Here is a 72,089-nt window from a genome sequence, read left to right as displayed (position 1 = left end):
TTGGGACAGTCCGAGAATTCATCTGAGTGGGTGATCATGGTGACAGGATCAGCCCCTTTATCGAATAAAGTAAATGATCGGGGATGCACTCTCTCTAATGCAAACCAAACTGCCGATAGTTGATTTCAACCGTTGATCCATGTGAGTAGAGAGTGCATCACTGTACCTTGCAGCCGAGGGAGAGGTTCTCTCTTGTCGGGCAGTGTTTGATCATTATGGGCTGAGAGGTTAAGTGTACTACCATTGAGGGTAATACCTGATGGGATAATCTTGCATCTGCCCACAGTCCTTGGATTTTTATAAGGTGGCTTGACCCAAGGACCATTTAGTGTAAATGTTGGGCCCATTAAGAGCCCATGGTGATGGACTCTGGGGTTCAGTGTCTCCTATAGTGAATTCGGCCACGCGTTGTAACAGAGGATGGGCTGAACCCATGTGGCTGATGTGTAGATCAATGTTTGGGTCCCACACCATACAAGGATAACCAACTGGGCAGCAAATTGAGAGGTTAAGTGAGCACATAAACTTAATGGGCCTAAAGCCCAATTCGAACTGGCTTAATAAGATTAATTAATTAAGGGTGGTTCTAGGATTTGGACCAGCTGATAGGATAAGGGATTATCCCTATCCACTCAAAGGGTCTAGATGTAAATAAAGATTTGGATAAGGAAACTCTTAATTAGATTAGAAATGCTGATTTTTATCTGTAGATAAGATAAGGGATTATCCTTATCTCTTAAAGAGAGTCCAGATCCAAATAAAAGATTTGGATTAGGAAACTCCTAATGAGATTAGGAGATCCTCTCTTTAAGGCTATAAATAGGAGAGCAGGGCGAACTTATAGGATATACAAAAACAACAAATGGTCTGCTGATTTAAGAGAGAAGACAATATACAGTTCGACTGCTTCTGTCTTCTACTCTTGTTCCTGCTCTTGCTGCCCTACCTAGTTCGATCTCCACTAGTGGAGTGATCAAGAACAGTTCTTGATATTGCCTTTTACTAGAAAAGGCAACCTGAAGTCGTGCTCACCAGCCCTCCATCATATTCTTGTTGAAGAACCATCCTGTTGATTCTGCTTCACCTCGCATCGTGTAATATTCGGTGGAAGCAGTCTTTGGTCTTCGCCTTGGGCGTGTACACCTTCATTGGGGGTTTACTATTACTCCGTATCATGTATATCCCTCTATTCCCTTTTGGTTTCAAATCTGGTCCGGTTTGGTTTCAATATTGATCTTTGAAAATGCAGTTTCTAAAATAGGGAATGCGATTCCCACATGGGAGAGAGAGAAATTTTTGAAATTTCGCCCAACCTTCCTACAGGGTTCGGCCATCCATATGATGGATCTCTCATCCCTTCAAAAAGTTTCTATCAAAATGGTTCACCTTGGAGAGAAAACTAATGATGGCCGATCTGAGTAGCGTGGAGCAAGGATTGGGAGAAGACCTCTTGGCCTATGTTATGAGGTTCCAGAAGCTAACGCACTCCACCTTCGACGAACATGCTACAGAGAAGAGTTTCGTTGAGCAGTGCATACAGGGCATGCACCCCAATTATAGGATTGGCATCAAGAACGTAGAAGTAGAGACGTTTAGCCAACTTTGGAGGTGTGCGGAGAGGACGACACACACTGTCAAAGACACCTCCCCATACATTTGACTGGAAGCGCCGGAGCAACAGAGGAGCCAGATAGGGGCTGTACCAGCACAACAATGCCCTGGTAAGAAGAAGTGTCCCCCCCTCCCCTGCACAAGGGAGGAGGTGATTATGATAATGAATAAGCTAGTCGAGGACAAGGTTATCAACCTGCCGCCACTACTAGCAAGAGTAGACTCGGAGAAGGACAAGCGCGGCAGGAGATGGTGTAATTTCACTAATCGCTGCACCATGACTTGATGGATTGTGTTACCTTGAGGAGATTATTTCTACAAAAAGTAAAGCTTGATGAGTTCGCCAAGAGAGACCCGACACACGTAGAAACCACCCCCTCCCAGCCATACCCAGGGAGGCAGTATCAATGTGGTAGGAGCAGCCTGCCAGTACCAGTTCGATGCCCTAATTGAAAAGCTAGAGTAGAGCCAAGAGCTACAACAGTTCTTCACCAAACAAGGGGCAAACACGACAACACAGAAGCTGGCCATCAGAGCGCTGGCAGAAGTCTTCAGGCATCCACTACAACCCTCCAACTACAACTGTAGTAGTGTAGTGTTCCCAACGAATGACATGTTAGCCATTGACCCCCACCACAACAGACCACTGTACATCATGAAAAAATAGGCGGGTTTGAAATGAGAAGATAAATGGTCAATCCAGGAAGAACTGCTAACCTCATCTCCATCCATACGTTAGAATTGATGAATGCCCGAAAAGAAGATTTCCAAGGATTTCCGTTAGAGGTGACAAACTTCAATGGGAACACATCCATCACATAGGGGTCCATTGAACTACAAATAGCAATCGACCCGTTCAGTATCACGTAGGAGTTTCAGGTGATCCCATGGAGGACCTTTTACCATGCCATCTTGGGATGCCCGCTAATGCATGCCTTGGCCCTTGTCCCTTCGACACACCACTAGTGCATCAAAGCCAAACATCGGGGATGATCAATCCGGATCCCAACCACCAAGGGCCCCTTCAATAAGTTAGAAACACACCTACAGGATGCCATCTACTTCATGGAGCTGGCAGACAAAGGGGAGACAAAAATAGCCAAGGTCGAAGGGATGAAACTACCTAACCTCACATAGAGCCAAGGTCGAAGGGACGAAACTGCCATCTACTTTGTGTAATCCTTTGCTAATACACATACATATTATCTCTCTTCTGCCAAAAAGTCATCATAATCATCTAACAAAGAGCTCTAAGTAATGTTTCAACCAGCATTATTTCATCGCACCATTCTCGCAAACCGATGTCGTTACAGTAATACCATTGGACAACGAGCTAATCTCTGAGCATGATGCAAAGGTATGACGTCCATTTAAGTCACAAATATACCAAACCGAAAACCCAACAAACACATGCATATAAAGATAACACGAACAATGACAAGAATTGAAGGAAGATGCCTTAGAGTATTGTGATGAAGTCTGGGCACACCCCAAGTGCATGATGGATTCCATTGACACGGTGGAAGAACTGTTAGAAGAAATCAACCTAGCGGCCAATGGAACAGAGAAGAGACCGCTATACATATCAGCCAAAATAGTAGTTGAGGAAAAAGAAAAACTTATCGCACTACTAAGAGGTAAGGAGCTCTCCTTACCAAAAAACTTTTAAACCCAGTAAACTAGTCTAATATGAGTACCTTCACAGAGTTTCAGGACGTGTTCGCCTGGTCATATGACCAAATGCCGGGACTAGACCTAGATCTCGTTAGACACTCACTGTGCATAGATCCCAAGCACCAACCAATAAAGCAGCCACAAAGGATTTTTAAGCCAGAAATAACCTTGAAGATTAAAGAAGTAGAACAACTCCTGCAAGTAGGTTTCATCAAGCCTATAGCACACCCCCAGTGGCTAGCCAATATAGTACCTGAAGGGAAGGGAGATCCATCATATGGATGGCCGAACCTTGTAGGGAGGTTGGGCAAAATTTCAAAAATTTTCTTTTTCCCTTCTAGGAATCCTATTCCCTAATTTAGAAAACTACGTTTTCAAGGTTTGTTCTTAAAACAAACCGGACTAGATCTAAAACCAAAAGGGTGCAAGTAGGGATATACCTGATACGGAATAACAATAACTCCCAACATAGGTGTTCACGCCCAAAGAGGTGACAAAAAAATACCTCCATTGAAGATGACATAGCTTATGGTGAGGCAGGATTAGCAAGGTGGTTCTTCATCAAGAACCCTAATTCTTCAGCAAGAATCGTGCAAGGGGCTGGTGAGCACGCCCTTAGATTGTTTCTTCTAGAAAGAAACAATATCAAGAACTATTCTTGATCAGATCTGAAGGTGGAAATCGAACTGGGTAGGGGCAGCAAGAACTAGAAGAGAATTCTACAGAATGCTGAGGGTATAAAACTAGTGAATTCGCCCCTATTTATAGCTTTCTTTGGATCAACTTCCTAATCCAATTAAGAATGACTTTCTTAATCCAAATCTGATATTTGGATCTGGACTCTTAAGTGGACATGACATATCTTATCCTCTTGCTGATCCTAATCAGCTTATAAACCAAATTCGCCCCATTTAATTAAGTCACTTAAGCCTAGTTCGAAATGGGCTTTAGGCATTTTGTGAAACCAGTTTGGATCTTGGGAATTAAAACCTTTTGCAAACATTTTGTGAAACCATAATATATATGTATATCTCTATATAAATATATTTTGCAGAAACAAATCTCAACAATTTGAAATCAATTGCCAGCAATTTAGGTTTCGATCAGAGAGAGTGCATTCCCCGATCATTCATTTTGTCCGACAAAGGGGCTGATCCTGTCACTATGATCACCAATTAAGGTGAATTCTCGGACTGCCCCAACATACCCAGGTTTTGACCCCCTCTAAGGATCTCACTGATTGGCATATCAAAGATAGCCCAATCCAACACCTAGTGCAGTACCATAATCATGTCTAGGGGTCAGGTGTAACATTCCGGTTTTGCCCATCTATCTCCAAGGTCCAGGGAAATACTGGAATTTGGTCTGGTTCAGGGTTTCAATAAAATCCACACTGGATGTGCCTCAGGTCTCACTTGGTAGCTGAGACAAGCCACCCCAACCCACTTGGTGGCACATCAGTGTCAGCCTTGGTAGGATAAATCTCCCCAGATCTATCCAACGGCTGTGAATATTCTAAACTAACATGAGTCTCATAAGTGTCTAGTTTAAGAGTATTACACAGAAACACACCAATATAACATGAATCAAATATGTACTTTATCATTTACAATAAATGTCATAATGTACATCAAGCTGTTTGGAGCTAAGGGCATACACTATCTAATAGTACCAGTAAAGAAGAATAACGGACAACTCAGGTTAGTATTCCCCACCTAGTCATTTAGCAATAGTACACCTCTCGAAAACTAACCTCACCTTATCGCGGGTGTTGTGTTGACTTTAGAGACTTAAACAAGGCGTGTCCAAAGGATGAGTTCCCTCTACCCAATATGGAGGTGTTGATAGATTCGACTGCAGGACATGAGCTCTTCTCCTTCCTAGATGCCTACAGTGGGTACAACCAGATATTTATGGATCCGGCTGACGCACACCACACAACCTTTAGGACACTGATAGGGAATTTTTATTACAAGATGATGCCTTTCGGCTTAAAGAATGCTGGAGCCACATACTAGAGAGCGATGACCAGTGTCTTCCATGACATGATGCACAAAGAAATTGAATGTTATGTGGACTATATAGTAGTCAAAGCAAAGAAGAAGAAGGACCACTCTAAAGTCCTAAGGAAAGTATTCACTCAATGCAGGGCTTTCAAGATAAGGTTAAACCCATTGAAATGTGCATTTGGAGTGTAGTCATGCAAATTCTTAGGTTATAGAGTGGACCAAATAGGGATATACCCGGATGAGAGAAAGATCAAAGCCATCTAAATCTCCCGCCCCCAACTAATGAATCTCAACTGAAAACTTTCTTAGAAAAGGTTTCATACCTAAGGAGGTTCATTCCTTGGAATGGCAACGGGGCAGGTTTGGGGCGGGGAGTACATTCCCCATCCCCGACCCTGACCCCCAAATCACCCCCCATCCCCGTCCCCGATCCCCGACGGGGAAAGGAATCCCCCCTCCAACCCCAACCCCGACGGGGATGAATTCCCCGTCGGAGACCCGAATCCCCGAAACTAAGAGAGAGAGGACTGTTGGGACTTGGGAGAGTTTATGTCGATGATGACTGATTAGAGAGTGTCTGAAGAGTGACTGTGACGACGACGATGACAATGATGATGATAAAGGTTGGCGGTCTGTGAATCGGCGACGAAGACGAAGTCTCTTCCTCAGTTCTCTGGCCTCTCCTCTATTCGATGTCCGATGGGCGAGTAGGCAGTGGCAACAGTTAGCAACGGCGGTTGGCGGTTGGCAGTCAGCGAATCGACAACGAAGATGAAGCTAGGGTTTATTGGTTTTGTGGTTCAGTCGCCTCTCTTGAGTCTTCTCTGTCGAAGATAGAAGAATGAAGACTGGTAACTGGTTTAGTCAAGGGTTAAGGGTTTTCCAGCTTTTCAAGTTTTCTTGATTTCTTTGAATTATGCTTTAGACTTTTAGTTTTTACTATTTTATAAATAAATTAATAATTATTATACTTATATAATATATAATATTATATTATATATAATATTAATCGGGGACGAGTTGTGGTGGAGATTGCCTTCCCCGTCCCCGTCCCCATCCCCGATCGGGGATTCATGGGTAGCCCCATCCTCGACCCCGACCCTGCTAAGGTACTTCCCATCCCCGATGGGGTCGGGGAGCCCGGGTACCCGTCGAGGACGGGGAAAAATTGCCACCCCTATTCATTCCTGGCCTCGCGCATGCAGCGCTACCACTAATGAAGTTAGTCAAGAAGTCTGTCAAGTTCAAATGGACCCAGGAGCATTAGCAAACCTTTGAGCAATCAAAAGCAACCCTTGCTAGGGCCACAACCATGTCGCCACCCAAGGTCGGGCGAGAATTCAGGATATACATCGCAATAGGCTCAGAGGCCATAGGATGCCTATTGGCGTAGGATGATGATGATAAAGTGAAACTCCCAATATACTTTTCCAGTAGGACCCTCAAACCAACTGACAAAAATTACTCCCACATGGAACAACAGTGTCTAGCACTGGTTTTCTTTACACAAAAGTTCAGGCACTACATCCTAGGCCAAAAAGTCAGGTTCATCGCACGAATGACCCAATCAAGTTCTTCAAGGACAGGCCTCCCCTCTCCAGTAGACTTATCAAGTGGATGATGTAGCTCAATGAGTATACAATAGAATACACCCAGCCAAGGGCTATCAAGTGTCAAGCAACAGCAAATCTATTGGCCACCTTCCCCTAAAGTGGTGATTTCACTATATCAAATGAAGTACCCGAAGACATACCCATGATCGCTGTGGCTGAAAGTAGTGAATGGGTCCTACCTTCGACGGGAGTAGCACTAGCACCTTGGACGGCGCTGGGGTTGCCCTAACCTAGCTAAATACGAAATCCTAGTCCTAGGTCTGATCAAAGTGACAGAAGCCGATGCAAAGAAGATAAAAGTGATCAATGATGCTAAATTGGAGATTGGCCAGCTTGATGGAAGTACAACAGTAAATGAGGTGACAATCCTGCCATATATGACCCTGATCCAGAGGTTAGTCCATAATCTGGACATAGATTTCAAACACCAAAATAGAGCAAAAAAGAGGTTCGCTGATGCACTGGCTACCTTAGGGTCCAAGATACTAGCCAACACAAAGCCAATAGAGATCACTATCTAGTCGGTCGACAAGCAATCAACCGTCACATTGAAGGATTGGGTAGAAAAGGAGGAAGAAATAATGACGGATGATTGGAGGTATGAAATAATCCAGAAACTGAAGAGTCAGAACATAGGGAGGCAGGACAACAAATTGATCGCAAAGTTCCAACTAGTGAACGGGATACTGTATCATAAAGAGTTGGACAGAGTAAGGACAAGATGCCTAGGGAAAGTGGAGGCTGAAGTAGTCTTGAACAAATTACATAAAATCCATTGTGGGGACTTCACAAACACCCTATTCCGGAAACTACAAAGGTTAAGGTATTACTGGCCTGCGATGAAGTGGGACTCCACAATGGTACAATGGGGATGCGATAAATGCATCCCACAAGTAGACGGAAGAGAATGCCTCATGGTTTGTGAGGAGGACTGGAGGAAAATGTACATAAACTACTTGAAAGACCACACATTGCCCATTGATACTGCACTAAGGAGGAGGTTATTATCTAAGGCCAGGCGGTTCTACCTACAAGACGAAATGCTATACAGAAAGTCACACACAAGGAGGCCTTTGGGATGCCTGGTTGGTGATGAAATCGAAGAAATACTAGAGGCAGTCCATAGCTCTGAACCAACGGCCCATCAAGGACAGCTAGCACTGTACAATCACATCCTACACTTAGGTTTCTTCTGGCCAACCATAATGGAGGATATGTGGTGTGTTTGGAAGCGCGTCGTTAAATACTCTGGAACACCAGTTTAAACATTTATAATTTTTACCATTTCTCAAACAACTACTAACACAGTAAAGTGATGAGAATGGGTCGTATCCACAAGGAAGCGAGGGAAAAATTAATATGTACTCAAATCTGGACAAGAGAACACAAGAGGGAATTGCAGAAATATAAAAATTAATTAATTAAATTGGAAAAATATAGAATTTGAACAGTACTGAAAGTTGAAAGTGCAAAAACATAAATAAATAAACGAAAGAAATGAAATAAAAATCTGTAATTCGATCAGAGGTAGCGGTCTTCGAATCTCTCTTTTGACCCTCGAACTTATCGAGCTAGGCCTTCCGTCTTACCTGGCCAAATTCCATATCTGTAGAAAAGAAAGCGAAGATCAAGCGGCATGAAATAAAATGTAGAAAGGAAATAACAAAACTGGAATTGAAAGAACATAAATTAAAACTAAAATAAAGTAAAAGTGGTTGGGATCCGATTCCAGAGGTGGAAGTAGTGGTGTTGGCGAGCTGAAAGTAGGAACCCCTCCTTTTGCCTGGGCGTCCTCCTCTTCCTCTACCCTTGAACTTCTCAAGACCAGCCTTCCGTCTTACCTAGGGACAGAATCCAACCCTTTCTCAGGAGCTCTTAGGTCCTTTTTATAGAGAAGGGTGGATACAACAAGGATTAGAGAGAAAGAAGGGGCGGCAGTTGGATTTTAGCAAAAGTATGAGTGCCCTAGGGTTTAGAATGATGGGTTAGGATGGTTCTAGGGTGATCCTAAGGCTGAAAAGAAAAGGAGAGGTCACCCAATATTGTGTAAGGCTGAGATTTAATGACTAAAGGCTGAATGGTGAAGATTAGAAGTTAGGTGGCTCCCTAGGGTTAGAATGGTAAAAAGATAGTGCTTTAGAATGGATGGTGGAGATTAGAAGGGATGGAAGGTGAGGATTTAGTAGTTAGGGGCGGCTAGGGTTTGTTAAGGATCAAAAGAATGAGTTAGAGGGTGCCCTAGGATTTTCTAAGGAGAGAGGAGCATGCTAATATAGTAGGAGGGGCGCCAAACTAGATTTAGTAGATTAGAAGCGCCCTCCTGTTCTCATTTTTTCACAAAAACACCCTCTCTCTAAGCTGGACTTCACACTAGCTTCCCAAAAACTGCAATTCAGCCATGAAATCTTCCCAGTTTTGCATGGAATTTGCGTAGAGACCCGCAGAGGTCACAACATTGAAATTAACTGGGAAAATGACACAATTCGACTACTCCAAGGCCGAAAATACACGTGAATTGATGCCCTTAAGGCATCAAAATGCAGAGTTATCAATACACAGAGACATGTCCGCCAACAATCTCCACCCAATCATCACACCCTAGCCATTCCATACTTGGGGGGTAGACCTCATAGGCAAGATACATCCCCATTCCAGAGGGTACTGCTTCATAATAGTGGCCACAAATTATTTCACCAAGTGGGCAGAGGCCATACCCTTGTGAAGAATCTGTGTAGAAAACATAGCCAACTTCCTAAGATAGAACATAATTCATAGATTCGGAGTCCCAATGTAGATACTGACAGACAACGGCCTATCCATCAAAAATCAAGAAGTTCGTCACCTCCTAGGGCAATACAGTGCAAGATTAGGAACATCAACAACATATTACCCATAAGGAAATGGACAAGTAGAAGCCACAAACAAGACCCTACTAAGGATGTTGAGTAAGACAATGGCCGATAATCAAAAGGATTAGGCAGAAAAGTTGTTAGAAACCCTTTCGGCCTATTGCGCCATTATTAGGAAGAGCACACAGGCAACACCCTACTCATTGGTATATGGTCAAGAAGCAGTATTACCAGGAGAAATATGGGTCGTCTCCGCCCAAGTAGTCTTTGTGATGGGTAAGAAGGTCAAACCAGAAGACATGGACCACTTACTCATAGACAAGCTTGAGGTCATAAATGAAGTCAAAAACATGGCCTTGCAAAAGCAGACAAAATATAAACAAGCCCTAGGCACAAACTTCAACAAACTTTTGAGACCCAGAAACTTCAGAGAAGGAGACAAGGTACTCAAAACGGCGATAAATGTTAGGCAAGGAAGTCTACAGGAAAATTCGCCCCAACATGGGAAGGGCCATATGTGATGAAAGAAGCCCATGCATCAGACTATTATGTATTGAAGACTGTAGATACTGAAGAAGAGAATGATGAGCTTATAACTCATCGAATGTCTGTGATGAATATATGACTCATTGCACAATTATAATAATCTTGTACTCGAGACAGGTCACAATGAACTTCGGCTAGCGCGAACCTGCAATGAATTTTAGATGCGTGTAGTTTTATGATGAACTTCGGACTCGCAACGAATTGCGATGAATTCGGGACCATTACAGAAGCGCGTGATCACTGAAGACCGAGAATAAATATCGATTACATGTGCATCTTTAAATTACGCACATGATAAGGTGTCACGTGGGTCTAATGAAAGTGTGCCCGGTAAATGATGACATCACCCGTGCCACGTTGGTTAAATAGGTTACGAAAAGGAAGTAGTACATGCAGATTATGAGAATCCCCGAATGAACGGAAAGTTTGCCCTTGAGAGATCTAATAAGACACGTGGCAAAATCCTATCAGTGCTCCTTAATAACCAACAATGAATCCAATATTCCCTTTCCCAGTGGGAATCAGACACTATTTTCTCCTTTATTCCAAGACCTCAGGATCTCTCCCTATAAACAGGGGTCCATCTCACAACAAAATCATCATCTTATCATTCCTATTTTCCCTACCCTTCCAACCTACCTCCTGCCTCCAGTGTTCCTTCGTCTTTCAAGGAGACCCCATACATAACCTCACCACCTCACTTACAATTTGCATTCACATTTACTTGCATCTTTTCCAAACATAGCCTAAATGATTAAAAATTCTACTATAGAAAATTGTCCCCAAAGGCTAACTTAAAAGAGCTAATACCAACAATAAGGAAAGTCTATAGGATTCTTGATATCTAGAGAACAATTTACCATGGTCATATCCACACAAAACAGAGAAAATTGGCAAAAGCATCCTTGCAACAATAGAAAAATTGATTGAATATTGATCAAGGCCACCCAATATTGGATATTTTTGAGACCTCCCACTTAGGCATAGAGATAGAGAGAGACCTTGTTACCTTGGAGAACAAAGAAGATCATTGCTCATGTGAGTTCTACTTGATGACCGATCAAAAAGGTTACTTATAAAAAGAATTTCTAGATTTTATACTTTAACCAAAAGATCTAATTGGATTTTACATCTCAATTTTAAATATGGTCATTTGCATTTTAGTTTATTATTATATTAATTACTTCTTACCTTTTAAACACAACACAATCCACTTGTTGCAATAAAAATATCCAAATTAAACTGGAGTGAAGTATTGAAGCCAAGATTATGCTTGCCCAAAATGGCGCATGGGAGTTTGAACAATTGGTTTAAGTTATGGGTTAATTACTTATATATTAGGAAACTACTCAAACATATCTTGTACTTTCAAAACCTACTTATATAGGATGTTCCACATACACAAATAGGCCATCTATTAAAGAAATTGTCAAAGATGTTTGATGCACCATTAAATTCATTTCTAATTCCATTTTTACCCTTATTCTTTATTCCTCTTCTCTCCTAACCAAACGAGCTACCTGGAGGCTGGAGCCCACCTCCTTGTCCATTGACATTTATTTTCTCAGGTGATTATTATCACACACTACACAAAGGGGGCCATTGACAAGAGAGATGACAATGACGACGAGGAATACAATAGAAATTGTGGTTTTAATTGTCCATTTGTAAGGGGTCAAAACTAGTGTTCCCTAAAGTGGTATTTTTAATCGATTTTTTGATGAACAATAAAAAAACAAAACAAGCCTTTTTTACCTTACTTCATTAATTCAAGGAATCTAGCCTTTGAAGGGAAAATCTATGATGTGGGAAAAATATAGTACCGGAAGATTTTTGACCAATCAAAACTCACCCATGAATTTTGATGAATACTATATGATTGGATACCACATTTATGATACCAGTTAATTGGTCAAAAACTTTTCAGATAACATATCTTTCCCATATCACAGTCAAACCCTTGATAATACAAATATTCCCTGAAGCCCTAGTAGAGATGCAAGTATTGACGATTGAAGATCATCCCGTTTCTAAAGGGTTAATACTCAATACATTTCTTAGTAGAAGAAATTATGGTCTATACGTCTATTCTATTACCGATTAATCAATTATCATTAGATATAAAAGCACCTTCAAGCCTTTAAGGGAGGTCTGAGATTTAAGAGATTATTCCTAATTCTTGGGTTTTGATTCTTTTTAAGTGGGGAGTCCCCTCATAGCTATAATTGGAATTTGGAAAAAGGAAAGGAAGGTGGTGTTGTTGCAGTCTAGGGATCTGGTTGGCTAGGAAGAGCACTAAGTCTAAGAAATTAAGGCCCCAGTTGGTTCATAGGAATAGGGGTTTGGGATCAGAATCATAATGGACTATTCTAATTCCAACTATTTGGTTGGGTGGAATCAGAATCTCATTCCCATTACTGCTGGAAGGGCATTTCCCCATTTGAGGGAATGGTCATTCACTGCTTCTCCCTTGGGAATGAAATCTCATTCCTACTGATTTCAATTCCCATTGCCATTCTTGTCTGAACCAAACAGACTATGGAATTAGACATTTCAATTCCGATTCTAATTCCAGCTGTGAATCGAACAAACCCTAAGAGATTGGCATGTCTGAGGTAAAAATACCAATGTTGTTTGCAACATCAAAGAAGAAGAAGAAGAAGAAGAAGAAGAAGAAAGAAAGAAAGAAAGAAAGAAAGAAAGAAAGAAAGAAAATGACATATTTTAAAAATTTAATGAACAATTAGGGATATTTTTTTGCACTTTACATTTTATTTGTTAAACTCAAACTTTGAAAGTCAATAAGGTATATAAGCAGGTTTTGAAAGTTCAAGGTACATTTAAGTAGTTGCTTAAATATATAGGGTATATTTAAGTAATTAACCCTTAAGATATTTAAGAGTATATGATAAGAGACCAAGGCTCCTTTATTGATAATTGTAAAGAGTGAGTACATATTTAGGATTGCCCACCCATGGATTTCGAACTATCTATTAAGAGTTATGACTATTCTTCAAATTTTTAAAAATTAGAAGGAAAATAGAATAATTCTTTGTTTATTTTTTGTAACTAGGATTATAGAAAGCATTATAAGATTCCATGCTCTTATTAGAACTGAATACTTGATCTAAGCTACAAAAAGGAAAAAAAATAATGATTGAATTCTCTATTAAAATTGGAACAATCCAAATAGTCATTTTTATTAAGAAACTTAGTAATCATTAATTCCAATTATCCTAAGTTATATTTTTCTAGGGGGAATATTGGGTGATGGGGTTAGCTTAAGTTCTAGTTTCTACGGGGGGAACTAAGCTGCCAAGACAACCCCAAGTTTCCAAATCTGTAACAAGCAAGTAGCCAAGTCATATATAAAAAAAAAAAAAAAAAAGAGCCAAACTTCACACTTAACACCAACTGCAATAAACATTTATCAAAACCAAGGTGAGACCAATACAATCATTTAGGTGTTCGAGCAAAAATAGGGAATTCAAGTTTAGCAAATACCAACAGGGGGAGGGAATGGAAATTTTTAAACTATACCATTAGATAGCTGATAATTAAACAAAGGTAAAAAAATTTAGTACTTTAGACAAAAGTAAGAAAATGTTTCTTCATATTATAAATATAAGGAAAATACACGATCTCTCTACTTAGAAGGAAATGGAGCTCATCTCCTCTATCTTGTTTCTCTACTCAAGGGGGGAAGGGGAGACCCACCACATCACACTTTCTTGGGAGAAAACCTAAGAAATCCTACAATCTACAAGGAAAACAATTATTGCTAAAACTGTAATCCAAGGAGATTTTAATTGAAACAAAAAAATAAAAAAAAAAAAGAAAAAGAGCGTTAGAGAAATGAAGCAAGAGACAAGGATGATGGCAACAGTTGGTGGAGGTGGAAGAGAGAGATATGGCTTGAAAAAAAACCCTTGTTTATTAAGGTGGGCCTTGCAAAACGAATTTAAGAGAAACCAAAATTAAGAAGACAAAATAAAAAGGGAGCATGATGGAATCGCCTTATTGTTTATCTACCAAACAAAAATCTCATAAGGCAGAATCAAGTACGTTAGATGTGGTTTACGTGTGAACAAGGTTTATCCGTATCATAAAGAACCTATAAAAGATACTAGCACGATACATATCCAATTATGCCATACACACTGATACACACATCTCCCATCTAAAAGCAACATGAACAGCTTGATTTGAAGAAAGGTTTTAAAAACTGGATTGGACATGAAACCATTTTGGGGACCAGTTCCTAGGTCAAAAGGTTCAACCATTCGGTTCGAGTTGATGGGTTGACAGTTTAATTGGCTGGGTCAGCAGGTTGCTGACCAAATGAACGGTTTTTGGCCCAAGAGCGGTTTTAGGGTGAAATGGAGCTGGTTGCCAAACTGATTCCTGGCTCAAATGGTCTTATCATGATTCGAACTTTAGTCCCAAAACGTGTGTCTTCACTTAAGATCTTGAACAATCATAACACCTTTAAACTTGCCATAGTAAATGAAATAAAATAAAATTTATCATTGTTGTTAATATGCAAACTAAACAAATACCATATACTTATGTTCAACGATTCTAACCTAATATTAAAAAATATATTAAAAATTAGTATTTTATAAACATTAATAAATAAATAATCTATCAAAATTACATTTATATAAAAAATTGATTTTTACTCTCAAAATTTTTTTATAAATAAAAATATTAATAATAGAATATTTATTTTAGTGCTTAAAAATCATAAATTTGTGCAAGATATGTATCTTAAAAATTTAATATATTTTTATAAATTATTTATTGCTATTTTAATTTACACTAAAAGTAACATATTTATTATTTACAAAAATAAAAAATTGTTTACAAAATATTCAAGAATATAATATTAAATTGAATCTATCAAATCCACTAATTTATGATATCAAAAATGGTTTCTTATTTCAGAAAATTTATAGAAATAAAAATGTTAACAATGGAATCGTGAGTGGTGTGGTAAGGCTACGTACGGGGGTCTCCTTGAAGGATGAAGCAAAGGGCAAAGGGTAGGCTAAAGGCTATAATGAATGGAATGCCCATCCCTCGTTGTGACTCAGTCCTCCTTTTATAGTGGAGATCTCGAGGTCTTAAAAGGAAGGATCTAAAAGTGTATGATTCCCACTAGGGAATGGATTCTTTGATTCGGTGTCAACTATCAAAGAACACCGCTCAGATTTTGCCACGTGTCTTATGAGATATCTTAAGGATGAGGTGTCGTTTTGTCTTTGGATTCTCATAATACACGTGTGCTATTTCCTTCCGCGAGTCTCTTAGATTGGAGTGCCATGAATGGCGTCAATACATATCTCACGTGTCTTTTTTGATCTTATTGGGCATTCTATCACACACGTTGTTAGTGAAGCACATGTTTCTTTACTCGTTTTTCACCTATGATGGCCTTGAGCTCGTCGCAGGTTTGTAAAGGCTTTGAGCTCATCACAAACTCACGACAGCTCGTGCATATCATGCATGTGCGATGAATGTAAGATCATCGCAGCTTCACGAAGGCTTTATGCTTATCGCAAGTTTGTTTTAGGCTACGAGTTCATCGCAAGCTTGTGTAGGCTCAGAGCTTATCGTGGGTTTGTGCCGAGTCTTGTACTCATCATAGGTACCTTTGTGGCATTGGTTTAGCACCTTCTATGCTACTAAAATTGTGGTGATTAACATGTACCTACAATTAGCCCCTTGCTTATTGGTAAGTGGAAGCTTACCGATAAGCATTTACGTTGTCGGGGGTCGTTCCTGAGGTATGGGTATGGGGAACTATAGGTGTCATGGCATCTTGTTTCTAGTTGGGATGCATGGTAGACTGTGTGAATGATTTTTTTTTTAATTTAGGTAGATTATTAGCCCATTTGCTTATTAGTAAACCAATAAGCATTTCTGTTTTGCTATATCTTGTTGTTATTTGGGCGACAAGTGGAGACAATTGCTTTGAGTTCATCTACCATTTTATTTGTAATTTGGCATGGGTTATTTGGTCATTTGGGCTGGTTGTGTTGATGTTCTCAGCCACCTTGTCTTTTGACAAGAGGCAGTTTGATATTAGACCATTTGGCAAAGTTCTTAGCCCCCTGCATCTCGATAGAAAGTAGCTTGTTAAAAGACAATTACTGGCTGGTAGTTTGCTTTCCAGCCCCCCTATTATTGTCAAGGTAGTATGTATTGGTAATTTTGATTTTTAGCCCCCAGTTTCTGATAGGAAATGCTTTGCCAAAGATAATTGTTTTTGTGGTTTTGATTTTTAGCTCCTTGTCTTTGGTAGAGTATTTTCTATCATGAAATACGTACGTGAATTTGGTAATTTGGCCAAGGCTTTCAGCCCCCCTTGTGTTGGTGGGCATGCTTAATTCGCTGCTATTTGAATTCTACAAGAATTCATTGGGGGATGTAGGGGGTCTTCGCATTCTTATGCTATTTGATGGCAGTGAGATTGACCATTATGTGTGTGATGTGGGTTTCATCATGTCTCTTGTATAACTGTTGACTCGGATTAATGCGCTATGGAAGGGTGTGTGGCTCGAGATTAGGTGTTAACTTTTGTAAAGTGGAAACCTGCTCACGTGGCTATCCTTTTAAATTCATTGGTTGATTGTCCCGCTTTTCTGGTGGTAATTTTGTAATTTTTATGGGTCTTCTTTTTCGGTTGAGTGACTGTGGGAGACTGATAATCATTCCGTTCAATCTTCCATGGCGCCATTTGGACTTCCTTACTCGTACGAGGCTTCTATAAGAGGGCAATGGTCCAAAAGATTTTTGTGCTTTCTATTCTATTTCTGCTTTGAGTCCATTGTGCCTTCTGTGTTCATTTGATCTCCCTTTCCGATTTATCTTCTCCTTCAAATTCTTCATACTAGCTATACTCAGTAATGGCTCCTCGTGCTTACAAGAAGTCTGAATGTCCGTTTGTTGATTTTGTCAGAGTTGTGGATACTACGGATATGCTTTCTGAGCGTGAGTCCGCTAAGATGGCTAACAGTGGAAAGGATTTTTGGCCCCCTATGCGAATGTGAAGGGGCAAAGGCGGGGAGTTTGATGTCGTAGAGGGGAAGGAACCAATGTGCTTGTATGGTCGATTGGATCGTTACGTATCATTTCGGTGCCACGAGCCGAGAACTGGTGGTTCGAAGTTGTCGGTGAACTACTCAGGCAGGCGCGCTTCATATTGGAGAACCCTATGTTCTGTAGGTTGCTTCGTGATGCTAGGCTTCTTCGCTTCATCGACTATTTTATGCATCTCCTCGGCAAGGAGGGGATCAGCTATATCAAGCCTCTTCTGGAGCATTGGTGTTGTCGTACTCACACCTTTGTGGGTGCTTTTAGTGAGTTTCGTATCATCGTCAAAGATGTTGCTGCTCTGTTGCATCTTCCGGTGGGAGAAGCAGTATCTACGTAGCATTTGCAGTTTGTCGAATCAATTCCTACCAATCTGTTTGACTTGTGCGCGGAGCTGACGGAGGAGATCCGCGTTTTCAAGTCTCAAGAGGATGAATCTTTGGCCCATGGGAAGTGGGCACTAGAGGCATGGATAGCGTATTGGTTTGAGAGAAAGGGTTCAGATGACAACATGGTTCGAAAGGGGAAAACCAGTGTCGTCTTGCAACACTCATCTTGTATGTTGCATCTCGGTTCCTGTTTCCCAGTAACCCAAACTATGATCTTCGGACGGTTTTGGTTCCCCTTTCTATTCTTGTAGGTAGTGGATATCAATTGTCGTTGGCCTCGATGTTCTTGGGCTACCTATTCGACAAGATGGACGACACCATTCATCAAATAATGGATCCCAGCTGCAAGCAGCGTTGTTCATATGTCTTCTCTCCATTCTTGTTTATGTTTCTCTATGAGCCTTTTCAGCTCAGTGTTACTCCCTGTCGGTTATCTCCTTTCAATGTCACTATTGTGACTAGAGAGGGATCAGACCGAAGAACAAAATTCGGGTGTTTGCCGAGGGAAGCGGTGGCTCAATGCCAAGAGGCTTAAACAATTTGGGGTTGCCAAGATCAATGTGAAGCTGTCTTCGCTTAAGGGCTTTGTTTTGACACCATATGTTCAACACATTCGCCACTCCATGTCATTCTGTATTGGTGCCAATGTCACTGAGGACGGTAACCAACAATGTGTTGTTGATGCCACCCATCTTCTCACTCGTATGGAACGTCCCATTCTCTGGCCCAGGGTTTTCGCATATCTTGATCATGTTGGGGAGGTGCAAGTGGCAGCCTACCATCTTGACTGGCTTCTCTGTCAGTTCGGTTGTGACGATATGGGATTGCAATTTTTGCAATCAACTGGCTTCTCAGCCTACTTATTGGTGTTTCTCATTATGAATTTGAATTTGATATGTACCTTAGAAATTTTAATAGATTTCATTTTTTTTAAGTTAGTGATGGAGGTAGATTTGGCCCGACCCCTTGGCTGTGCGACACGTGGAAGAAACCGGGGTGACCTAGCAGGAACGTCAGCTCAGCACGGCGACATAGCACGGCCATATCCCAAGAGGAGGCCCGAGCTTCCCGAGTTCCCCAAGAAGAGGCCCGAGCTCCCGAGCTCCCCAAAAGGAACCCACACTTCCTGGGAGGTGAAACCCAAGCTCTCCCAAAGAATCCCGAGGTTAATAGAGAAGCTCGCAAGGGGCAGAGCCCGGACTAGCCCACCTCGGGTCAGTTCGGACCATATGCCGGCACCTCGGGATAGTAGGACATACTCCCATTCGAACACAAGACTTCACCTCGCGCACCACTCTGGCACCTCAGCTCCAGGTCGCGCAACTGTGAAACCGTACCTGACAGGTCCGTACTCTGAGGCAGCACGCCTGACTGGTCTGGATCTGACAGATGGCAATCACGCCGTAACGGCCACCTGCTACCGCCATCTCAATTGTGGCAGAGACGGTCCTGACAGAGAGGACAGTGGCGGTTATGTCTGCCCCCCACAGAGGCGATTATACCTGACTTGGCAGAAACATGGGAGTGAGTGCACCAGGTGGTTATAAAAGACCTTCTTCCCCTAGAGAAAGAGGTATGTGATATTTGTGCTTTTTGGTATTGAAATCTCTTATTTTCCCTTGCCTTCTCAAGAGGATTAACTTGAGCTTCGGAGTATTCCTACCGGGTTCCTCCCTGTAAATCTCCAATTTCTTCCTTGTTTCAGGCATCTTTGACTCCGTCAGAAGCAAGGGTACCGGCAGCTAAGACCGACCGGATTGTGCATCATCATTCAAAAAGCCTCCCCTAACCTTTAACTCTCTTCAAAAGAAAACTTAGCATTCATGGCTTCCTCCGGCAGTGACAGACGTAACGCCGACCTAAATGCTGTAGGAGAACACCCTCAGCCCGCCACTGTATGCATCAGGCAGTTCACCGTCCCCCACTCGGCGGACGGAATCCCTAGCCTCAATGCGCCACGAACAGTGGCGCCTATGAATGTTCCCCTTCCCCCCTCTATCGAAACAACCTTCGCCGAACCGACCGTTGTCCCTCTGGCGACCAGCCAGAATCAGTTTGATGACTTGATGCAATGCATGCGAACCATGCAAGCCCAAATGCAACAGTTTCAACAACACCAACTCCATCAGCAGCAAGTACTACACCGCATTTCTCAGTACCACTACCAGCAGCAGTTCCCTCAACTATCTTAGAACCAACCACAACTACCACCTCGGCACCCTACTGTCAAACAGGTCAAGCCCTCTCCTCTGGGCGGGCGCCTCCACCGAGGGGAAGCTTCCCAGCCTCATAACCCCTCCAGAAGCCAGGCCTCATCCCCTGGCAGGAGGGAAAGACTAACTACCCCCACCTCGCAGCTCGTCGGAGGATCGGGAACCTCCCAGCCAATCAAGTCGGCACCACCTCAGCACTCTAAGTTCGGGCTCCCGCTCGCGGAGAACCAATTCGGCATACTGGCCGTAGACTACCACCAGGAGTCCGAGCCCATTGAGCTCGGCAACATCGAAGCAAGCAGCGCCAATACCGGGCCTTCCCAGAAATAGCGGAGGCGTCGGCGAAGTCTCCGAACTACCACTCATGTCCTGCCCGAGCTCTGAGGCAAAGAAGAAGCAAGCTCGGATGAGGTAAAAGTTGCCCCTATTCTTTTAGTCCCTTCCCCCTGTCATCAGAACTCCTCGCTGTTCCCATGCCCAAAGATTTCAAACTCCCTCCGCTAGACAAGTATGATGGGTCCTTTGACCCCAGTGATCACGGTGATGCATTCCAGTCCCACATGCACCTGGCGAAGGCCAGCGAGTCCTGCATGTGTGTGGCCTTCACGACCACCTTCAGGGGAGTGGCCCGCACCTAGTACAGGAACCTGGCCCCCGGGTCGATAAGGAGCTAGACCCAGTTTGTGCAAGTCTTCACCGCGCACTTTGTCACCAGCAAGCGGTGCCCCCGAACCAATGAGAGCCTCCTCGGGATAGTCCAGATGGAAGGAGAGTCCATCCGGAGCAATATCAAGCGGTTCAATGACGCGTGCTTACAAATACCGCGTCTAGACCCAGCAGTACAGCTCGCGGCGGCCAAGAGGGGTGTGACGCACAAGGAGTTCAAAGGGCACATGGTGGTCAGCCAGCCCGCGACCATAGCGGAATTCGTCAAACTCGCGGACAGATTCATAAGAATGGAGGAGGAGATAAACCAAAGAACTGAGGGCGGGTTAGAAAAAAGGAAGAGGGAAGGCGAACCTCCCAACCAAGACTACACGCCCTTGAATGCAAAGCGGGGTGAGATCCTAATGACGATCAAGGACGCCCCGTACGTGAAGTGGCCACCTCGTCTGAAAGGGAACCCAAATGAAAGGAATAAAAATTTGTATTACAGCTTTCATAGAGACCACGATCATAGCACCGAGCATAATAATAATTACAATAATAATAATAATAATAATAATAATAATAATAATAATAATAATAATAATAGTAATAATAATAATAATAAGATAGGTCGACAGGGGGAGCATAGCAAGGATGCCCCCAAGTCCAGCAGTCGGCCAGCAGAACAGTCACGGAAGCAGCCCCCGGAGGAAAGGCCAGTTCGAGGAACGATCCATGTGATCGTTGGAGGATCGATTGTAGCAGGATGCACCACGGCAGCAGCTCGGGCATCAACCCGTGAGGCCGCCAAAGAAGAACAAAATCCCCCAAAGCGGCCAAGGACGGAAGACCCCATATTCTTCACCGAGGACGATGCGCGCGGGGTGCACTACCCCCACGACGATGCCCTCGTCATAAAGGTAAAGATCAATAACTTTGAGGTCAGGCACGTACTCGTTGACTCGGGCAGCTCGGCAGATATTCTCTTCAAAGTCGCGTTCGACCAGCTTCAGTTGCAGGGAAGTGACTTGAAGCCCGCGAACACTCCCTTGGTGGGCTTCAGCGGAGAAGAAGTCAGGCCCCTAGGGAAAGTGACAGTACCTGTGGATGTCGGCACATGGCTCTGCGTAGTCAGACTCAACCACGACTTCCTGGTGGTCGCGACCCCCTCCTCATACAATGCCATAATAGGTCAGCCGATCACCCACACCCTACGGGAGGTTGTCTCCACTTATCATTTGGCAATGAAGTTCCCTACAGACTTCGGTGTGGGGGTAGCGCGGGGCGACCAGCTCGAGTCCCGCAAGTGCTATGTCGCCACCCTAAAGGGAAAGACCAAGGTGGCCGACGACCTTGAACTGGAGCGGCCTACAGAGCAAGGCGATGAACGAGTTGCGTCCATGGAAGAAACAATCACTGTTCTGATCTCAACCACAGACCCAGCTCGGACGCTTTAGATTGGTGCTTCCATCCAGAAACCCCTACGATTCGAACTGGTAATTTTCTTACCTCAAAATTTAGATATTTTTGCATGGTCCGCGGCAGAGATGCCCGGTATAGACCCCGACCTTATAACTCACAAGCCGAATACTAACCCTGTAGTTAGGCCCATTAGATAGAAGAAACGCAACCTAGCCCTAGAACACTGGAGCGCGGTCGATGAGGAGGTCGAGAAGCTCCTCGCAGTGAACTTCATAAGGGAAGTTCATTACCCGAGCTGGGTGGCCAACCCTGTTCTGGTAAAAAAGGCAAATGGCAAGTGGCGCATGTACGTCGACTACACCGACCTGAACCGAGCTTGCCTGAAAGATTACTTCCCCCTCCCCAAGATTGACCGCCTAGTGGACGCGACCTCGGGACACGAGTTGCTAAGCTTCCTGGATGCCTACTCGGGCTACAACCAAATCAGGATGGACTCGGCCAACGAGGAAAAAATCGCCTTCATAACCGAGTTCGGCCTATACTGCTACAAGGTTATGCCCTTCGGACTGAAAAATGCTGGGGCAACCTTTCAAAGGCTTGTGAATAAGTTGTTTCAACCCTTAATTGGCACAAAGATAGATTGTTATGTAGACGACATGGTCGTCAAGACACAATTTTCGCATGAATTAATACAAGATTTGCATTCGGTCTTTCAAATCCTGCGTCAATTTAGCATGAAACTAAACCCAAACAACTGTGTCTTCGGTGTCACCTTGAGTAGTTCCTAGGCTACATCGTCAACCGGCGCAGTATTGAGGCCAACCCAGACAAAATAAAGGTTATCCTAGATATGAGACCACCCCGAAAAGTAAAAGAGGTTCAGAGGTTAAATGGTAGAATAGCCGCTCTGAGTCGTTTCATGTCCAAATCGATAGGCCGCTGCCTGCACTTCTTCAAGGCAATGAAAAGAAAAGGGTTCGAGTGGAACCCAAGATGCCAGCTCGCGTTTGACGAGCTCAAAAGATACCTCGCAAGTATCCCAGTTTTGACTCGACCCGAAGAGGGCGATGTTTTAGAACTGTACCTTTCGGCAAGCGACGAAGTGGTCAGTTCGGTACTGATGAAGGAAGTAGATCGGGTCCAACGGCCCATCTATTATGTTAGTAAGTATTGCAGGGAGCAGAGACGAGATATCCAGAGATAGAAAAGCTAGCCCATGCGTTGGTCCTTGCGGCCCGTAGACTCCGTCCATACTTCCAAGCCCATACCATTATCGTCCTCACCGACAAACCCTTGAGCCAAGTGTTGCTCAGGCCCGAGGTCTCTGGTCGATTGACGAAGTGGGCCATTGAACTCAGTGAGTACGACCTCCAGTACAAGCCACAAACTGCTATCAAAGCCCAAGCCTTGGCTAATTTTGTTGTAGAATGCACATTCAGCTCCAAGGTTCTTAGCCTGGTTGAGCACGAGGCTCCTAGTTCGGGTGAGCTCGGTGCTCCTAGACCGGTTGAGTTCGAGCACCGTGAGGTCGCATCTAGTTCGGTATCTCTCCTAGTTAAGTCAAACGCAAACAGGGATGAAGAGCCCTGGATCCTTCACGTAGATGGCTCCTCAAATCTGCAGGGCAGTGGAGACGGTGTAGTTCTCTGCGGCCCGAACGACACAAAACTGGAGAATGCACTACGCTTTGAGTTCGCGGCATCCAATAATGAGGTGGAGTACGAGGCGTTGATAGCCGGGCTAGCCCTGGCGCAAGAGGTAAAAGCGAAACACACAGTTTTCTATAGTGATTCCCAGCTTGTGGTCAACCAAGTTACAAGCGAATATGAAGCACGCGAACCAACTATGATCGCCTACTTAGCAAAAGTAAAGGAGGCTCGGCTTAACTTCCAGTCACACTTCATCAGGCAAATCCTGAGGTCAGAGAACGCTGAGGCCGATGCCCTGTCCCAGTTAGCCATCACCAGTGACAACACCATGAGAACCGTGTACATAGAGGGCATACCTCGGCCTACCATTCTCGGGGGGGAAGAGGAGGTCGCTCCTGTCGCCCAAGCAGAGCCGAGCTGGATTGATCCACTCACGAGCTTCCTACTACATGGAACCCTCCCCACAGACCGCAATGTCGCTAGGAGGGTAGAGCGTCAGACAGCCAAATACATCATAATAGACGGACGGTTGTACCGAAGTTCCTACACGCTCCACTACCTACGCTGCTTACGGCCTCCCGAAGCCGAGCTCGTACTCCACGACATCATGAAGCCCTGTGTGGCGGACACCTGGGGGGCAGGGACCTCGCTCAAAAAGCACTACGACAGGGGTACTATAGGCCAACAATGAAAGCATACGTCGTTGAGCTAGTCAGGAAATGCGATAAGTGCCAAAGGCACGCCAATATTCACCACCAGCCCGCCGCCGACCTCAAGTATCTCACTAGCCCATGGCCCTTCGCACAATGGGGCATCGACCTACTCGGGCCATTCCCGCCAGCAACGGGTGGGAGGAAGTTCCTAGTAGTGGCGGTAGATTACTTCATAAGGTGGGTTGAAGCTGAAACTCTCGTAACAATCACAGCTCGAAACGTCCAGAACTTCTTCTAGAAGAACATAGTGTGCCGCTTCGGGCTACCTCGGATACTGATCTCCAACAATGGCAAACAGTTCGAAGATATCAAATTCCAAGAGTGGTGCCAAGACATGGGGATCCAGCAAAACTTCACGTCGGTCACGCACCCACAAGCAAACGGTCAGGCAGAAGTCACGAACAGAGCTATTCTCCGCGGACTAAAGGCCAGGCTAGACCGAGCTAAAGGGTTATGGACGGACGATCTGCCCAGCGTTCTATGGGCATACCGAACTACAGAGAAAACCGCAACCGGAGAAACTCCCTTCAACCTCACCTATGGCATGGAGGCAGTCATCCTAGCCGAAATTGAAATCCCCTCACTTCTGTTGGAAGCATACAGCGACAATACCAATAATGACGAGCTACGTACCAACCTCGACCTGCTCGACGAGGTGAGGGACCTTGCATACATCAGGACCGCAGAGTATCAGCAAAGGGTAGCTCGGTACTACAACGCCAGAGTCAAGAAGCGGACTTCCGCGTCGGCAACCTGGTTCTCCGGAAGTTCATGGTACCTGAGCCCGGCGTTGGCAAACTCGGGCCGAACTGGGAAGGCCCCTACCGAGTAAAGAGAGCACTCGGAGGAGCATACGAGCTCGAGACCCTGGAGGGTAGGCAAATACCTCGAGCTTGGACATCGTCAACCTAAGGCGATATTACCTATAAGCTACCGAACTGGGCGGACTGTGAACCGCTCCCAGAGCCTAAGGGCCAAAACGCCGAGGTAACAAAGACCTCGACACTACAAGACCCAGTCGCCTCTCCGGCATGGGCAAAAAACCTAGGAAAATATCCTAAGGGCTAAATCGTCGAGCTGAGGATGACCTTAGGACCTCATTAACGCAAACTAAGTGTTAGTGCCAAGAAGAGCAGGCAGCACGGGTATGAAACCTGGGGTGTATAGCTCACTCCAAGCCAGGCCTACTAAACTGATGTTTCCTTTACCCAGGCGGAGAACAGATCGAGCATATAGCCTTACCATGTTGACCAGCCTCAAGCCTCGTTTCGGGGACCTAATTCTTTGTAGCTCGACAATATAATCACCTCGGCAAAAGAAGAATAGTTGCACAACACTTGAGCAAAAAAAAGTACTTCATTACTAATGTTTGCTTTACAATGTTCAAAAAAAAGAAAAAAAAAGAAAAAAAAATGAGCTCGCAGGCGCGATACATATCACTTCGGGCTCATAGGCCCGAACACATCACTTCGGGATATCCCCCTTGCCCTCAAAAGGAACTTCGGCAACACTCGAAGGGTCAACCTCGTCATCAGAGTCTGGATCTTCATCGGCTGCAGCAGCCATCTCCGGAGTGATACGCGAGGTGGTGATGGCACGAATATCAAGTTCGGGGTAGGAATGCCTTATCATCCACCGGCTCAGTTTGAAGCCCCTCCGGTATGAGCCCACCATCAGGTCATCGAAGCACTCCGATGCTATGTAGTCGTTGACGGCCTTCTCCTTGATGTCGGCCTTGAGGTATTCCACCTTGTGCTCCAGGCCCCCTTTCGAGGTCGCGAGGTGTTTTACGACAAGCCTGAGGGCGCCGCTCTCCCTTCGGAGTCTCTCCAACTCACTCTTTTGAGCCGAAGTCTCGCCCTCAAGACGCTGGACCCCCTCACAAGCGGATCCTAAAGCCTCTTCGGCAGTTTGCACCCGCTCCCGAGCTGATTCCAAAGCCTCATCGGCAGCCTGTGCCTGCTTCAGGCTCCTCTCTGATTGGATAATTATGGCATGGATGGAGGAGTTCGCCTGCCAAGCAAGGAGTCAGTTCGGCAAGAAAGTAAAAAAAAAAGGGCACAAAGGGAACCGCGTCAACTTACCACCATGATATGAGACGTTGCACGTGCGCCAATGTGGCCTGGTGGAAGCTCGGACCATGCCGCGACCTCGCCTGTGTAAACGGCCTTCTTACTCTTCCGAAGAGCACAGCTCGGAGTCAGCACACTGCCAACCCCCTCCTGGCTCCCCGAGCTGGAAAACATTGTCAGAGTTCAAGAAGCCTCTGTGGTTTCGGCTTCCCGAGCCTCTGCGACGCCGGGCTCCGCTGCCACTTCAGGGATAGGCCCCACCACCTCAGGTTCCCTGGGAGAATCCAGGTTAATGACCGGAGGGTGGCTCGAGGCTTCAGACTCCACAGCCTAAGGAGACTCCACACGAGCACGCTTGGTGGCCCGCTTCCTCCTCTTCATTCCATCAAGTAGGTTGGCACCACGGGTCTTCTCTGCCTCCATGATACCTGAGAAAAGAGCTCGACATCAGTACAAAAAAGAAAAGAAAAAAGAGAGAACAAAATTAAGTAAATAAGCCTACCCGAACTCAGACCGGCCTGAATAAGTTTAGTTTTCGAGAGGTATTCTTCACACTCGAGCCCGACCTGGGCCCAGGACTGAAATGTCTCCACCATGTCTTTATCCAATAAGTTTAGCTACAGCCACCCCGTAGCACTTCGGACCACGAAGTAGTCCCACTTCCACGTCGGGACCTTGTTTGGAAGTTTGAATCCCAGGCGGGGAGACTGGTAGTAAGCCCGCCTGTGCTCGGGAAGGAAGCTCGCTTGTTTTTTGAGCATAAGAAGAGCAGAAAAAATTTCTAAGTCCAAAGGAATAACATATTCGCAGCAGAGGGATATGGTCCCGACGACGCTGCGAATAGAGTTCGGGTGAAGCTGATCGACTGAGACGCCAAAGTGGTTCAAGACTTCGATGATTAGGGGGTGAAGAGGAAGCCGCAGCCAGGCAATGAGCTGCTCCCGGAAGACCACGATTTCATCTGGACCATTCTCCCAAGGGAAGTTGTCCAAAGATAAGCTATATGCATACTCCCCGGGCAAGTTGAACTGACGAACAAGGGACCGAAGTCTCTCAGACGTCATAGTGGAGGGTCCGAACGTGTCCGGCATCCAAACCTGACGAGAAGTAGACTCTAGGCTACCCGGGGTGACCCGGGCTGAAGGCCCTACCTCGGGCTCATCCAAAAGGCTGTCAAAAGAGTCAACGCGACCCGAGGTCTCCGCCTCAGGCCCTTTTAAGAGGTTATCTAAGCTACCCGAACTACTTGAACTAGACATCGCGAAAGGAAAGGAAAGGAAATTGAAAAAGGCTAAGGGGACTCACCCAGGGAACAATACCGAACTAGGGAAAGTGACGCGAGCTGAGGACCTTGGACGTGATCTCAAGGAACGATCACTGAATATTGGCGAAGGAAAAGTGACCAGGGACCCCACTATTTATAGCCGCTGTACCCGCGCATCAACGGTCGAGATCAAAGCCATCCAACGGCTCTTAGGAAAACCGGCTGCACGACCCCCAAGGTGAAATCAGTTTAGCGCAAAATTTTGACGTCCGATAGTTGATTTAAATCGTTTAACGTCCGCGCGTGAGCTGTACGCGACCCGGGCTGACTCTTGTCAAGCCGCGCTGATCCTGGTCGAGCCAAGAGCATTGATGGGTTAGACTGGGAAATCTTCGAGCTGGACTAAGTACGCCACGGAGCAAATCCACCCGTCAGTCCGTGAACTCCCCACGCCGGGTCAAGACCTCGGGCACGGGAGTGGGGGGCAATTGATGGAGGTAGATTTGGCCCGACCCCTTGGCTGTGCGACACGTGGAAGAAATCGAGGTGACCTGGCAGGAACGTCAGCTCGGCACGGCGACATAGCACGGCCATATCCCAAGAAGAGGCCTGAGCTTCCCGAGTTCCCCAAGAAGATGCCCGAGCTCCCGAGCTCCCCAAGAAGAGGCCCAAGCTCCCCAAAAGGAACCCACACTTCCTGGGAGGTGAAACCCGAGCTCTCCCTAAGAATCCCGAGGTTAACAGAGAAGCCCGCAAGGGGCAGAGCCCGGACTAGCCCACCTCGTGTCTGTCCGGACCATATGCCGACACCTTGTGACAGTAGGACATACTCCCATTCGAACTCAAGACTTCACCTCGTGCACCACTCCGCGACCTCGGCTCCAAGTCGCGCAACTGTGAAACCGTACCTGACAGGTCCGTACTGGCAATCACGCCGTAACGGCCACCTGCTACCACCATCTCAGTTGTGGCAGAGACAGCCCTAACAGAGAGGACAGTGGCGGTTATGTCTGCCCCCCACAGAGACAGTTATAGCTGACTTGGCAGAAACTTGGGAGTGAGTGCACCAGGTGGTTATAAAAGACCTTCTTCCCCCACAGAAAGAGGTATGTGATATTTGTGCTTTCTAGTCTTGAAATGTCTTATTTTCCTTTGCCTTCTCAAGAGTATTAACTTGAGCTTCGAAGTATTCCTATCGGGTTCCTCCCCGGAAATCTCCAATTTCTTCCTTGTTTCAGGCATCTTCAACTCCGTCAGAGGCAAGGGTACCGACAACTAAGATCGACCGAATTGTGCATCAGTTAGCACTATATATTTTTATAAATTATCAATTGATATTTTAATTTGCATTTTATAATAACATATTTATGGTTTACAAGGAGGTACTTCTTATGTCTAGCCGCGGTGGGGAAGGCTCCAAGGATGTCCATCCCCCACTAGGCAAACGACCACAAACTTGGAATGGGCGTGAGAGACGTTGTTGGCTGATGATGTAGGTTACATTGTCTTTGACAACGGTCGCACCTCTGAACGAGCTGGGTTGCATCTTGCTTCATGGTGGGCCAGAAAATAGCCCTGCCAAAGTGCCTTATATGCTAGGGTCCATGTGCCAGGGTGATATCTGCATATACCCTCGTGTATCTCCCTAAGGACATAGTCAGCTTCAGTTAGGGTCTTAAGGGGAGACACCTCAGGTAGGGGAGAGTATGTGACCGGTGGTAGAGCTGACCTTGGATGAGGCAATACTGGGTCGACCTGTGGGTGAGCCTCTTCACTTCAATCTAGTCTTCCAGAAGGGTGCCGTTTTGTAGGTACTGCATGATCGGTCCATCAACAATGGCTCTTGCTGAACGGGGAGGACCATTAGGACTGATTCTAAGATTGGGTTGTGCTAAGGTGTCCATCTTGATTGTAGTCTTGAGGTCGGTGCACGGTGAGCTAGAAAGCTTTGACTGGGCATTGGCCCAAATGTTATTGGCTTTGGGAATCTATTGTATGATGAAGTGTGCTCAAGCTGTTTGGCGAGGTCCTGTACTTTCTACGAGTAGCTTGCCATGGTGGGTTTATCATGCTTCGAACTGTCTGGTGACCTGGTTGACTATGAGTTGGGAGTCACTTAAGGATTCAACCTGCTTTGCTCCAATGTCTAGTGCAAACTGAAGCCAGCTATTAGGGCCTCGTATTCTACCTCATTGTTTGACGCTTTGAACTCGAACCTCAGGGTGTGCTTGAGGATGGTGTCATATGGTCCGAGGATAATGAAGCTGACTCCGCTCCCTTGCTGATTGGACAACTCGTCCACATGAAGGATCCAAGTTGGTGGAGCCTCGGTCGGGTCTTAAGTCGAGATGTGCATTTGGCCAGTGCTTGGGATTTTATGGTGGGTCAAGGTGCATAGTCGATGCCAAACTCTCTTAACTCTACTCTCCACCTCCACTTGATCAGGCGCCCTGATGTCTTTGGCCTGTGCAACACCTACTTCAATGGCTTTCTAGTGTAGTAGATTGGCCTTTCGGTTTAGCCCTCTTCCTTTACCAAAACCAAATTGACCACTTCATCTCCAACAGACAGATTGAGCAAGAGTTGGTCCCCTGGGTTCGGTTTTGTAAGTAGGGGTGGCAAGCTCAAGTAACGCTTCAACACCTGGAATGACCGTTCTCACTCCTCGGTCCACTAGAAGTCTTTCAAAATTTTGGGTGCCTTGAAGAATGGTAGGCAACAGTCTGTAAACTTTGACATAAATATACTCAGTGCGACTGCTCGTCCAGTGAAGCACTGCACTCCTTTGTGTGTATGCAGTGACTACATGTCCAAGACAGCCAGAATTTTCTTCTTCGGATTTGCTTCGATCCCCCTCTATATGACCATGATGCCTAAGAACTTGCTAGAGTCGATGCCAAAGGTGCACTTCAATGGGTTCAACTTCATTCGATATTTCCTGAGGAGGTTGAAGACCTCCTTTAGGTCAGTCAGGTGCTGCTCTGCTTTCTTGCTCTTCACTAGCATGTTGTCTACATAGGCTTCCATGTTATGGTTGAGTTGTTCTTTGAAGATGTGGTTCAACCCAAAGGGCATCACCTTGTAATAGTACAATCCCCAGTTCATGATGAAATTGGTATTCTCCTGGTCGTCTGGGTGCATCTAGATCTAGTTTTAACCAAAGAAGGCGTCCATAAAGATCAGGAGCTCGTGCCCTATTGTTGCGTCAACAAGCTAGTCGATTCTCAATAGGGGAAGCTATCCTTTTGGCAGGCCCTATTCAGGTCGATGAAGTCAATGCAAATTCTCCAATTCCCATTGGTCTTCTTGACCATCACTACGTTTTCCAACCACTTCGGGTAAGTCACTTCTCAGACGAAGCTGACATCAAGCAATTTCTACACTTCCTCATTGATCACCTGCCACCATTCGGAGGTGAAACTCCTTTTCTTCTACCTCATAGGTCGGTAGTGTAGGTCAATGTTGAGCCAATGGGTGATGACCTTGAGGTCAATTCTCGGCATGTGTATTGATGACCAAGCGAACACTTCGGTGTTGTTTCTCAAAAACTACATTATGATATCTTGGAGGCTACCTTCTAGGAAGGGTCCTATCTGAACGGTTTTCTCCATGTTGTTGTCAAAATGGGACACTTGTGTTCACAACTCGTGTCTCAAGTTTATACTTTTTTGTGGTGAGGGCCTCACTTATGTGGGGTCTTCCTCTACAAGTTGTCATGTAACATTGTCTTGCAAGTTTCAGATTTCCTTGGGCAACACCTACTCTGTAAAGGGGTTGGGAACTTCACGGCCAAATGGTACATGGAGACTGAGTCCCATAGTGCGTTCAATGTCGATCGACCGATGATGGTGTTGTAGGGTGATTGGACACTGATGACGATAAAATCAACAATCGCCGTGGTAGTGATGAGACCATCACCAATCAACAACGATATAGTGGTTTTCCCCTAAGGTATCGGTGAGTTTCTGGAGAATTCTACCAAAGGGGTGTTGATTGGCATTAAGGGGTCCTTCCCAATGTTGAGCTGTTCGAAAGCCTCCTCGAAGAGGATGTTGACTGAGCTCCCTGTGTCTACCAGTATCCTTCGGACCTCAAAGTTTGCGATCTCGGTGGTTATTACCAGGGCATCATCGTGCAGTGTCTGCACTCCCCTGAGGTCGTCATCAGTGAAGGTGGTGGGGGTGTCCTGCCTCGGTTTCTTTAGTTCCTTGTCTTCGACTTGATGCAACCTAGCATAGGCCTTGTGGGCCGAGCTGCTCTCTCCTCTAGAGGCCATCCCACCCAAGATGATAGCGATCACTCCAGCGGGGGGAGCTCGGGCTGGTGGCACGTTTGTGCGACACGACTCTTCTTTTGGCTAGTGCTCCTTAATGTCTATGAACCCACCAAGCTACGTACACCAGACGAGGTCTTCTAAGCGGTGGCGCAGATTGTGGCAACTCTCAGTCTCATGGCAGTCTCAATACTTGTCCTGATTCTTCTTGTTGTTCTAGGACCTCATCTACTTAGGCCACCTGACGAAACTGCAGTCGTGGATCTGCATCAGTATTTCAGCTTGTAACTTATTCGGTGGGGTGAAGTTGTGGTACATCGGTGGCGGAGTTCTTGGTTTGCGGTCAAGGCAGCGGTCCTTCTTGCTCTCCCAATCTGATCTTTGTTGTTCTTTTTTTCTCTTCCGATCGTGTTGGTCCTCTTCGCTCCTATGCAACTATTGGGCTTCTTCGGCATTCATGTAGTTTGACATGTGCATGAGCCCAATAAGGTTGGGTAGAGGATTCTTCTGTCGTGAGAAACAAAACATTGATGAGCACAAGTCGTTCATGATGGTGGCTATGACCACCGACTGGTACAGATCTCGGACTTGAAGGGCTTCGACGTTGAACATCGCCAAATAGTCTCTTAAGCTCTCTCCTTTCCTCTAATGCACTTGTATGAAGCTGGTTGAGGTCTTCCAGTGCCTCTGCGCTTCCAACAGCTCCCAGGAGGCTAGGGGTCGTGATGGGAGTGAGGCATACCAGGTTCTAGCGACTCTATGAAGGATTCGACAAAAACCTTGCACCGGAGGCGCTTAGATGAGCCGTGGGGCTCTCACAAAGACCTTTGAGATGATTGTTAGGGTATGAGGCCCCATCATACTTCTCGAATTGAGGTGGCCGCCTTCTGACTAGGGGGATCTTGTCCACAATCTCCTGCAAAATGATGGGCTCTTTTGTGAGGTGTTGGTCGTGGTGTGGTTCTATTGGCTGGGCCGTCGGAGAAGTTGCACTACAGTCTGCTTGGCTGTGTTCTAGTTCATCCAATCTTTCTCTTAGATCTCTAATCTCAGCATCTCAGTCTACTAGTAGTGCACTTATGGACTTCTCCGCTTTCGTAGATGCTTTCCGGTCTCAAACCAAGTTGGATTCGACTATCGAGATTACGAGCTGTTGCAAACGGTAGCAGAGCCATTCTCTCACCGGAGTGGTGAGTTTTACTGTGGGCTTCGTGTTCACGATGCCATGGTGGATAATCAAACTTTTGAGATGGTTGGGGACGCCCATGGTCTGATTGGGCCCTTTGTTGGTCTGCGTGGTACCTTTTGGGGCCATTGGTGTGAGGATCAATCACCGTAGGCACTTACATGATAGGGCAAGTGGCTAGGGGATCTTGTGCTGGCTGCCCTAGTGTTTTCATCATGGCAAGGATGTAATCAACCTTTTGCTACATGGTGTGGAACTGTGTAAGGTCAACTGCTATCTGAGGTTGGGGCTCTCGAGGCGGAGAGCTACGGATTGAGTGGGATCGTTGAGATGGGGAGCAAGCTCTAGAGCAGTTGAATGTGTTCTTTGGCATGATTATTTTTCAGTGTATAGTAAGAGGTTAGGGAACTGGCTTTTGTATGTATCTCATAGATGACGCCAATATGATGCTATCCAATCCGAGGTGTTTCGATTTGTGGACAAAGTCAAATAATCCTACCAACTGGATGAGGCCGAGGTGGAAGGTTGAAGCAGCAGACCGAGATATGCAACCACAAGAAGAGTCAAAGGACCAAGGAGTTATTCCCCGGATAGGCACTTTGATGCTCAAGTTGGTAGGGTAAAGGGTTGGCCGGGATGAGTAGGTTGAGATGATGATAGTTCCGAGCCGAAGAGGTCGTCGAGATGAGGTTATCCGCTGAGGTCTTCGTGGAATTCACTTTTCCCTGGTGGAGTCCGCTTCCTTGCCCGTATGGGGCACTCCTTCATGGTCACGCTTTTTTGTCACACGGTTAATGCTGACGCGATCTAAAGAGGGCAGCCATGGAATCTGCCACATGGCGCCCTTGGCCAGCTCGACAATCACCCAAACAAAAATAACCATAATTAATGTATAGATATAAAGCAAGTGTATATTCTAATGGTATATGTGAAGAGATATATTACAATTAATATAATGGGATACATATAAATCATACAATTTCGTTGATAATGTATCAATCAAGAGTGATAGAACATATTATATTTATTTTTGCAAATTAATACATGCACAAAAGCTATTATTATATTATACATATGCAACTATTATATGTAAAAATATTATATCATTTATTTCCTGTTTCACTATTTTTAGTTTTTATCATTTACAAAAAAGTAAAGAAAATTAATTTCCAAATGTTTGGTAAACAATGATTTTTATTTTTATAAACAATAAACATGTTATTATAAAATTTAATTAAAACTTCAATTAATAATTTATAAAAATATGATCTAAAAATATAACAAATATATTAAAATTTCTAAGATGCATATCATATGCAAATTCATAGTTTTAAATTACTAATCTAATTATTCTATTGTTAATATATTTATTTATATAAATTATATGAAATAAAAAATATTTCTTGATGTGAAAGTAAATTAGCGCATTTGACAAATTCAATTTACATTATATTTCTCAAGTATTTTATAAATAATATTTTTATTTTTGTAAATATTAAATATGTTGCTATTTAATGCAAATTAATATATTAATTAATAATTTATAAAGATTTTGAGATACATATCGTGTTCAAATTTATAAATATTATGTACTAAAATAATTATTCTATTATTAATATTTTTTATTTTTATAGATTTATTGACATTAAAAACAATATTTTGATATAAATGTGGACAAGAGCAATTATTTATTCTATTAGTTTATAAAATAATAGCATTTACTTAACTTTTTTGTTAATATTAAAATTAAAAATAGTAAAATAGGAAATAATTGATATAATATTTCACCCACAATAGTTGCATATGTTTTGTGCCTTCAACTTGAATAGAAAATAATATAATAATAGCTTTTGTGCATGTATTAATTTGTAAAAATAAATATAATATGCTCTATCACTTTTGGTTGATACGTTATCAACAAAATTGTATAATTTCTTTATTAATTGTAATATATCTCCTAACATATAACATTTTATTATACATTTATTTTATTTCTATATTAATTATAATTATTTTAACTTTAAATAAATTGTTATTAATATATTTATAAAATTTATATGCATTTTTTTATCATATTCAAATGTCTTCATGTTTTTTCATTAATATCCATGCATTTTCAAGATGTATCTATATCCGTATTCATATCTAAGTGATGGGCCGAAACTTTAATCCCTTTGGGCTGAAAGTATTAGTCAGGCTTTGTTGTAAAATTTCGGGTAGGATGCGCGCTAAGGCCGGGCCTGAACACATACCCTATGCGGCTATGCCTACGCCCGGAAAATTTTCGGGCTGGGAAGTAGTAAAAGTGGATCGTTTTCTGGATTCTGGTTTCGCTCTCGTGGCCGAAAGGCCCGAAACCAACTACGTAGGCACAGAGGTCCTTTGAGTTTGAGGTCGTCTCTCTGTGCCTCTCTTTCTCTCTCTCTTCTTACCCTCGTCAAGAGGAAACTTTCTGATTTCTGTCGACAAAAAATCATAATTTTCTATTTATTCCGACTTCTTCGTACAGAGAATTTCTTTTTATTTTTAAGGTACGATATGGGGTTTCCGATTCTTATTTTGCTAATTTTTGGTTAACAATCCTTATTTTGCTATTATGCTTACAAATTCCTGTTCATGATGATCGATTAGGATTTCTTCTGTTCTAGTTATTGTGCGTTTCTGGTGCTGCCTTGCTTAGGTTTCTAATATATATTCCGATTCTTGATTTTTTCTTCTTGTTTCTTTTTGATTTCTTTTGGTAACGACTATGAACTAGAAAGGAAATTGTGGGAAAATTATGAAAAGAATATCTTTTAGAATTATTTTAGGAGAGATAGAACTGGAATGCCACTCTAGTTTATGAGACTGAGTTTGCGTATTTTGGATGTCTAGGCTTCTAGCCTACAGCGAGAACTCATAGATATAGTATGAGCACATGTGGGTCGAGACGACCTCTGAAAGGATACGTGAGGGACACTCGGCGAAGGAAGATGGTACTGGACGTGGACCTCAACGATACACCTCCCGGTGAAACTAGGATTCAAGCGGAGATATCTGCTGGTCTCGATCATCAGGAAATAGGAACTAGTCATCGAGGGAGAGGGGTTCTACCACCTGCTACGATTGATGTTGAGGCCATTGATGATGAAGTTGTGATATCGTCCCCCAGGAGCTTTGCTGAAGTATGCTGTATTCATGTATTTGCGAAAATTTAACGTCATAGTGATAATGATCTACTTTGAAAAAACAACTAAGTAGTATATGCGTTTTGGATTCTGGTAGGCTAGGAACAAGTCCAGGAGGAGTCAAGGGGTAATGGTAATTCTTGACGAAGATTCAGAAGTTCATCAAGGTCACTCGGGTATTTTTTTCCCTTTACCTCCAACATATGAATGCTTTATTGAATCTAGAGGTACAATATTTCGGCATCTAGAATTATTTTATTCTTCTTTATGAGAACAGTCATGTTTGATTAGGTGATTAATCTGTCTTGCTTGTGTTTTTACATTTTTTCTCAATCTTGCTTGTCTGTATTATTTTGTTTAGTTGTTCATTCTCAATCCCTTGTGGTCTTGAAAGTTAATGCAAAATATTGTATAAGTTTGACTGACAATGTGCAGAAAATTCAAATTAGGTTATATTTAACTCCTTGTTTTTTTGGGTTTAAGCTAAGTACCCTTTATATACTCTTAGTTCTTTTGAAGTATCCTTTATTGAAAGCATTTTACACTAGATGGCCTATTTATTGGATGATCTGGTTTATGGGGGAATGATCCACTTGGGTAGTTCTACCATTTGATTATCTCATTACACTCTTTATACTTACTAGAAAATAGCAGTGTTGGGGTCTATTATGTGATGAAATCTTGTTACCTCTAATGAGATTGAGAACTCCCTTACTAGTCAGCATTGTAACTTTCTGCATCAAATGTAGCATCTAATAAAATGTTTAAGATGCTTACAGATTTGCAGCATGCCACTTTAAGTTGTGTGGGTTTTGCACTTTTGCTTTTAAATTTTTTTTGATCAGTAACGATAAGATTTCATTTGCTTTTAATTTTTTCTGAGAAAGAATTCCATGTAAACCTGGTTTTGTTGTATCTTAGTAATGAAAAAGGCCATTACCCAATGGAGGTCTGAAGTATCTGGGGTCTTGGGAGGGCTAGACTGGGTATGGTCCTAACCCTTGGCATTTTTTTTTCAACAAGGTGGCCACCCTCAGACTTGAACCCGCATTCTTATGCTTGCCAGCTCGAGATTTTACCATTACACTAAGTGATGACCCCTTTGTATGGAGATTATATATTTTTGCATCATGGTATATGCGGTTTCAATTGGATTTCTGAGCATGGTTATACTTTTAATGGGCCACCACACCATAAGGTACATTATGAAAACCATAATACTTTTAATGGGTCATCACACGATAAGCAAGGTCTGGAGTTTGATAAGAGTTTACTGGTTCATTGCATTGAAGCGAGAATTTTCTTTTATCCACAATAAACTTGCTTCCCAATTATGAACGGTTGTGCCTTTTGAAGGTAATGCACAATTTATATTTATGTAGTATTCAGCATCATTAAGAATTTATCCTCAATGCCATCGAGAGGGATGGGGAAGGAGAACCCGTCCTAGACTGATGTGATCATCTAATTCTAGATGCAGTTATCACCCTAATCTTGATTATAATAGCTCATTTTATAGGAAATGCTGAAGACATGAAGGGTAGCTAAGAGAGCTGCTCATAAATGTTAGATCTTAAATGTAAATCTTTATCCAATTTTAGATGGTATGAAGATGTCTTTTTGTCAATAGTCTACAAGTTCAATAATCCTAAAGAGGATTATTGGAAAGAGCAATTCATTTTGGGATTGCCCTATGTTATTTGCAGAAAAGATTAAGACTTATTTAAGAAATGAAGGACATAAAAACTACCAAAATTATACATTTGGGAATCTAATCCAGAAAATAAACCAGGTAGGCATTAATCTGTGCAATGGCCTATGACTTAAGAAACAATTAAGAAAAGAAAAAGTCAAGTTCTAAGAGAGAACTTGGAGATTTTTGTTACCAAATTGGTATAGAATCTACATATGCTCCCACTAAAGCATCCCCTAGAAAGAAGGAACATAAGCCTCAGCTTAGGAAATATCTGAAAGAGAGTCGAAAGGCTAAACCTAAAACCAAGAACACCCCTACTTGCTACAAGTGCCGCAAAAGGGGGCATTATGCCAATAAATGCTACAGAAAAACTCCTAAAAGGGTCAATTAAGTAGAGGAGCTTGAAGAGCTAGAGACTTTTGCCATAGGGGAATCATCATCATGAGAATCTTGTTGTGAAAAAGAAAATGGATTCTATACCTATAAAGACACAACAAGTAGAGATGAAGAGTCTCATAGTCTGAATATGTTAACCTTTGAGGAAGAACAACTCTTAGAAATCATTGAGGATATCTCAGACCTAGATGACAAGAGAAAACATCGACTTGCTGCCCTACAAAATGGAAGAGAAAACCCTAATAAGAAAGGAAAAAATAAGAAGGGACTTGTAAAACCAGGAGACTTGTACTCATTCAAGCAAGTAATGGAGAGAGCTAGAAAACAAATCACTAGACCAACACCTATAGATGACCTGAAAGAAAAAATACATGCTATAGTGCAAGAAATGCAATTACTAAAATAAAGGTAGAATACTTAGAAACTCTCAATAGTGAAGTAGTGGCCTGAAAGCAGAAATACATGCTCTTATGCAAGAAATGCAATTACTGAAAAAAAAGGTAGAATACCTAGAAACCCTCAATAGTGAAGCAGGAACAGCTGAACCAATTGAATTTGTTGGGGAAGATGAAGAATTTGTCTATTCAATAGAAGAAGTTAAATACCAAAAATGGTACTCAAAAATTTCAATGAGAGTAAAAGATTTTAGTCTAACTATCATTGCTTTAATAGACCTTGGAGATGGTATAAATTGCATTAAAGAAGGTATTATTCCTTTTAAATATTTTGAGAAAACCACTTAGCAAATTAGTGCTGCAGATGGTAGGAAGTTAGGGATTCGGTATGATGTCCTAGTGCCCATATCTGCAAACAGGGAAGTTTCTTTAAAACCACGTTTCTTATGGTAAAAGGATTAAAGCAAGAGGTGATCCTAGGAACTCCCTTCTTACTAGCTATTTTACCATTCCGAATAGACTCTATTGGCATCACAACTATCATGGTAGAAGTCCAAGTTACTTATGGCTTTCGTAATAAAACCAAAGTTTCCACTATTGATGTCTAAATCACTTAGAAACCCAAAGATGCAGTTAGAAATTGAAAATCTCCAAAAAAGGATTTAATAAGAAATTTGTGCAGAAATTCCAACTGCATTCTGGCACTGGAAAAAGCACAATGTCGAACCCCCTCATAACAAAGACTTAAAAGTATGTCCTACTAAAGCCCAACCTATCTAGATGAATGCCAGGTTATTAGAAATATGCAAACAAGAAATCCGGGATTTATTAGCCAAAGGCTAAGTAGGTCAAGTAGACCCCTATGGAGCTGCCCCGTCTTTATGTTGAAACTTGAAAATGCTGTAAAAATAGAAAGGGGAGTACCAAGATTATTCATATAAAAAAGAAAGGGGAGTACCAAGATTAGTAATCAATTAAAACCTCTAAATAAAGTACTAAGATGGATTTGTTACCCAATTCCTAATAAGCAGGACTTGTTAAATAGGCTTTACAACAGCATAGTATTTTCTAAATCTGATTTAAAGTGTGGATATCGGCAAATCTAAATGAAGAAAAAGACAGATATAAAGCTGCTTTCACAGCGCCCTTTGGACATTACAAATGGAACGTAATGCCCTTTGGACTCAAAAGTGTTCCTTCTGAACTTTGATGGGAGTTGTGCGGGTAATCCAGGCCCTTCAGGCATTGGGGGGCCTTTAGAGATGAAAATGGTAACATTATTGCTCTGTATTCCGGTCCTGTGGAGCAGGGTGATGTGGCAAAGGCAGAGTTTCTAACTGCAGCATATGGGGTTGAGAAGGCTAAAGAGTTGGGTATTAATAGACTGATCATTGAGTGAGACTCCAAAACTGTGATAAAATGGTTGCAGAAAGGGGAAGGGGTGACATGGCAGTTGAAGAATGATTTCCCAAGACTTAAAGGGATGTCAAGGAACATGTCAATCCAGGTGGGATGGGTTAGGAAATCTGCCAACAGTTTGGCAGATAGTTTAGCAAAGCAAGGGGTTCAAAGAACACATGTTTTGGGCACATTTGTAATTCTGTCCCGGGTCAGCATACTAAAGCTGATTTCTTTCACAACTTCTTGTTGTATCCTAAAGTTTTCTAATTAATGAAATCTTTTCAGAGTTATTGATAAAAAAAATATTTACTCTATACACTAATTTTCTAATTGTATACATAGATGATGTTTTAATATATTCGACTACTATAAAAGCTCATTGGAAACATCTGAGCATATTTCTAGAAGTTATGAGAGGAAGTAGTTTGGCTGTCTCTGCCTGGAAAATGAAATTATTCCAAACAACGATTAGATTGCTTGGATGTCAAATATCTTATAACAAAATGACCCCAATACAAAGGACTATAGAGTTTGTAGATAAATTCCCATATGAAATAAAAGATAAAACTCAACTCCAAAGATTTTTGGGAAGTCTGAATTATGTGGCAAACTACTATAAAGATTTTTTTTTTGAAAAGTAAAAGATCATTAAATTTCATTGAAATCAATAATGATGGGCACTTTTACAACTCACTATTAAATTAGAGCTAGCACAGTAATTACAATTGCGCCCAATACAACTGATCCCTAATTACCCCTTGCTTTGCTAAAGAATCAGCCAATGCCTTAGCTTCCCTTCCCACCCATTGTGTGCTTAGATTCATCTGCTGTGTTAGCCACTGGAACTTCATCATTTCATTTTTATAACACCAAATCACTGAGTCTGGATCTCTTAGCCAACCTATCACCACCTTGGAGTCACCTTCAATCACCAGGTTCTCCAAATTCATGTCTTTTGCAATCTAACACCTTGTAAAACTGCAAACAGTTCAGCCTTTAAAGAGTCTCCAACCCCCACTAGTCTTGAAGAAAGTGGTAGTATGATCCCTTATTTTTTACGACTCCTCCATTTCCCGAAGGACCTGGGTTGCCTTGATCGCTCCCATCAAAGTTTAATTTCAGAGAACCTTCAAGAGGAGGTGTCCACACTGACCTTGTTTTAATCTTTTGCACTGAGCTAGATGCCACTGAAAATTATTTCCTCCAAATATAAAGGAGAACTGTCTAAATAAATCCGGAGTTAGTAGCCAATGTATAACCCTAGTCATTACACAGTCCAAAATTTGTTGTTTGCTCCTCTCCTTTTCTTGAAAGATTCTTGCATTTCTTTCTTCCCATAAGGTCCAAATCACTACTGCTCTAGTGCATCTCCACATTATTTTTCCCTTTCTTTTTGGCCAAGCAAAGATAGAAGGGTCAAATAGTAACTTAATCTCCATTGGCATGTTCCACCTGCACCCAAATAGAGAGAAAAACCAATCCCAAATATCTGCAACAAAGGAACATGAAATTGGTAAATTGTTACAAGATTCACCATCGAATTTGGAAAGAGTATGCCAATTCGGGGAAATACACAAGAAAGGCGTTTTCTTTTGCAGGTAGTCCAGAGTATTAATCTTCTCATAAGCCACCTTCCCAACAAAAGGCTTTAAATTTGGGGGAAATTGATTGACACCAAACTTCCTTAATAGGAAAAGAAAGCGGGGTAGGGAATTGGCAAAGAGCAAGAAAAGAAGAGGCACAGGAAAATAAACCTTTAGAACTTGGACACCAAACTCTTCTATTCGGTTTAAAAGGCACAAACAGACTTTATCAAGAAGAAAGAAAAGTTCTGACAAGTAAGTGACCTCTTCATCCCCTAATCTCTTTCAAAACCCAAAATCCCAATTATGATCCAAAGGCGCCTTCTTTCTTACTTATACAAGGTGCCTTCTTTCTTACTTTCAAAAGGCGCACACATGGTGTGCCTAGGTGTGCACCTGATGCGCCTTACGCCTCAGCCCAGGCGTGTGCCTTTTTAAATTTTTATGCTTTTTTGCTTTGTTTGAACCTAGTGGCTGGGTCGGGGGCTCTGCCCCTAGACTCTTGACCACGCCTGGGCTGAGGTGTATTAAAATTATATTTTTATTATATTGTGTTTCAATGATTAAAGCTTGTAAGGTGGACAAGAAAGTGGATATTAATATTACGATGTGGTGATTAATAAGGAGGTAGAGGTGAGTAGAAGTTGGGGATTTGGTTTCTAGGTGGAGAGGAGGTAAGTAACCTTTTTTTTTCTTAGTTTTGTACCTTGTTTTTGATGTTTTTATGAGTGTGGTGTATAGAGTATGTGTTGTAAGGAAGATGATATGATGTTATGTACTTCCTACTTTTGGATATATTAGTGATGGATCATCACCAGAGATTGTATCTTTCTTCTTTCTTTTCTTTTAATGAAATTTCTTTTTCTAAAAAATTATAAATGGGCCTTGCAGATCAATTGAAGCTTAGGAGAAACTTTCTTTTATCTATGAATCTATTTATCCTCCAAGAAGGTGCAAAAAGTGTAGGTTTTGAAGGACATGTGTGGTATACACCTCATAATGCTGAAATATCGTTTTTAGACGGTAGAAGTTATTAAATAATCATGTACAGGGAGACAATGCAATATCTTTACAGTCTTATTAACAGTCATTGTTTTGTAAATAGAATACAGTTCACACACAGAGTTGTGCAGCTATGGAAGTGATATATAATATGTAACACAGTAAAGCCCCCATTGTGGTTGGATGGGGGAATTTGCACATTGAGGGCAATTGCCGAACTATTTATATTGCACTATTTGATATTTTTATTCCCTAATTGTTATTGGTGAGCAACCAAACTTGGTTTTGCAAAGGGCATTTTATGGAAAAGTCTTGTGAAGAAGTACTTTAGTAATATTTGTGCAACCAAAAACACCCTTTTTTTATTACTTTCTCTGTATTTGCTAAGATGTTCTTATTCCATTTTTTATTCACGTATTTTCCATGTTTTAAGCCTCTCTCTTTTTTTTGATCAATCATGTTTTAAGCCTCTCTTAGATCCATTTTCCTCGTTATGGTCCTTGTAGAGGAACCAATCACTCAGTTGGCTCTTAATAGCTACAACAAGCGCAGAAGAGTTCCATCAAACCAGAGAATTATTAACTGTGAGCTTTACATAAACTTGGAAGGCAACCACAATGCAAAGGTATTAGTAACTTAGACCTTTTATTAGATGTATATGACATTATCTTCTTAATCTTGCATGCAATTGTACTTTATCAATCTTAACATGTATTCTTGCCTGGTAATATGCCTCATTCATTCCATTTTTTTGTATGAAGCATGTAAGTTGAGTTTTTTTGAGGATGGTCCATGAAAATTTTATTTCTTTTCAAGGGTATTCTACAACATGAATGTTTTTGTTTTTATTTGTTTGTTTTTAATCACCACATCAGAAAAAAAGTATTGAAAAATGTTATTGAATTTGTTTTTGTTTTGAGAAGTAAAAACAAGTCGGTTTTGTTTTATCAAAATAATGGTCTAAAGAAACATGATATCAATCAGTACATGAAAACATGTTCTTTAAACCAAAAGTTCAAGAGCATCTTTTTTTTAGATTTGAAACAAAAAACACTTATGATGAACATGTTTTTGTTTGTTTATTTGCTTTGTGAACCAATTTTTTTCAAACCAGATGGTTTTGATTTGTTTTTGGAACTCACAAGTCATAACATGAAAAACAATGCACCAGAATTTTAAAAGTGCAAGGGGCAATTTGTGCCCAAGGCGCAAGGCGAGGTGTGTGCCCTTTTTGAATAAAGGCGCAAAAATACAAAACTGCCAAAAAAGAAAAATTAATACTAAACATAATATTAGTTAAACATATAAACTTAAATTTTAAAATAAATATTTTAAAATTCTATTACCTAAAATTAAAATACATAAACATAACATGTAAAACGTATTAAAATGAAAATTAAAAATAAGACCAAACATTACAAAACATATTCGAGCATATAAAACCCTCAGTCTCTTGTTTTTTCCTCAATTGTATTACTTCAAATTGCTAATGTGATGTAAAATTTCTTGCATTCCTGATTCTACGAGCCGTCTTTATTCCAAGTCCCTCAAGGCAAGCCCAAAGAAGTTTGTGTTAGCGTCTTAAATTCTTAATCCCTACACAAAAACAAAAAATAATTTTATAATTTTTATTGCCTTTTAATAAGATATTTTATTAGGATTAATGAATGAACAACAATAGAAAATACGGGGTTATGAGCTGGCTTTGTTAGGGTGTTAAATTCTTAATGCCCACACAAAAACAAAAGTGATTTAAATTCTTACCCCCATTTGCTAATGTTCATTAATTCATCCTAATAAAATTTCTTCTTAAAAGGCAATTAAAATTTTAAAATCATTTTTGTCTTTGTGTAGGGATTAAGAGTTTAAGACCCTAACAGAGTTTAAGACCCTAACATGGACTTGTTTAGGCATGGGGGCTTGGCTTGTGGTTTGGGGGCCCTAGGCCTAGCTGCTAGGTTCAATAAAGAACAAATAGTGCAAAAAAAACACAAAAGGAGAGAAAAAAGAAGAGTATAAGATAGATTACCAGTAGTGCTAGGTGCCAGCTAGTTGGTTGGTGAGGTCTCTGACTGGTTGTAACAGAGACTTGGGATTGCATCTTGCCTACACCATGGTTTGGGGGATGGGCTACCCCTTGTTGAGCCACATGGAGCAACATGAAAGAAAAAAAGGGTGACCAACAGTCACTTGAGAGGGAAAAAAAGAGAAGCACCACATCCTCGTCCACTCGCATCTCCAAATAAGAAACTCCATGTTACAAAATACAAACATCAAAAAACATTCTTCTCTTTAAGCCAACTAGAAATAATACAATATTGCACCTGTGACAAACCTTGCTCAAGTTGCTCAGGTATGATCTTTGTTCTTTTCAGCCTTCTTACCCAGGTGTGATCTTTGTTCTAGAAATTTTGTAAAATTTTGGTAACAAGTTTGGGGGGGGGGCAACCTTCCTTTGAAAGATAAATTCTTTTCTTTGTTTGCCCTTTTGTGATATAAAGATGAGCTTGTGTCTACTTTTCTTGTTCCTTCAAGTTCAAGAAGTGATTTTGGTTGGGATCTGGGCTTGAGAAGGGGTGTTAGGGATTCAGAATTAAATGATGTTTTGGACTTGCTTCATATCCTTGATGGATTTTTTTGGATCCCTCGAAACTTGATAGTTATATTTGGACTCTTTCCTCTGGTGTCTATTCTTGTGCTTCTTTCTTCAAGGCTCTTATTCAACGTTTTGATTCTTTGGGGCGTCCATTTCCTGTGGAGGAGGTTTGGAGCAATCCCATCCATCCAAGAGTTGGAGCCTTGGAGGTTTCTATTGGGAAGTTTTCTTAGAAAGAATTGATACTTGTGATCTACTCCAAAGGAAAAGAACTAATTGGTGCTTATCCCCTCACTGGTGTGTTCTGTGTTTGGGTGTAGGTGGTCTCTCTTATCTAATGTGAAAAGCTTGTTTGCCTTTACTTTCTTTAGGTGGCCAAAGAAAAGGGGAAGAGTGCTATGGAAATGTCTAAGGGCTGCGGTCAGCTGGACCATTTTGGAAGAAAGGAACTCATGATTGTTTTTAGAAAAGGAAACAAGTAGAGAGGTAGTTATAGAGACCATCATGGTTATAGTGGTACATCGGGTAAAGTCTTTGGGGATTTTTGCTGATTTCTTAGCAGGTGACATTATGAGAAACTGGAAAGAAGTGGCTAGTTTAGACTATCGTAAGTACAAGCCCTCTTTGATCTCCACCAATGAATGACTACATCAAGCTAAACTTTGATGCGAGTAGTGCAGGTAACCCAAGTCCCTCTGATTATAGAAGGTGTTTCAAGGCTAGTAGTGGATTGGGTGCAAAAGGCAGTGTTGAGAATACTTGGGAAAGGGTGTTTTGGTCATTTTCTTATCCTTTTGTATTTGGTCACCAAAGTAAGGGCTTTCTTGTATTTTTCTTTATAATATAAATGTCAAGTTTGAGTGTGAACAATAACACACCTCTAATTTGAAAGACTCCACACCTTTTCTTCTTCTTCCTCACCTTTGTGATTTTGGAAGATTTATTATTATGATTTTTGCAACCATTTGGAGCCTCTGCGATTTATTGTGAATTTTTCAAGAGACAAATTCTAGAAATTCCTGATCTGATGTTGATTCTTGTCTAGCATTTTTAATGAAGTTTTCTGATACAAAACCTAGACCTTTCGGGCCATTTTACTTTTGGGGAATGGTGGGAAGTGGTCTTGTATATTTTTAAGCCCTTAAGAATTTTTGGGAGATTTTCTTCTCCTTTTGTAGTCGATATTGTTGCTAACCAGTTTTTTGGATCCTTCTGTCTCTTAATCGTGTGGTGACCTGCTTCCTTGGGTCCTTTTGTTCTAGTTTAGTGTTGAGATCCTTTTGGTTGGTGGGAAAGTGTTTTTGTTAATTTATGGAATTATCAAAGGATATACATATGTGTTCTAGTGTGCTCCCAGGCAGTCCAGATATTTTTAGTGGTATGATAACCACTGTTAAACTTGATGGGACCATTTTTTTGGAGTGGTCCCCCTATCGACCAAGCTTATCATCAAGGTGGGAGGTAAACTAGGATTCATTACAGGCAAGGAGGTCAAGCTAAAACCTAAAGACCCAAAATTTGCAAAGTTTGAGCAAGATACCTCCCTTGTCATGTCATAGCTGATTTGCTCAATGTAACCTCATATTGCCCGTAACTACCATAGTTTTCAAGGTGCCAAGGCGAGACTAGGCGATAGGGGGCGCCTTGTCGCCTAGTCACCTAGGCAATGGATTTTTTTAAGTGAAAAATACATATCCTAGGTAGTTCCCTTGGTTCCATAACCATCTTTCCTTAATAACTATCCATAATTTTCATAAGAAAATTATAAACTTCATGTTTATGTCTAGAAAATCAACATATTTATGAGAAGAAAAAGAAGAAAGAAAAGAAATTCCAAAAAATATGGGGACTGAACCCCTATTTTTGTCATAGGAAAAGAAGAAAAGAAAAGGTGGAAGATGTGGAGGAAGAAATGTGTTTGATTAGACAAAACTTTAAGTTTTTCCCTTACTTATTGGTTCAAATTTTGAAGTCTTTGAGGGTTTAATACAGCAGTTAGCAATGTTTGTGTTGATTAAACCCTAACAAATAAGAAAATAATAAAAAGAAATTAGTTTATAAACACAAAAATGAATATTTTTGTTTAATAATGTCTTTTATAATTATAATCTCAAAAACGTAACAATATAAAAGTATTTTATAAGACAATATACAAAACTACTAGGCGACTGGGCGAGGTGAGCCTCCAAGGACGCCTTGTCACTTAGGTGTTGCCTAGGCGGCGTCGCTTTGACAACTATGGTAACTACATGTTTATTTCATCTGCTAAAGATATTTACGGTAGGGTTGTTGCCACCTATTCCTAGTTTAACAATACTGTTAGTGTACTGGTTTCGGAGAGAGGTTTGCAATATGCTTTAGGGGGAGAGATTAGTGGCCACATATTTTTTTTTCTCTGTAGCCTATTTGGAAAGAAATGGATCACTTGGAAGCTTTAGTATGGAAGGAACTTGAAGATTGTAGCAATACCAATAACACATTGAAGAGAATAGAGTTTTTGATTTCTTGGTCGTATGGAATCTTAAGTTTTGGCTTAACTAGGCAACATATTCTTAGTGCCAGTATTGTCACTCTTGCTTTTTCTTACTCCCTTGTACAAGGGGAGGAGAGTAGGACCGCCATGATGCAACCTCCTGTAATTGATCACTCTGCCTTTATATCATCTCGATCCAAACAAAGTACTAGTAAGCACCTTGTTACTAAGAAGGTTGGGGATGTGATACGCGATTATTGCAAAAAGTAGAGACATATTAAGGAAAGGTGTTGGAAGCTCAATCCTCATTTAAAATTGGACAAATTCAAAACAGGAGGTTGGGGCATCCTATTGTAGTTCGAAAAAGGGTGGGGCATCCTCTTCTGCTTCTAGTAATCCATCTAGTTCGTATGCTAAGTGTACTGCACTTGCTTGTTCCACATCTTCTAGCCCATGGATTGTAGACTTTGGGATTTTGGGGCTAGTGCCCATATGACTGGTATGCCTTCGCATTTTACTTCATATAAATTAACTTGGGGAAGGGTAAGATTGCTATTGCTTATGGATCTCAAACTCCTATCTTGGGTAGGGTCAAGTCAAACTTACCCACAACCTTTCCCTTGGATCTGTTCTTCATGTACCTCAATTGCACAAAAAATTGTTATCGGTCAGTTCTCTTACAAAATCCCATAATTGCTTCATGACCTTTTTCCCTACTCATTGTGTTTTTCAAGACTTGAGCATGGGGAAGATCATTAGAAGTGGGAGTAAAGTTGATGGAGTTTGCCTTTTTGATGGAACTTCAAAGCATGGGTTATCGATGAGAAAATGTCTTTTGTAATTATGACATTGTCGTCTTGGTCATGTCTTTTAATTCTATAAAACTTTTGTTTCCAAATTTGTTTTGCCAAGTGTCAAAATTGGATCCTGAATATGAAGTTTGCCATTTATCCAAAGAATGTGGAACCACATATTTTGCAATTAATAGAAGAAATATTACTTTTCATTTGCTACATATTGATGTTTGGGGCCCATTTCTATCCCTTGCATGGGTTGGTGTGATACTCCATGCTCTTCATTGATGACAATAGTTGGTATACATGGCTCTAGTTTATGAAAAGCTAGATGAGGTTCCTATGATTGTTCTAAACTAAATGAATATGGTGGAGACGGTTTGAGAAATTTGTTAAGATAATAAGATCTCACAATGCCAAAGAATACTTTGACAACCATTTGTGTGGGTTTTTTAATGGTTGGGGAATTATTCATCAGAATTCATGTAAAGCATACCCCACAATAGAATGAGGTTGCTGAGAAAAAGAAAAAACATGTGGTTGAAGTTGCTTGAGGAAATTGTTCCAAACTCATGTTCCCACCTGTTTTTGGAGCGATGCTGTTGAGACGACTACGTATCTCGTTAACTTGCTTCCATAAAGGGTCCTTAATCTTCGGTCTCATTAGCTTCTCCTCCTTGATGAACCTCTCTTTAATTTTCCCCTGAGAGTCTTTTATTGTGTTTGTTTTGTTCATAATGTGAGTCCTTCCCGACATAAGTTTGATCCTTAATCAATCAAATGTGTATTTTTTGGTTACTTGAAAGGCTATAGATGTTTTTATCCTCACTTTGTAAAGAAAGAGATATGTTTCTAAGTATGGTACTTTTCTTGGGTCCTTTTTCCAATCATCTTGTCCTTCTCTTCATGGTAGAATGTAAGTGAAGATTGGACTCCCTTTTGTCTTCCTGTTTCTGTCCCCATACCTCCTCTTTCTTCTCATTCTTGTAACAATGGTATTCCTTCTCTTCCTCCTATGTGTTGGCCTTGGTCATGGTAGCAGTTCTTCATAGTATAGTAAGAGGGTGGCTCTTGAAGATGAATGCCCATTAGTATCTGATCTCCTGGACTTGGGTAATCTTGATTCTGTTATTGATTTTGACCTTGATCTTCCTATTGCCATTTAGAAAGGAAAGAGGATATGCACCAAGTATCCCATTACTGTGTTTTATGATGCTCTTTCACCCTCCTATTGTGCTTATATTTTTGCCATTTCTTTTGTTTTCATCCCTTGCAATGTTGCAGAGACAATGCAACCTCCACTGGAAGCTATGAACCAAGAGACGGAGGCCCTACTAAAGAACCATGCTTGGGAGATTGTTCTTTGTCCCAAGAATAAGATTCCTATTAGGTGTAAGTGGGTGTATACTATTAAGCAGAAGACAGATGGTTCAGTTGAGAGGTACAAGGCTCAACTTGTGGCCAATGATACACTAGACCTATGGCATTGATTATGTGGAAACCTTTGCTCTGGTTGCTAAAATGAACTCTATTTGTGTGTTCATGTTTGTCTCTTGTTGCCCACTAATCTTAGGCCTTTATATCATATGGTTGTGAAGAATGCTTTTCTTCATGGGGACTTACAAGAAAAAGTTTATATGGATTTACCACCTGGGGTAAGCTTTCTTAACATTGAAGGGAAAGTTTGCTGCCTAAAGAAGTCCTTGTATAGGCTTAAGTAGTTCCCTAGATTTGATAAATTTAGAAATGCTATCTTAAAGATTGGATTCGCTCAATCTCAAGTAGTCTGTAGACCCTACCTTGTTCATAAGGAGAGTTGATGGTAGACTTACAATATTGATAGTATATGCTGATGACATTGTTGTCACTAGTGATGACATCACAGTTATCCTCAGTACTGGTATTTTATCCCTCCCATTTGCTTATTCTTTGGTACAAGGCAAGGAAGGTAGGAGAGCTGCCATGATATAGACTTTTATTAGTGAGCATTCAACCTTTATATATACTAAGCCCAAACAAGGTTCAAGTAAACATGTTAATGAAATGACTGAAGTGGTCATCTGCAAATATTGTAAGAAACCTAAACATACCAAAGATCAGAGTTGGAAGCTAAATCCTCAATGAAAACCTGAAAGGTTTAAGACTGGGAAGAAAGGTAATACTCATGTTATTACTTCTGTTCAGTCTCTTGCTCAGCAGTCCTCTCATGATACATTGGATGTGATGGATAAACTAAGAAGCATTTTGATTCATCAAGAAAGGAGTGGGACGTCTACTTCTACTTGTTCATGCTCTCCTTCCAATGCTTATGCAAAATTAGGTACTGTACTTGCTTATTATACTTCACCTCCTAGCTCTTGGATTATTGACTTGGGAGCAAGTGACCATATGATTGGTATACCATCTTATTTCACCTCATATAAGATACTCTTAAGAAAAGGTAAGATAACGGCTGTCGATGGATCTCAAACCTCAATCTTGGATTTGAGTGAAGTCAAATTTATCGATAACCTTCCACTGAGTTCTGCCCTTTATGTCCCTTAATTGCATAGGAACCTTTTATCTATTAGTTCTCTTACCAAAACCCATAGTGGAATTTATCTTCTTGAACAAGCTGATGTGTTAGAATTTCTTTGGTGACTACTCTCGGTGTACGTGGTTGTATTTTTTGGAAAGAAGAGATGAGGTACCTTTCATTGTCAAGAATTTCTTTGGTATGGTGGAAACACAATTTGAGAAAAAGATTAAAATAATAAGGTCCGACAATGAAAAAGAGTACTTCAGAAGCATCTAAACACTTGTAGAGAAGGTTGTAATTCACTAGAGATAATGTTCTCATGTGCCTCAGAAAAATTGAGTTTCAAAAAGGAAAAACAAACAAGTGGTTGAAGTAGATAGGGGCTTGCATTTTCAAATGCATGTCCTCGACAATGTGATGTCCCGGATTTAGGTAATCTTGAACTTGAGCTCTTGCTACACTTGTTGAATTTGATACTTTACATTCTGATCATTTTGATCTTTACCTTCCTATTACAGTCCATAAGGGTTAGAGACAATGCACAAAGTCTTCATTTATTTATCCCATCTCTAAATATGCATCATATGCTACCTTATCTCCTTCCTATTATGCCTATATCTGCCATCTCTTTTGTTCCTATCCCTGATAATGTTAAAGAGGTAGTACAATTACCAGAATGGAAGGATGCCATGAATTAGGAGATGGGGGTTCTTATAATGAATCAAGCATGGGAAATTGGTCTTATTCCTAAGGACAAGGTTCTAGTTGTAAGTGGGTATACATTGTCATACATAGGGCTGATGGTTCAACTGAAAGGTATAAAGCTCACTTGGTAGCAAAATGATATAATCAAACCTATGAGATTGATTACCGAGAATTCTTTGCTCCTGTAGCCAAAATGAACTACATTCGAGTCATCTTGTCTCTTGTTGCCAACCATTCTTGCCCCTTGTATCAGATGGATGTGAAGAATGCCTTTCTTATGGAGATGTTTTGGAAGAAGTATATATATATATATAGATATAGATATAGATATAGATATAGATATAGATATAGATATAGATATAGATATAGATATAGATAGATATATATAGAAGTATATATGCAATAAGCATCCTAGACGGTCAGATGAAGGTGTGATGCTTAAAAAAATCCCTTTATGGTCTTAAGCAATCTCCTAGATCTTGGTTTGATAGATTTAGAAAGGTCTTAATTATTGGATTCTTACAATTGCAAGCAGATCATTCATAAGGAGAGTTGATGCTTGTGTGACTATGTTAATAGTTTATGTTGATTATATTGTAATTATTGGAAATGATATCATAGGAATTGTTGAGTTGAAGTCCTTCCTTGCTTCTAAATTTGAAATCAAAGATCTTAGAATTCTCAAATATTTCTTTGGAATTGAGGTAGCAAGAAGAAAGAGAGGAATTTTTGTTTCACAAAAAAGTATGTTTTGGGTCTTTAGGAAGTGGGAAATTTGGGGTGCAAACTAGCTGAAACCTCTATTGATCCCAATCAGAAATTGAGAGCTAGAGATGGGGATATTCTTCTAGACAAGGGTGTATATCAAAGACTTGTTGGTCGATTCCTTTACCTCTATTTGACGAGACCTGACATATCTTATGTTGTAAGTGTGGTGAGCTAGTATATGCATGAGGGAATAACTTCTCATATGCAATCTGTTAATAGGATACTTGCCTATCTGAAGGGATTTCCAGGGAAAGGAATGTTGTACTTTAACCATGGGCATTTCAAGGTCGAAGCTTATATTGATGCACAAATTAGGTAGCTTCATTTGATGATAGACGCTCCACCTCTAGTTATTGTGCCTAGGTGGTAATGTGTTATCATGGAGTTGCGAGAAGCAGTCTGTTGTGGCGAGGGCCATTGTAGAGGCTGAGTATAGGGCAATGTCTCATGGTGTGTCAGAACTACTAAGGTTGAAGAACCTATTGTCAAAAGTGGGGATTCAAGCTGAAGTTCTAATGAGATTGTACAATGACAATCAAGCAGCCATAAACAAAGCTCAAAATCCTGTCCAACATGATTGTGCAAAACATTAAACACATTGAAGTCGACATGCACTTCATTAGAGAAAGGGTCATTGGTGGAGAAATTTGCTTACCCTTTGTTAGGTTAGGAGACCAATTGGCTGATTGTTTCACTAAGGGTGTTCCCAAGCCAAAACTTGATAACAGTTTATGTAAGTTTGGCATAATAGATGTCTATGCTCAGCTTGAGGGGGAGTGTTTAAAATGTTAGTCTTTTAATGATTAGAAATAGTTGTTTTTTGTAGGGGCTATTTAATCATATTGTTTCTAGGTGCCTTGTGAGGGGCATTCATGTGATTTTCTCATTCAATATAATTGTTCCTACTTATTGAAAATGTCTCTTCCTCTTCTTCTTCTTCTTCTTCTTCTTCTTCTTCTTCTTCTTCTTCTTCCCTACCTCAACTACTATTTTGATATTTTGATATTTTCAGTTTGGGATATAAGTAGAAATTGGAAGGAGGTGGCAGATTCTACTGTAACAAAGAGCATAATCTGCAAAGAATGGTCTCCGCTGCAAGAAGGTTTTACAAAACTGAATTTTGATGGTAGAAGTCTGGGGATCCTGGGCAATGAGGGGTAGGTGGGGTGTTTAGTGATGAGAGGAGTGATGTTATTGCTATTTCTCTGGACCAATTGGGGTTGGGGACTAAGGGCAGAGGTAATGGTAGTAGTCGAAGGGGTTAGGAGAGCAAAAGAGTTGAATGTTTGGAAACTAATAATAGAGGGGGATTTAAAGATTGTAATGGGATGGTTGATGAAGAGTGGAGTCATGTGGATGATGAGGAATATGACGGCGAAAGTACATTGGGTTCAGAGATCAGCTAATTTCCTGGCTGATGCAATAATCAAGAAAAAGGTGATGAGAGAGACTGTAAATGAAATTTGGGGGGTGGGTGGGTGGGTTGTAGCTCTTAATGATTATATATTCTCATTAATGAAATTTCTGTTATCAATAAATAAAAAAACAAAATTGTTTGGGTGTTTTATTTCATTTAGTTCTCTTGAATTTGTGTTGAACTTTAGGGGTCAATTTGGAAAGAGTACAAATACAAATTTGTACATTGCAAATACATAAAAAATAATACAAAATACAAGGTTTTGTACCCTACATTTTTATATTTGTACTCCTTCCAAACTGAGCCTTATTTTCTTAGTTATATATTGGCGTAATTAGCCCTCATTTAGTTATGGAACTGATTGGGTGTTTTCTTAGTTATTAGACTAAATTTTTTATTATATTTGGCAGAGAAAGAATGATTTTAAATCTCCAGAACTGCCACAGAGTGCGCCACCACCAAAAGAACCCACCTTCAATTGTCCAGTTTGCATGGGCCCACTGGTTGAGGAGATGTCGACTAAATGTGGCCACATCTTCTGTAAGAAGTGTATCAAGGCCGCTATACAAGCTCAAAGTAAATGCCCTACATGTAGGCGAAAGCTGACTATGAAGGACATCATAAGGGTTTATCTTCCAGCCACCAGTTAAGTTGACCATATTGCCAAACAGAAAGAATTGTATAAGTTGGTTTCTTGTTTTCTTTTTTGCCCCTTTTGTCTTTTGGCCCCTTTTTTGGTAGTCTCAGATGCTCAGATGCTGTGTTTGAGCAAATCCCAAGCACAGAGGACAGGTGGGTTCAATTGATAACTTTGTTCATGTCATTGCGCAATCTGTTTCATGTAAAGTTAAACATAGAATGGATAAAAATCATTGAGACATCTAAGTTTTCTTGTTATACTTGATTGCTTAAAAGAGGAAATGCGGACCTGTTACTTGTTTGACATATTGGAGTTCAGGCGTAAACAGTCTGACTTGGTTGGGCTTGATTCCCATACTATTGAACGATTTGATTGGTTTTCTGAAAAGTAACCCTTCCCAGGGTTAAGTTGCTTGTTATAGAAGTGGATCAATATGTCATCATTGATCATGGTGTTTATGGAAGGTGGTTGGGGATATTTGGGGAAAATTCTTCAAGTCTCACCTGGGTTATTTGACAATTACTTGGACCTCCCTTGACCTTAGCAAAACCTTCACCTTTCAAAGAAATATGCAAATACACCCTTCCGTCACAAGACATCTAAATTATGGCAACGTCCTTGTTACCTTAAAAGGCAGACTGGGACATATTACAAATGAACTTGTCCTTTTTTTTTATTCTTTTACTTGTCCTTCGTTATTTTGAGGCATTTTTGCAGAAGTTTTGTCTCATTTTGAGGCATTTTTGCAGTTTTGTCACAAACTCACAATACACCCTTCCGTTACAATACACTCTTTATGTTCTCTTCACTTTGAGGCATTTTTGCAGAAGTTTGTCTCATTTAGGCCATGTTTGGTTTGAAGGAAAAGATAAAGAAAAGGAAAAGTAGGGAAATCTATACAAAGTTTGTAAAGGTTTCCCTACTTTTCCTTTCCCTACCTTTTCCTTCAAAGCAAACATAGCCTTAAGGATGTCAATTTCCACGGTATCCACTCCTATGGGTTGAGGTTTCTTGTTTGAGAAACAGATTTTGGATCAGGAACGGGTTTTGGGATTTTACAACTTAAGCATTATTTGATTGGTTATGTTATTTTGCCTATTTATCGTTTATATGTAATGTGGCAGGAAATTAGATGCGGGTTCGGCTTGCCAACCGACCCGCCCCACCCTCAAATGCAGGAAGGGTAGTGGGTTTTGAGAAGGGTACGTCTTGGGAGGTTTGGGGAGGGTCCAGAGTTAAAAGACAATTGACTACAAACCACAGCGAAATCTGTTGAATGCGTATATGACATTCAATTGTTTTCAATGTACAAATTTATGGTGGTGCAATTGGTAAGTTGTCTAGCTAATTGTAGGGGAGATTTGCGATCAAATCTCCAGTTGCTAGTAGGATTGGGGTGTTATGGGTATGCAGGATGGACTACCCCCTTTTTGTTGCTTTATGAGAGAGAGAGAACACATTATTTATGGGGTGACTTGTGTGGCCTGGCTCACAAACGTATCTTGTGCATCATTATCAAAATTCCATTTCCTATCTTGTGCATCAAGAAACAAAATAACGTTTCGCCTACTAAAGCAAATAAACTAAAATTTAAAAGATTATCCCTTAGAATGACATACCATGCTCGAGGCCCACATGGAATAAATCAAAATGATAAAAATGCCCCTAACCACATCAGTCCAATTCCCAAGAGTCTTCCCCATGTCAAATTAGAACTATATGTTGGCCTTCTTATGAGAATAGGTCATTTAAGGCCTTGTCATCTCTCCTTGGTTTGAAAGAAGATCGAGATTAAGATGATGCAAGTCATCAGCTATAATCCATGTGCATTTGAAAGAGGTTGGTTACTTGGTTCTTCCACTTCACAAGAAATTTTTGACAACCCTCACTTGTAGAGATTAGCTTTTCATCAAGAAAAACTTTTGGCAGATTAGTAGATGGAACTGAATTGTAGATTAAGCAACGAGACTATGGGACAATCAATATGGCCATGGATATGCTCTCAAATTTCAACATTAAAGGTTGGACTAATTTCCATGTTGACAACTCTAGGACATAGGCACTAGAACTAATTTTCTTTGGTGATTTTGTAGGGGTTGCATTCATGGAGTGAAGCTTCTTATAAAATCCCTTGGGAAAGCATTCAGGATTTACCCTCCTGAAAATCAAGTAGACTTCTATGTAAATCAGCTTTCTTTTTGTATACATCATTGCTAACATTATTAGGAATGGCAATTGGGCCATTTTGGGGTGGGGACTATACTCCCCATCCCCGATTTTGATCCTTACTAGGGATAAAATGTTATCCTTTATAGACACCCCATTTTTGCACCCTCTAAGTCTGTTCTTCTCTTTGCAGCATTTTGATCTTCAAGCAATGCTTTAACCACTTCTTAGTCAACCTAGGGTTGTTTTGGGGATTTTTTGCTAAATCCGGACCTGCAAATTACTCTATCAGATCAATTGGCATGTGGAGCATGGAATTCCAAACCCAACAATGCCAAGATTGCCTAAACATGACACTGTTTATCCCTTCATTTTATGACCAAGAGCCAAAACCGATCTCAACCCTCAATTTGCAATCCTTCAGATCCTAAGCCTAACATCACAAGTCCAACTTGATAGATACATAGAGCTTGAAACATTGAGTCCAACAATACCAAGATTACCCAAACCCAATACTGTTCACCCCATAGTTTTATGACCTAGAGCTAGAACCAATCTTGATCCTTGGTTTGGAATCTTTTTGATCCCAGGCCGTGTTACAAATCTGAACAGACTGATATATAGAGACACAAAACTATGAATCCAATGATACCAAGATTGTCCAAATCCGACTTAACAGATACACAAAATTCTGAATCCAACGATACTGATGAGGGGCATTTTGGTCACCCCGCACAACTACTGACATGTGGACGTTGTTGGCAACACAACGTCCAACTCAGCAAGACAACTCGACAAGCCAACACGTGGCAGCCAACATCTGGTGTCCGACCAAGCTAGGGTGAGCTCGGCCCGCTAACAGCATTAGCTCCTCCAAAACCGTTTTGCATGCCACGCCCTCACGAGCATCGTTACCGTGACCGTAGGAATAGCTCGCCGAACTGTACGCCACAAGATCCTCGGGTGACCTATAACTCCCACGCGATTCTAGCAACTGATGGTCCATCATGCCTCAAACTGCGGAAACAGATTCGTAGAAGACTTAGAGACGTTGCCTGATGGCACCTGAAGCTCAGATAGCTATAAAAAGACCCCAGAACCACTCTAAAAGGTGATGGACACTAAAGCTCTTGAACTCTTTCACATATTCTCGTAGAAACCTCTATTCTGACTTAAGCATCAAAGTGTTCTCTTGGGTAAAACCTACCCAGACACTCTAATCTTTCTTTCTTCACAACTCTTTTCAGCTTGGACTTACAGATTCCAGCACGACAACACAACTCGACACTACCAGATCAGATCCTATTTCGAGCCTAGTTATCAGACATGAGAGAGCGAGCAGATCACGCATCACCAATTGACGCCGTCTATGGGAAACACAACAAAAAGCTTGTGTTTCTTTCTTTCTTCCATTCTTTCCCAAAATTTCCTCAATGGCATCTTCAAACAATCCTTCTACTAATAACAACATCAACGACCAGATCCCCACTATCGTGATAGGCCAGATTGATGTCCCTTGGCCTCCCACTAAAGCTCAAGGCAACATGAATGTGCCTCCTCTGCCTATTGACTCTGTAGCAGGCCCTGCGGCAGTCAATGTACAACAATTCAACGACTTAGTGATATGTGTGTAGACCTTGATCGAGCAAATAAGGTCCTGGGAGAACAGGTTTGCCTTCATTTTTGGACAACAAAACTAGCAGCAATAAATACTACACAACAACCAGGAGATGTTGCGGGATGGTTAGCAGGTGCCGCATTGACAATCAGCAGCAACCACTTAACAGCCAACGTTTATCGGCCAACGATCAACAGATACCATGCAACAACCAGAAAGTACTCAGGAATAGCCAGCAACTACCTCCTCAGAACAACGGCTTGAACCGTGAGGACCCACCTCGCCCACGAGTACGTAGCCAGGTTCAGGTCCTAGACAAAGTTGATGCCCGAGATCATGCCGATGCAATAGCTCGAAATGACCAGGTCCCGACAGAGAGCCGAGCTGAGGTTCCCGCTAGGACTGATGCCGCCAGTTCAACTAAATGCACCAAGAAGCTAAAGAAGCACACACACTGTGCCGAAAGAAAGGTTTAGCATGCCCATGCGAGCAACGAGGCTCAACATGGGGAAAACAACGCTGCAACCAGCACAATGATTCCTCTTTCAAAACTGCCCTGCCTGAAACGTGAGACACCACTGGGCCCCCTAAAATCCTAAAAGCCCCATGAACTAAGAACTCTCGGGCCCCGACCTTGGAGTCCTATAGGGGTAAGACAGGCCCAGTGGAGCACGCATACAGCTTCCAGGCACTCATTCTCCTTCATGGAGCAAACGACACCAACAAGTGCATAGTGTTCCCCACAACACTGAAAGAGGAAGCCTGGCTCTGGTACTCTAGTTTAACTCTCGGCTCCGTAAAAAATTGGGACCAGTTCGCCAAGATTTTTATCAATCAGTTCACTACCAGTAAGAGACTCCAAATCAACAACTTGTATGTTCAACGTCGTCTAGGAGTCGAACACTCAGAGAATACATCAGAAGGTTCAACATGGAGCGTCTACAATTTCTAGACCTCGATCCCATTGTACAGCTTATAGCATCAAAGAAGGGAGTAAAACATCGCAAGCTGAAATGGGAGCTTGAGCTATGCCCACCAGCTACCATGGACGCATTTCTGGACGTAGCCCATCGATTCATCATGGCAGAAGAGGCAATGGGATCTGAGTTTGATCAAAATGGGAAGAGAAAGCGAACTGAAGAAGAAGCAAGCAAAAGTGGAACTAAATGGAGGAGCAATTCACCAAGAAGCAGACGCAACAGCTCACCATGCCGAAGAAGCAGGTCACCAGCTAAGAGGTCGAGTAGGCGATCAGCCACACCTCCAACCTACACCAGAACATTCACACCACTGAACACCAAGAGGAAAGAAATTTTGATGTAAATCAAGTCCAAAAAAGTACTGCCACTTTCACAAAGATGTGGGGCATGACACAAAAAACTATTGTAATTTGAAGAACGAGATCAAGGATCTCATCAAAAGGGGCTACGCGAGGCATTTCATCAAAAATGAAAGGCGACCTAAAGAAGGTACTAGCGGCCAAGCACCTCAGACCAGTAGATAGCAGGAGCCAGCTCCCCACAACCAGCAACTTGCCCAAGAAAGGTAGGTCCAAGGGACCATTAATGTAATCATAGGGGGATCGATAGTTGCTAGTTATACCTTGTTAGTAGGAAGAAATGCGGTAAGGGAGCTGGAATGAGAAGATGGCCAACTGTCTAAATGCCCCTGGAAGGAGGAAGTAATTTATTTTACAGAAGATGACATGCGGGGTCTAGTACCCACACGATGACGCCTGGGTGGTAAAGTTGTTGAAAATGATTTTAGGGTAAAGAGGATTTTAGTGGATTTTGTCAGCTCGACAAACATTTTGTTTGCGGAGGCCTTCAAGAGAATGGAACTCAACAAAGCTGACCTGCAACCCACTGACATACCACTGGTGGGATTCAGGGGTGAGGTAGTTCGCCCGATCGACAGAGTAAGAGTGCCGGTTGAGGCGGGCTTGCCACCCAACACGACGCATTTTGAACATGATTTTCTGGTGGTTGCCTCCTCGTCGCCTTATAACAGGATTTTGGGGCGACCAATCCTACATGCACTTCGAGCAGTAGTCTCAACATACCACCTCGCATTAAAATTTCCAACAAACATAGGTATAGGAGTACTACGCGGAGACCAGTTGAAGTCCAGAAAATGCTACGTAGCATCTTTAGAATATCGACCTGGAACCACCACCGGAAAGCGCAAAAGAAAGAGCTCGCCCAAATGAAGAAACCATTGCAATACCAGTCTCCAGAACAGAGAGCAGTAGTCTCAACATACCACCTCGCATTAAAATTTCCAACAAACACATGTATAGGAGTAGTACGCGGAGACCAGCTAGAGTCCAGAAAGTGCTATGTAGCATCTTTAAAATATCAACCTGGAACCACCACCGGAAAGCGCAAAAGAAAGAGCTCGTCCAACTGAAGAAACCATTGCAGTACCAGTCTCCAGAACAGAGCCTGAGAAAATGCTCCAAATCGGAGCTCGCCTAACAGAACCCTTGTGATTTGAACTGGTAAGCTTCTTACTATATAATTTAGATGTTTTCGCTTGGTTGGTAGTTGAAATGCCTGGCATAGACCCTAGTTTGATAACTCATAAACTCAATGTTGACCCTACAGTTAGACCCATCCGGTAGAGGAAGAGAAACCTCACCCTGGGAAGGTGGCACATAGTGGACGAGGAGGTGGGAAAGCTGCTAGCAGCATACTTCATAAAAGAAGTCCAATACCTGAGCTGGATAGCAAATCCAGTCTTGGTAAAGAAGGCGAACGACAAGTGGTGGATGTGCATAGACTTTACAAACCCGAACTGAGCTTGTCCAAAAGGCAATTTTCCCTTACCTAGCATAGATCTCCTGGTGGATGTGACATCAGGATTCAAGCTCATCAGCTTTACGAACATCTACTCAGGCTATAACCAGATCCTGATGAATCCAGAAGACTGGGAGAAGACCACTTTTATTACTGAAACAGGCCTGTACTGCTACAAGGTCATGCCTTTTGGTTTAAACAATGCTGGGTTGACCTTCCAACGTCTAGTCAATTATGTTTTTTCCAATTTAATTGGTGATAAAGTAGAATGTTACGTAGATGACATGGTTGTAAAGGCACTTTTTTCAAAGGATATGATTTCTGATTTAAACCTTGTGTTTAATGTTTTGAGAAAGCATAATTTAAAATTAAATCCGAACAAGTGCACTTTTGATGTAACCTCAGGTAAGTTCCTGGGTTACATTGTTAGCCAGTGTGGCATGGAGGCCAATCCCAAGAAGATCCAGGCTATCTTAGACATGAGACCACCTAACTCAGTTAAGGAGACCCAAAGGCTAATCGGACGGGTAGCAGCTTTGAACCAATTTATGTCTAAATCAACTGGGAATTGCCTTCCCTTCATCAAGGCTATAAAAAAAACCAAACCTTTGAATGGATAGAGGAATGTCAACTCACCTTCGATGAGCTAAAGTAGTACCTCAGCTCGCCGCCCCCATTGACCAAACCTGAGATTGGGGAGGAGCTCGAACTTTACCTCTTTGCGAGTGACGAGGTGGTTAGTTCAATCCTTATAAGAGAAGTAGATAAAATATAGCGATCGGTTTACTACGTAAGCAAGGTTCTCCACGCTGCTGAGACAAGGTACCCCAACATAAAGAAGCTCACCTTTGTGTTGGTGCTAGCCACTCAAAAACTAAGGCTCTATTTCCAGGCCCACATTGTTATAGTACTAACTAATCGACCTCTGAAGAAAGTCCTCTAGAAACCTGAGGTCTCGGGGAAACTCACCAAATCGGCAATCGAGCTTAGTGAATATGATATCCAGTATGAACCGTGCATAGCGATAAAAGCACAGGTCCTGGTAGACGTCATTGCTGAGTGTACCTTCAGCTCGCCATCCCCTGAACCGATAAAGTTGGAAGCAGAAGCTTCGTCCAACGTGACACCTCTTCCAGCTCGCAAGACAGCGGGTAGGGATGAGGAGCCCTGGATACTTCATGTGGACGGCTCATCCAACCAGCGTGGGAGTGGAGTTGGGTTGATGCTCTACGGACCTAGCAATGTAAAGCTAGAGTATGCGCTTCGATTCCAATTCCGAGCTTTAAATAATGAGGCCGAATATGAGGCATTGTTGGATAGATTGGTGCCAACAATGGAGGTAGGAGCTAAACACATAGTAGTCTGCAGTGACTTGCAACTCGTCGTGAGCCAAGTAAATGGGACTATGAAGCCCGAGGAACCTCATGGCAGCCTACTTGGCCAAAGTAAGAGAACTCCTTCCCAGTTTCGACTCTTGGTACCTCAAATAAATTTCGAGATCGAAAAACACAGTGGTCGATGCCCTTTCTAGACTAGCGAGCATAATTGACTTGACAAAGTGAACTGTCTACATAGAAGATCTACCTCGCCCCTCAATAGAAAAAGGGGGTGAAGAGGTCGCCAATATAATTGACACAAAGCTGATCTGGATCGACCCGATCTACAGCTACCTGAAACATGGAACACTACCGATAGAGAGGAACACAGCTCAATGAATATAATAGGTAGTCCGCTACGTGATAGTAGGCGAGCTGCTCTATAGGAGATCCTTCATGCTACCCTATCTGCGATGCCTACAATGAGCTGAAGCAGACCAAATCCTGCACGAGATCCATGAAGGCTTATGTGGAGGACACATGGGGGGCAGAGCCCTTGCTCAGAAAGCTTTATGACAAGGATACTACTGGCCCACCATGAAGGCAGATGCAACCGAGATGGTCTAGCGATGCGACAAGTGTCAATGACATGCATACATCCTACACCAGCCCGTTGCCGACTTGAGATACTTGACCAACCCATGGCCATTCGCACAATGGGGCATAGACTTGCTAGGACCCTTCCCACCAGTTAAAGGACAGAAGACGTTCCTGGTGGTGGCAGTAGATTACTTCACTAAGTGGGTAGAAGCCGAACCCCTAGTTACAATAAGAACTCGCAATGTCCAGAACTTTTTCTAGTGAAGCATAGTCTGCAGGTTTGGCCTACCTAGATTATTAATCTCCATAAACGGGAAGCATTTTAAAGACATTAAGTTCCAGAATTGGTGCGCTCAAATGGGAATAAGAAAAAACTTCACCTCGACGGTGCACCCTTAAGCTAACAGACAAGTCGAAGTCACTAACAGAGCCATTCTACGTGGTCTCAAAGCTCACTCTCTCGAGCTAAAGGTTTGTGGGTGGACGAGCTACCCAGCGCGCTATGGGCGGGCCTACATGACCACCATCAAAACAGCAATAGGCGAGATGCCCTTCAACCTAACCTACGAGACCGAGGTAGTAATACCAACTGAGATGGAGATTCCGACTCTACAATTTGAAGTATATGCTGAAGGCTCAAGTGAGGAAGAGTTGTGAGCTAACCTTGACTTAGTAGAAGAAGCTAGAGACCTCGCCTACATTCGAACTGCAATGTACCAACAACGTGTAGCTTGGTACTACAATGCCCAAGTCAGGAAATGCAACTTCAGAGTTGGCGACCTGGTGCTCAGAAAGGTTATGGTACCTGAGCCTGGTGTGGGGAAGCTTAGCCCAAATTGGGAAGGCCCCTACAGAGTTTCCAAGACCATAGGTGGGAATGCGTACGAGATTGAAACACTTGATGGGAAGGCAGTGCCCCGGACCTGGAATGTGGACAACTTGCATAGATACTATCTATGATAAAAAGTGTTTCGAGATGCGAGCTTGTCAGAATCAACTAATAGCACAGATTGACATTTCAACAGCATAAGCGAGCTGAACAACATTAGCAAAACAAACAAGTGGTACTATGAAGAACAACTATTTTTATTAGCAAGAAAGGGGCCAAACGACCTTACAAAAAGCTTACCAAGCGGACGCTATAAAAAATCTTACAAGAGTACGAAGCCCCTAGAACAGTAAAGGAAACCACCACTGTCTCCACTAGACAACCAGCCGAGTTGCAGAGCGACCTACTCGTCACCACCGTCATTATCCAGGCCCTCCTCGTCGCCTCCTTCTTTGACCCCCTCTTCGCTGTCATCCTCCTTCTCCTCTAGGGTCAAAGGCTCTTCGTCTACCTGCGTGACGAACTCGTGTGAGACCTTACATGTTTTGATGGAGCTGACATCGAGATCAGGGTACAGGGACTTCAGATAACGATGACATAACTTGAATCCCCTTTTCATCGATGGGATACTGTCCAATGCCCTTTTCTTCCCGTATGCGAGAGATTGCAAGTAAGAAGCAACGGCCTCCCACCTAGCTCGCTCAGCTCCAAGATACACCTGTTGGGCACACTTTGACCGCGACTCACTCAACTCGCGCTACAAACTCAGGTTAGCATTGTACAAGAGCTAGCGTTCTAGACGCTCCCCCTCATAATCAATCTTGAGTTTCTACACCTCGACATTGAGCAGACCGAGGTTAGCTTGCATGCTGACCCTTTCCTTTTGCCAGAGTGAGCTCAGTCCAACAGAACTTGGCTGTAAGTGTTTGCTTGCGAAAACCAGAAACAAAGTAAGACGCCTCGCAAAAGGAACCAAGGGATTTTAGTAGAAAGAGAAACAGGCCTGGATGATACACTGGGTCAATCAGACCCCAATTTTGATGAGATCCATCTTGCTAAACCGCCACATATCTTCAGGAAGAAGTATGCCCCTGCCCAACCGAAGAGATACTTGAGCATCGCTCACCCGGTCAATCACATTCACGTCAATAATGCAGGGGACAAAGGGGGGGGTGTCAAAAATGTAAGGGCTAGCCTCCTGCTCTTCTTGGGCGACTTACGGCTCTGGTGGATGCTGCTCGGTGCACATCGGGTCCCCTTGTCGACGACTGGAGGGGTCCTAGACAAAAAATCCTTCCCCCTATACAGCCTACACTCATCTTGGCGCTTCTTGCAAGAAAACCTCAGCTCCTCCTCAGAAGACGTCATAGAAGACAAACTTGCCATACTTGCAGACAAAGACAAAAGATTAGTAACCGAGCTAACAGAAAAAGGGACAAATAGATGCGCGACCTGAAGAAAACATGCAACATGCAACCTAACAACTGACCCACCTATACTGCTCAGTCCCACCTGCACAAACATCGGCTCAGCCAGAAACTCTCTAGTCCTAACACGTTCTTGGGCGATCTGCAGAACAACAGCCTGTAGCTTGGCATCCTTGCACTCAACAACTTTCTGGGGACTACTGTACTAGGCAGTGTTGACATCCCAACCGCCATCCTTCTCAAGGAAAAAGAACCTCTGCTTCCAGCCCCTAACCTTGTTGGGAAAATTATAAATCTTCCTCCTGCTGCGGAAAGGAAGGTAAAAACAACATGGGCCAGAAATCCTTTTCATCTGCACCAAAGCCAAGAAGGCGTTGAGACTCAAAGGGAAGCCACGGTGGTGGCATAAGCTGATCAACCCTACTAGTGTCCTAACCCTGTTTGGGGCAAGCTGACCCTGCGACACCCTGTAGGGCCTCAGTACAACAATGATGAATGGATGAAGGGGGGAACCAGAGGCTAGCCGCCAGCTAGGATGGCTCGAACAAATCTATCACAGCCTCTACCTCATCCCTTTTGCCCACTAGGGCACCACCAAAAAAAGGACTCGAATGAACCCTCGCCAGAGGAGCTAGACTCCTCATCTGACCTACCACCGGATATCCTATCTTTGGCAAAATTATAAGACAAGATGAAAAGACAAAAATACTCACCAGGAGACCAGACCTGACAGCAACAGTACTCGAGACAAGGAGAAAGAGCAGCTCGCCACCAAGAAACAAAGCTCGCTTCAATAGCTTGGCGCAGGAAAACCAACTTGCAGAACACCTTCCTCTGGAAAAGTCCAAACACAATGAATATGTGGGAACCTCGCTAGAGGCCCCCATATTTATAGCTTGGGAGAAGCAAAATCAACAGCTCAGAAGGGAACTGCAGCTAGCAAAGGCGTGCAGCCAGGCATCCAACGGCACAGGTGCGAGACAGCCTGGTAGCAATATAAGAGTAAGCGTGCCAATTCGATAATTGAAAAACTAAGCGTGGATGCTCATTTTGAATTTAGGTGCGCATTTAAATTCAAATCGCCCACCACGGAAGCCACGCACGCGAAGCTACTTGCTCCAGAAGATTCTAGAGGAAGCGGCTCGGACCAAGCCCATACTGGGCGAACTGAACCACCAACAAGGGAGAACTGAACCACCAATAAGAGCAAGTGGACCCAAAATGCCCCAGAAGTTCCTACTCTCGAGCAACGACTTGAAAGTGGGGGGCAATTGATGAGGGGAATTTTGGTCACCCCGCACAACTACCGACATGTGGACGTTGTTGGCAACACAGCGTCCAACTTAGCAACACAACTTGACAAGCCAAAACGTGGCAACCAACATCAGGTGTGCGGCCGAGCTGGGGCGAGCTCGGCCCACCGACAACACAAGCTCGTCCAAAACTATTTCGTGCACGACGCCCTCATGAGCACCGTTACTACGACCATAGGAACAACTCGCTGAACCGTACGCTACAAGACCCGCAGGCGACCTGTAACTACCACATGAATCTAGCAATTGATGGTCAAGCTTGCCTCAAACTGCGGAAATAGCTCTGCAGAAGACTCAAAGACGTTGCCTAATGGCACCTGAACCTCAGATAGCTATAAAAAAACCCCAGAACCACTCTAAAAGGTGATGCGCACTAAAGTTCTTGAACTCTTTCACATATTATCGTAGAAACCCCTATTCTGACTTAAGCATCAGAGTGTTCTCCTGGGTAAAACCTACCCAGGCACTCTAATCTTTTTTTCTTCACAGCTCTTTTTAGTTCAGACTTACAGATTCTAGCTCGACCGCACAACACGGCAATACCAGATCAGATCCTAGTTCGAGCCCAGTTATCAGACACGAGGGAGTGAGTAAATCATGCATCACCAGATACCAATAGGCGTGTTCATGGGTTGGGTTGGGTTAGTTTGAGTCATTTTCTTCAACCGAGCCGACCTAGTCGGTTTACTTATTGACGAAACCGAAACCAACCAACCTTGAAGGAAAATTGACCCAAACATGAAGGGTCAGTTTGGGTCGGCTTATCGGTTTAGTCGTTTTTATATATATTTTAAACTAAGATACCTATTTCTAAATTTCTATTTATATTTAAGTGTATTTCCTTTTAGTTTTTATGCAAAATCAAAATTTATATTTAAATCGATTAGTTTTTATGCAGAACTGATTTTTTTGTCAATATATATTTAAATTTATACAAAAATGAATTAAATATTGTACCATTGTATTATATTTGTATTGGTTTTATGTTTTTAGTTTTTATCAAAAATAACCATTTTTTTTAAGTTCAAACAAAACACAAATAAAATATACAAACATTTAACATATAGGGTAGGGACTAATTAATAATTACTTAAACATATAGGTTCGGTTCGGTTTCGGTTTTCATGACCGAACCAAGTTGTTAGTTTATTTTTTCATAGAAACCGAAACCGACGAACTTGGGTTGGGTCGGGCCAGTTTGGTCAGTTTGACATTTAATGTGAACACCCCTAGATACCAATATTGCCTAAACATGACACCGTTCACTCCTCTGTTTTGAGAACTAGAGCCAAAACCGATCTTGACCTTTGGTTTGGGATCTTTTTGGTCCCAAGCCTAATGTCACAAATCAAACTCGACAAACATGTAGAGCCCAAAATTTTGAATCTGACCATACTAAGATCACCCACGTCCGACACCGTTTACCCCTTCATCTTAAGATCCAAAGTCGGAACCGATTTTAATCGTCTGATTGGGATCATTTTGAACTTGAACCTTATCTCGTAATGAGTCAAAAATCTAACACCATATGTACATAGAGTCCAAAATTCCAAATCCAGTGATACCAAGAGTTTTTAAAACAGATCCTGTTTACTCCTCTAACTTGAGACCTAATGTTGAAATCGATATCGATCATATCTTTTTTATCCTTAGCCAGATTTCACATAAAAGCCATAGGTACATAGATCCTCAAATGCCGAATGTAACTGTACCAAAATTACCCAAACTTGACACCATTTGACCCGTCGTCCTAAGACCCAAAGTTGAGATTTGATTTCGATCGTGTGTTTGGAATCTCCTAAATCCTTAACCTTATTTCACATCAAGAGATATATCCAAAAACATCGGTATGTAGAGCCTGAAATGTTAGATTCAGTGGTACCGAAATCACCCAAATCCGATACCATTTACCCATCCATCATGTGACCCAAACTCAAACCATTCTTGGCCAATCGTAACACTCAAATTGACATCCCCTATAATAATGTCATAGGTGTTATTTTGTTGTCATTCAAATTAGGTGACTTATGCTATGAATGATACTAGAATGTCTCATCCTTTTAGGAGTTTAGGTGGAGTATCCTATCTTATTTTGCAAGCTTATTCTTAATCCAAAACAAGTATTATACTCTTAACTCCACATGCCTATTCCTTATAGGTGCACCTCTAATACTCCCTTTCCCAGCCTAAGAGAGACTCTAACCACATCCATTGATCTTCCAACACCAAATTTCAACCATTAAGATTTGTTGTAAGATAAATCCAAACTTCTCTATAAATAGAGGTCCTCTCCAAACCCAATGACGTAAGAGCTTTAGAGAGGGAGATGCCTTAGCCATTAAAGAGTTTTTATTACATCCCAGAGAGAGAAAGTTTCCAAGGGTCGTGTATACCATCTTAGAAGAAGGTCAACACATTCTTGAGGTGCAAAGATGTTGCAAAACACTAACGTCATGTTCACTTTTCGGTAAGTTACTTATCCGGGTAAATACAATTACCTGGGTAAGTTTTTCTTGGGAAACACTTACCCGGGTAAGTGCATTTACCTATGTTCTTTTATTTTTCAGGTAAATAAGGTAATGATCGTTTTAATCATAAAAACCATTATTAAAAGGGGCATTTTTGTCCCATTCAAGTGTTCACAATTTTCTTCCTAGATGAGAAAGCAAACTTTGAGGGCAACATGAATAGACCAAAGTAAGACGAATGGAGGAATGAAAACTATCAGTGGGCTACGTCCAGATGTAAGCAAACAATCAATTCATGTGCTGAAATTATTTGTTTGTCGTTAGGGTAGTATTAATAGGTTCAGTTAATTAAATTAAGTTGTTCTTATTCTTTTTTTCTTCGATAGATAAGTTGTGCTTATTCCTTACGTTCATACATATGGGCTATTAGTTTCACTTCGTTAGTTAAAATTGGATGCAACTGTAGTTTAACCTTCATAGTGAAGCACGATTTCCAACATTCCTTAGCCATAGTTTCATGGTAGAAACGTTAGGATGCATTGGTTCAAGCATGGTTTTAAAAAATGACCCAGAAACGGAACTGTTATGGCCATTGGTTTCTGGGTCGATGGTTCGATTGTCCGGTTTGAACGGATGGCCCATTTTGACAAAAAAAAAAAGTCAAAAACCTTTGAATGGGTCGACAGGTCGATGGTTCGACCGCTCAACGGGTTGTTAACTAATTCAACGGTTTTTGGTCAGGGACCGGGTTTAGGGTAAAACGGAACTGGTTGCTTGATCGATTCCCAGGCCGAACGGTCCAACTGGCTGGATCAACGATGGTTCAAAAACCATGGGATCAAGTTTTCTTTGCTCATTTGATTTTTTTAGTCATCATATTGAATATAGTTACAACGAGTTTCCTAGATCTATTCTTCTTGCATTAGGAATTAGGGTCTCCACATGCACATATTCATCCTATTTAGGTCTAGTAGGTCAACTATTCTATCATGCTACACTTGCATTAGATCCTTCATTCCCAGTTGTTACATCGCATTTTCATCACTTTGCATGGAAAATTTTCACCACGTTAAATAGCACTCTCTAGATAATACAATGCTCTAGTTTACAACTAGTTTTTTTCCTCTTTTTTTTCCCTTTTCGCCCTTGGTGCTTTTATCGTAATTAAGAAATCATCTTTGTGTTCTCAATATTAGTTTAATATAAGACCGGTGGTTCCCCCTAAACCCCAAGGAGAGCTAGAGTGTATTCAATGCTCGGCTTGCCATCGCTAGGAGCAAGGAGGTCATCTTCCTCGACGAAGTCCTTAAGCACGCCGAACTGTCACCATATCAGCTCGCCACGAAGGCCCTGGGCCATCTTATGGTGGTAAGTTCCTCCAACATCCGTGCTATACTCATGCTTGTACTTTTCTTATCTCCATACTTAACACATTGTTTTCTTCTTCCTTGCAGACGAACTCCATGATTCACTCATTTCTTAAGCAGCCTGAGCTGCATTTTGCCAGGGTGCAGGCTGTCGAGGCTAAGGCATCTGCCTCCGATGCCAAGGCACTGACTGCTGAAAGTAAACTGATGAAGGCAGTTGGTCATATCTAGAAGCTCGAGGGCGATGTGAAGGTGGAGTAAAGATGCATTGACGAGTTGGAGGTCGAGGCTGAAGAAGCGAAGAAGCAGCTTGAGGAGGCCCAAAAAGATTTTACTATTTGTGAGGAGGCACCGACTCAAGGAATCAAGAATGCCGAGGTTCTCGCAGTTCAGGCTTATAAGAATTCTCCAAAGTTCAATAGTTCCGCGATGATGTCTCTACAATGGCCTTTTGGAAGGGCTTCAAACTTTGCCACTGGCTCACTAGGCGTGCCTTTCCTTAGCTCGACCTCAGAGCTGTCACCACTATTGGGGTCACCACAGAGATGGTACTTCGACCTGAGGAGGAGAGCGACAATAACATCGATGAGGGAACCATTGAAAAGCTGAGCAGCCCGGGTACCGTCGTCAGAGAAGCCATGGAGACCGATGAGGTTGGCGTTGCTGAAGATGCAACATACGCTGAGCCTTCGAGCTCGACTTAGTAGACTCTAGTTCTTTTCTCTCTCTCTCTCTCTCTCCCTCTCTCTCTCTCTTTTGATGATGCTTGTATAAGAACTCTTTTTTTGCTACTAAGTAATGAAATGCTTTCCCTTCTATTACCTCGTGTACCATGATCTACTTTGCACTGAAAAATTTTTCTAAGTATAAGTTATTCCGAGGTGCCGAGCTGTCGAACTAGGCACAGTTAGGGATAACCTGAAGTCAATGTAAGTTGAGGTGAGCAGACACTATAGAGTATAGGCCCGACCTGCCTACGCACTGATGAGGCGTGAGTAAGATTTGTTCGTTGCCCATGCTTAGAAGCGATTGGGTCTTATTTTAGCACCGAGGTCACTTATTAGCTCAATGCCGTGGCCCTTAGGCGTTGAGAGCGACTCATAGTCTACTCTCCATTGTGTGACCTGACCAGCTCGCTAGTCTTTTGGACTTAGAGAAATCTTGCAGATGTCTTACTCTCGAGCTCATAGGTAGTACTTCCACAACTTGTTGATGTTCCAAGCACGGGGCACCTGCTTCCCTTCCAATGCCTCGAGCTCGTACGTGCCTTCATCGAAAACCCATCTTACTCTATACGGACTCTCCCAGTTTGGTCCAAGCTTACCTACACCGGGCTTAGGTACCATCACCTTCTGGAGTACAAGGTTGCCCACACGGAATTGACGTCTCTTAACTTGGGTATTATAG

General features: G+C 42.1%; 1 protein-coding gene across 2 annotated transcripts; it reads left to right on the top strand.

The window, feature by feature from the left end:
- Window positions 1-35,483: 35,483 nt before the first annotated feature.
- Window positions 35,484-55,037, top strand: LOC104609432 (uncharacterized). Of its 2 annotated transcripts, none has more exons than XM_010275749.3 (5): window positions 35,484-35,622; window positions 36,104-36,393; window positions 36,494-36,572; window positions 43,376-43,494; window positions 54,551-55,037. In XM_010275749.3, exons 2-5 carry the CDS (start codon window positions 36,139-36,141, stop codon window positions 54,788-54,790), a joined length of 693 nt encoding a protein of 230 aa, XP_010274051.1. In that variant the 5' UTR covers window positions 35,484-35,622; window positions 36,104-36,138; the 3' UTR covers window positions 54,791-55,037. The 2 variants fall into 2 exon arrangements, with proteins under 2 accessions (XP_010274051.1, XP_010274050.1); XM_010275748.2 differs by having other exon boundaries at window positions 35,516-35,760.
- Window positions 55,038-72,089: the final 17,052 nt, after the last annotated feature.

The sequence above is a fragment of the Nelumbo nucifera genome, chromosome 3 (genome assembly GCF_055504915.1).
Source record: "Nelumbo nucifera cultivar China Antique chromosome 3, China Antique-T2T, whole genome shotgun sequence".
Lineage (NCBI taxonomy): Eukaryota > Viridiplantae > Streptophyta > Magnoliopsida > Proteales > Nelumbonaceae > Nelumbo > Nelumbo nucifera.
This window is presented reverse-complemented; position numbering and strand designations above follow the sequence as displayed.

Coding starts and splice junctions, on each gene's coding strand:
- LOC104609432 (XM_010275749.3), top strand. CDS start 36,139: ATGAGCACATGTGGGTCGAGACGACCTCTGAAAGGATACGTGAGGGAC. Junction 36,573..43,375: donor AGTTCATCAAGGTCACTCGG/GTATTTTTTTCC, acceptor TGGTCCTTGTAG/AGGAACCAATCACTCAGTTG. Junction 43,495..54,550: donor AAGGCAACCACAATGCAAAG/GTATTAGTAACT, acceptor TATATTTGGCAG/AGAAAGAATGATTTTAAATC.